At 47.4% G+C, this 71,192-nt stretch overlaps 3 protein-coding genes across 3 annotated transcripts; all 3 read left to right on the top strand.

The window, feature by feature from the left end:
- Positions 1-35,644: 35,644 nt before the first annotated feature.
- On the top strand, positions 35,645-38,284 carry LOC139262634 (ferritin heavy chain, oocyte isoform-like). Its single transcript, XM_070877786.1, has 4 exons — positions 35,645-35,746; positions 37,152-37,298; positions 37,677-37,802; positions 38,126-38,284. The coding sequence occupies exons 1-4, from the start codon at positions 35,645-35,647 to the stop codon at positions 38,282-38,284; spliced, it is 534 nt and encodes a 177-aa protein (XP_070733887.1).
- Positions 38,285-45,783: 7,499 nt separating this feature from the next.
- LOC139262633 (ferritin heavy chain B-like) lies at positions 45,784-55,038 on the top strand. Its single transcript, XM_070877785.1, has 5 exons — positions 45,784-45,885; positions 47,220-47,366; positions 47,783-47,908; positions 48,263-48,408; positions 54,912-55,038. Exons 1-5 carry the CDS (start codon positions 45,784-45,786, stop codon positions 55,036-55,038), a joined length of 648 nt encoding a protein of 215 aa, XP_070733886.1.
- Positions 55,039-68,217: 13,179 nt separating this feature from the next.
- LOC139262632 (ferritin heavy chain, oocyte isoform-like) lies at positions 68,218-70,019 on the top strand. Its single transcript, XM_070877784.1, has 4 exons — positions 68,218-68,319; positions 68,845-68,991; positions 69,392-69,517; positions 69,864-70,019. The coding sequence occupies exons 1-4, from the start codon at positions 68,218-68,220 to the stop codon at positions 70,017-70,019; spliced, it is 531 nt and encodes a 176-aa protein (XP_070733885.1).
- The last annotated feature ends 1,173 nt before the right edge of the window (positions 70,020-71,192 follow it).

Below are 71,192 nucleotides of genomic sequence, written 5' to 3'. Positions count from 1 at the left end.
CGCACACTGATGCAACGGGAAACTTGTAACGGCATTTAAAATTCCATGTGTGCGCTCTGCCGACATCACTTTGAAACGCTGATGTTCTTTTTGAATGTTGCCTGTTGAGCCTTCCTTTTTAAGTGCTCCACCCTGCCTCAGCTCCTGCTGGTGTTCGCACACAGGTCCACTGCCCCTCAATTTATTAAAATGCCACAAACCCTTACAGGAAGTAATCAACAAGCCTAATGCTCTTTAGATCTTGAGGACTAGAATTCAAGGATTAGAAGATACGCTACAGCTATTGGTTTGAGCACACCTGCAGTACTGAAAGCATTAACTGTAATGTCAACATGCTCCTAATGGAGAAATCATTTACCCAGCATAGCCCAATCCCCAAGGGACCTGGATAATCAAGAGTTGCCTGTATCTACAAGTTCAGTGAGACTGTGAATCTTGATTGAAAGAAAGCAAGCAAAATTGAGCTTGAAGTTATGTACTGTACACATGATGAAGGGTCTGCCATGCATTACCCAACTACTGTACTGATCTCTCTATAGTCCTTCTACTTTGACCGGGATGATGTTGCCCTGCGTCACTTTGCTGAGTTTTTCAAGGGGCAGTCACATGAGAACCTCGAGCATGCTGAGAAACTGATGGAATTCCAGAATCGGCGAGGAGGACGGATCATCTTGGCAGACATCAAGGTTGGATTCTATAAAGGAGTGGCCTTCTGTCTGCCTGCCTCCCCTTTGACTGATTGTTCCCAATATCTTCTAAAGCAATTGGTTCCCATTTACAGCACACAGGCCATTTGGCCAAGCTGCTCTTTGCTGGTGTTTATACTGTTGTACTGCAGCGAGTCTCCTCTCTCCTTGCTTCATCTCCCACCACTTCCTCAGCATATTGTTCTATTCCTTTCTCTCCATGCACTTGCCCAGCTTCCCCTTACATACATCTCTGCAATTTGCATTATCAATATGACTCCAGTGGTTGTTAGAATATAAAATTGCCATTAAGCTAACACACCGGTAATGGTGAAGTAGACTTTTGATTGTACCACTAATTTCTTTCAATACTTTCCAATATTTGTTTAATCTATTTTAAGTGAACTGTTAGAATGTTCTTTCTTTCCAGAAACCCGAGCAGGCTGAGTGGAGCAATGGTCTTGAGGCGATGCAGAGAGCTCTGCAGATGGAGAAGAATGTCAACCAGAGTCTGCTGGATCTGCACAAACTCTCCACTGGGTGCACTGACCCTCATGTAAGTTCTTAATGATTTAATGTGGGCTTTTGGGTAAGTTCGAGGTTGTGATACCTTTGTATCCTTGGGCCTAATTCAAAGCTCTCCACGCCTAATAGCTTTGTGTTTGTGTCTCATCGGTCTGTATTTGGGACAGTGGGAAGGGATGGGGGAATTTGGGATGGGGGAATTTGGCCTGCTGTGCACATTGACCTGTAAATGTGTCCCAGTGATCCCAGGACCTGAGCACCTATTGTGCAGTAAGTTTAATCTAATGATGCAGTAAATCCATCAATCTCAATTGCACCACTTGACTATCCACCTCCAGCATTTTGGATTTTAATCCTCTTAAACTGAGGGGGAAGCTGACATTCCTTGATATCTGCTGCTGGACATAACTAGTTTCCCTCTTTCAGTTGTGTGACTTCCTGGAGACCCACTACTTGGATGAACAAGTGAAGATGATCAAGAAGCTTGGAGATCACATCACCAACCTGAAGAGACTGGGAGCCCCTGAGAATGGCCTGGGAGAGTACCTGTTTGACAAGCACTCCCTGGGGGAGAGTGACTAAACTGACTGATGGGATCAAGCTTATTGTGTTTAGTACTTGTATTTATATAATTGGGAACCCTGTCGTGTAGGGAATGATGGCTTGTGACTTTGTACAAAGAGCTGTGAGATCTGGGCTCTTGATGCAAAATGTCTCGAGTGTAAATAAACTGTTCAATTTGGACTGGGTTGTTTTTCCTTCTAAGGTTGAGTAGTTGCTTATTTTTCAATTAATATAATGTAGTTTAAATCAAACCAGAATTACACGGAGTTGGGCTGTATCCATTTGTATTTAATCCCATTTTGCATTTCATATCAAATAGCAATCATCCTGTCCAAATCCTACTGGATCTCCATTTCACCCCTATGAATGGATTCAAATGTTAATGCTGCAGCTGTAATAATCCACTGTTTACAAGTTGGTTTTAGGAAATTAGCTGAAAATATATTTGTTGCAATTAAACTGCCACCTTCAGCCATTCCATGTTGATGTCTTTGCAACTCTCAAAGGCACTTTTCAGGTGTCGATGTTACAAAATTTCATACATTGATGAGCCACAATTCCACGTGTCGGCCTGTGTTTGCGGCCGATGGGTTTGAGACTTCCTGTGTCTGACAAAGTCTTCAGCTCACTCGATTTGAAAAACTTTACAGGTGCCCGTGTTTTCAGAATTACTTCGAATTTACAGCACAGAAAAAGACCATTCAGCCCAACTGGGCCACGCTGTGGTTTATGCTCCATGTGAGCCTCCTCACTCCCCACTTCATCTAGACCTATCAGAATATCCTTCTATACCTTTCTGCCCTATGTTTCGATCTAGCTTCCCCTTAAATACATCTGTGCTCTTTGCATTCAGAGTTATTACTGTGGGTAGCTCAGTAAAGTAAATGCACCACTGCTGCTATAGACTTCCTGTTGAGCTGTGTGAGCAAAGAGCAACTAACTGCCATACAGACCAGCAATCTCTGAGCTCAAGGCCAGCATTTATTGCCCATCTCCAATTGCCCTTGAAGGTGAACAGCCTTATAGCACTGAGTGCCTTGCTGGGCCATTTCAGAGGGCAGTTGATAGTCAACCACTTTGCTGTGGGCTTGGAGTCACATATAGGCAGACTGGGTAAGGACGGCAGGTTTATTTCCCTAAAGGAGATTAGAGAAGCGCATGGGTTTTTATGACAATCTGCTCATTTCATGATCACCAGTACTGATACTAGCTTTTTATTCCAGATTTATTTAATTAATTAGCTGAATAGATACTTCTCTCGAAACTTTTTCCGTGTTCTCCCCTTCCCCCATGTCTATTCCATCAATTTATTAATCGAATCCTCCATAAATGTATTCATTTGTATTTTGTCCCATTGTGCATTTCATACCCATTGGCAATCATCCTTTCCAATCCTACTGGATATCTGTTTGTCCCCTTCTCATCCATGAATGCATCCAAATATTGTTGATAGAAACATAGAAACATAGAAAATAGGTGCAGGAGTAGGCCATTCGGCTGCTCGAGCCGACACCACCATTCAATAAGACCATGGCTGATCATTCATCCCAGTACACCTTTCCTGCATTCTCTCCATACCCCTTGATCCCTTTAGCCATAAGGGCCATATGTAACTCCCACTTGAATATATCTAACGAGCTGACATCAACAATTCTCTGCGGTAGAGAATTCCACAGATTCACAACTCTTTGAGTGAAGAAGTTTCTCCTCATCTCGGCCCTAAATGACTTACCCCTTATCCTTAGACCGTGACCCCTGGTTCTGGACTTCCCCAACATCAGGAACATTCTTCCTGCATCTAACCTGTCCTGTCCTGTCAGAATTTTATGTTTCTATGAGATCCCCATTCATCCTTCTAAACTCCAGTGAATACAGGCCCAGTCGATCCAGTCTCTCCACATATGTCAGTCCTGTCATGCCGGGAATCAATCTGCTGAACCTTCGCTGCACTCCCTCAGTTGCAAGAACGTCCTTCCTCAGAGTAGGAGACCAAAACTGAACACAATATTCCAGGAGAGGCCTCACCAAGGCCCTGTACAACTGCAGTAAGACCTCCCTGCTCCTATACTCAAATCCCCTAACTATGAAGGCCAACATGCCATTTGCCTTCTTCACCACCGCTGTACATGCATGCCAACTTTCAATGACTGATATACCATGACACTCAGGTCTCGTTGCACCTCCCCTATTTCTAATCTGCCGCCATTCAGATAATATTCTGCCTTCACGTTTTTGCCACCAAAGTGGATAAACTCACATTTATCCACGTTATACTGCATCTGCCATGCATTTGCCCACTCACCTAACCTGTCCAAGTCACCCTGCACTCTCTTAGCATCCTCCTCACAGCTCACACTACCACCCAACTTAGTGTCATCTGCAAACTTGGATATATTACACTCAATTCCTTCATCTAAATCAATGATGTATATTGTAAATAGCTGGGGTCCCAGCACTGAGCCCTGTGGCACTCCACTAATCACTGCCTGCCATTCTGAAAAGGACCCGTTTATCCCGACTCTCTGCTTCCTGTCTGCCAACCAGTTCTCTATCCACGTCAATGTATTACCCCCAATACCATGTGCTTTGATTTTGCACAACAATCTCTTGTTTGGGACCTTGTCAAAAGTTTTTAAAAAGTCCAAATACACCACGTCCACAGTTTCTCCCTTGTCCACTCTACTAGTTACATCCTCAAACAATTCCAGAAGATTTGTCAAGCATGATTTCCTTTTTATAAATCCATGCTGACTTGGACTGATCCTGTCACTGCTTTCCAAATGCGCTGCTATTTCATCTTTAACAATTGATTCCAACATTTTCCCCACTACCGATGTCAGGCTAACTGGTCTATAATTCCCCGTTTTCTCTCTCCTTCCTTTTTTTAAAAGTGGTGTTACATTAGCTACCCTCCAGTCCATAGGAACTGATCCAGAGTCGATAGACTTTTGGAAAATGATCACCAATGCATCCACTATTTCTCGGGCCACTTCCTCAGGTACTCTGGGATGCAGACTATTTTTGTCAGGGGATAAAAAACGGTTATTAGAGTGGAGACAGACCGATGGTTACGAAAGTGGATACTGAAGGTAGTAAAATGGTCCAGATTAAATGGGCTTATCAGTATTAGGAGGTTCTGAGGAATCAGGAGTTCCTCAGTATTCCGGTAGGGATTGTGATTGACCGATTATGTGAAAGTCACTTATGTATGTAAAGCACGCTTATACACTCGCTTACATTGGGTTAAGAAGAGGGAAGCAGCAATGTACTATCCATTGTATTAATTTTAAATCAGACTCATGGAAGTGTACATATTCAGTACAGACACACATTTTTGGGAACATAGATTATTGTAGCATAGGAACAGGATGGTATTGACTGGTAGTTTTGACGAGAGTTCTTGGGAGAGGGATAAGGAGGCACCACCCTGAAAACAAAGTTAATCTATACATCATGAGAAACTGAGGCAAAGATGACACCATTGAATAACACATTCCAGAAGGGTGACATGTGATGGGAGATGGACAGGGGCAGGGGAAGAACCACTCAGAGCTAGTCTGATAAGAGTCAACAAATCAATGTAACTTCACTGATAGCAGTAGGCCAATCGATGGTTTTGTAGGAGGGTCACACACCTCAGAAAATATATAACTGTCATTCTGGGAAGTGGTCATGGGATCCTTTCCCCTGCATGCTTGAATAAAACCGGTTAACTAAGCTTTCGTTTGAGTGATTCCGTGGTCGATATATCAAACGGCGGGTGTCCATTCCTTATATCAGGGAGTCCACCTTGAGGAAGAGAAGTCTTCCTTTTACCCCAACAATGCTGGAGCTCCAATAATCCAGTGTTTACAAGTTAATTAAGAAACTGTGCTGAGAACTGCACTGGGTGCAATTAAATTGTCTCCTTTAGTCTTTCCATGTCAATGTCTTTTTTATTCTTTCCGGGCTGTGGGTGTAGCTGACAAGGATGGCATTTATTGCCCATCCCTAATTTCACTTGAGAAGATGGTGGTGAGCTGCGTTCTTGAACCGCTGCAGTCCTTGTTTTGAAGCTACTCCCACAGTGCTGTTATAGAGCGAGTTCAATGATTTTGACCCAGTGCCAATGAAGGAATGGCGATATATTTCCAAATGAGGATGGTGCGTAACTTGGAGGAGAAGTTGCAGGTGATGGTGTTTCAATGCACCTGCTGCCCTTGTCCTCCGAGTTGGTGGAGGTCGCGGGTTGGCAAAAGCTGCCAAAGAAGCCTTGGCCAGTTGCTGCCATGCATCTTGCAGATGGTACACACTGCAGCCATGGTGAAGGCAGTGAATGTTGAAGGTGGTGGATGGGATGCCAATCATGTGGGCTGCTTTATCCTGGATGCTGTCGAGCTTTGTGAGTATTGTTGGAGCTGCACTCGTCCAAGCAAATGCAGAGTATTCCATCACACTCCTGATTGAGCCTTGTAGAAAGGTAGAAAGGCTTTGGGGAGTCAAGAGGTGAGACACTCGCCGCAGAATACCCGGTCTCTGACCCGCTCTTGTTCCCACATATTTATGTGAGTGGTCCATTTACGTTTCTGGTCAATGGTGACCCCCAGGTATTAACAGTGGGGGATTCGGCAATGGTAATGCTGTTGAAAGCAAGGCCAGGTGGTTAGACTCTCACTTGTTGGAGATAGTCATTGCCTGGCACTTGTGTGGCTCAAATGTTACTTGCCACGTATCAGCCAAAGCCTGAATGTTGTCCAAGTCTTGCCACCTGTAGGCATGGACTGCTTCATTTTCTGAGGAGTTGCAAATCCAACTGAACATTGCGAACATCAGCGAACATCCCCACTTCTTACCTTTTGATGGAGGAAAGGTCACTAATGAAGCAGCTAAAAATGGTTGGGCCTAGGACACTGCTCTGAGGATCTCTTGCAGTGATATCCTGTGGCTGAGATGATTGACCTCCAATAAGCACAACAATCTTCCTTTGTGCTAGGTATGACTTCAGTCAATGGAGTTTCCCCCCTGATTCCCATTGACTTCAATTTTACCAGGGCTCCATGATGCCACACTCGGTCAAATGCTGCCTTGATGTCAAGGGTACTCACTCTCACCTCATCTCTGGAATTCAGCTCTTTTGTCCATGTTTGGACCAAGGCTGTAAGAAGGTCTGTAGCCGAGTGGTCCTGGCCGAACCCAAACTGAGCATCTGTGAACAGATTATTGGTGAGTAAGGGACATTTGATAACACTGTCGACGACACCTTCCATCACTTTGCTGATGGTTGAGAGCAGACTGATGGGGCAGTAATTGGCTGGATTGGATTTGTCCTCCTTTTTGTGGACAGGTCATTCCTGGAAAGTTTTCCACATTGTCGAGTAGATGCCAGTGTTGTAGCTGTGCAGGAACAGCTTGATTAGAGGCGCTGTTAGTTCTGGAGCACAAGTGTTCAGCAGGACAGCAGGATGTTGTCGGGGCCCATAGTCTTTGTTGTAACCAGTGCATTCAGTTGTTTCTTGATATCATGTCAAGTGAATTGTATTGACTGAAGATTGGCTTCTGTGATGGTGGGGACCTCAGGAGAAAGCTGAGATGGATTATCCGTGAGGCACTTCTGGCAGACGATGGTTGCAAACGGCTCAGTCTTGTCTTTTGCACTTGTGTGCTGGGCTCTGCCATCATTGAGGATACAGATATTCATGGAGCTTCCTCCTCCCGTTAGTGGTTTAATGATCCACCACCATTCACAATTGGATGTGGCAGGACTGCAGGGCTTTGATCTGATCCATTGATTGCGGGATCGCTTAACTCTGTCAATCAACAGAAACTGTTTCAATAATCAGAGGGCACAGAATTAAGTTGATTAGCAAAGTAACCAGAGGCGAACGAAAAAAAAGTTTTAACTCGATGAGTGATTAGGATTCAGAATGCACTGCCCGATAAGGTGGTGGAAACAGATTGAATAGTAGCCTTCAAAAGGGAATTAGATAATTATTTGAAGGAGAAAAATTGCAGGGTTTATGAGGAAAGAACTGGACGAAATGGATTGTTCATTGAATGGCCTCCTTCTGTGCTTTACTATTATATGATTCTGTGGAGACCAGAACTGTGCACAGGACTCCAAGTGTTGTCTAGCCAAGGTTCCATACAAATTTAACATGCTGAACACGGATATGGTTCAGCTGCAGGCATTCCACACTCTGAGGAGTGCAGCAGCATAGAGTGGCATTTGTGAGTTTGGTAAGTGGGTGAGTTCGGGCAAGCGGGGGTGGCAGATGCTGTTTTGTCTTGTTTTTCCAACCAGTGCTGACACTAGAGCAGCTGATAAGGAATGCGAGAGTAGGAGATGGAGGCCCAGAGACCAGCCCAACCAGCTGCAGACAAAGATATAGAGAGGTGAGAAATCGAGAGGTGACGTCAGAGTGTGGGGAGGAGCAGCGTCAGAGGCAGTCTGGGGTCAGCGGCCTACAAAGGCCCAGCGGCAGTCGGTGAGCGAGCAGTGCGGGGAGGAGGGACAAGAAATCAAAAAGTAACGTCACAGCCAAGCTGGTAAGTGGTTGGCTGATCGGCTGGTGAGTATATCTCTTTGATTTTGTGTTCTAATAGATAAGAGGATAAATTACTAAATAGCTGTTTAGTGTGTGTAGTGGGAGTCAGTGTTTTTGCTGTGTAATTTAAGGGTAACTAGTGGGATGGCAGGGCAGCTCGTTCTAATGGAATGCAACACCTGTGCCATGTAGGAATTCCTGGATGCTTCCCGCAACGGGGATGACCACATGTGCAGGAAGTGTCTCCAGCTCCTCCAACTTGATCACCAAGTCTCGGAGCTTGAGCGAGGACTGGAGGCACTGAGGAGCATCCGAGAGAACGAGAGGTACATGGAAAGCTCGTTTCAGGCATTGGTCACCCCACAGATTAAAAGGGTACATGAGGATAGGGAATGGGTGACCGTCGCACACAAGAGTATGGCGAGGCAGGTAGTGCATGAGTCCCCTGAGGCTATCCCGCTCTCCAACCGGCACTCTATTCTGACTACTGGCGAGGGCGGTGATGCTTCTGGGGAGTGCAGCCAGGGCCAAGTCCACAGCACCATGGGTGGCTCAGCTGCACAGTGGGGGAGGAAGAAGACGGGAAGGGCTATAGTGATAGGAGACTCAATAGTTAGGGGAGCAGATAGGCGCTGCTGCAGCAGCAAAAATGACATCAGGATGGTGTGTAGCCTCCCTGGTACAAGGGTCAATGATGTCACTGAGCGACTGCAAGGCATTTCTAGGGAGGGAAGTGGAACTGCCAGTGGTTGTGGCCTACATTGATACCAACGACATAGGTAGAAAGAGGGGTGAGGTCCTGAAAGCTGAGTTTAGGGAGCTAGGAGTAAGATTGAAAGCCAGGACCTCAAAGGTGGTAATCTCGGAATTACTGCCAGTGACACATACTAGTGAGGGTAGAAATAGGAAGGCTAATCAGATAAATATGTGGCTGGGGCATTGGTGTCGGAGGGAGGGCTTTAATTTCCTGAACAATTGAGACCGCTTCTGGGGTAGGTGGGACCTGTACAAGTCGGACAGGTTACACCTCAACAGAGACGGGGCCAATGTTCTCGCGGGTGGTTTTGATAGTGCGGTTGGGAGGGTTTTAAATTAGCTTGGCAGAGGGATGGGAACCCAGGAGAGGGCTCTGAGCTAGTTAGAGTGGGTGAGAGCTCAAAGGAACAGAACCCCAAGAAAGAATGCAAAAGGCAGGAGGCAACAGAGCAGAGTAGCACTGGGGTAAGTGTAAACCATAAGCTGATAGGAAGGGACAATATGTTTGAATATAAAGGGGCTGCAGGAGGGGTCAAAACTAAAAATCATGGTTTGAAAACTAGTATTAAAACACTCTACCTAAACGCACGTAGCATTCGAAACAAAGTAAATGAGTTAACGGCACAAATCATGACAAATGGGCATGATTTGGTGGCCATTACAGAAACGTGGTTGCAGGGTGGCCAAGACTGGGAGTTAAACATACAGGGGTATCTGACAATTCAGAAAGATAGACATGAAGGGAAAGGAGGTGGGGTAACTCTGTTAATAAAGGATGATATCAGGGCAGATGTGAGAGACGATATTGGCTCAAATGAACAAAATGTTGAATCAGTGTGGGTGGAGATTAGAGATAGTAAGGGGAAAAAGTCACTGGTGGGCGTAGTTTATAGGCCCCCAAATAATAACTTCACGGTGGGGCGGACAATAATCAAGGGAATAATGGAGGCATGTGAAAAGGGAACAGCAGTCATCATGGGGGATTTTAACCTACATATCGATTGGTCAAATCAAATCGCACAGGGTAGCCTTGAGGAGGAATTCATAGAATGCATACGGGATTGTTTCTTAGAACAGTATGTTACAGAATCTACAAGGGAGCAAGCTATCTTAGATCTGGTCCTGTGTAATGAGACAGGAATAATAAACGATCTCCTCGTAAAAGATCCTTTCGGAATGAGTGATCACAGTATGGTTGAATTTGTAATACAGATTGAGGGTGAGGAAGTAGTGTCTCAAACGAATGTACTATGCTTAAACAAAGGGGACTATAGTGGGATGAGGGCAGAGTTGGCTAAAGTAGACTGGGAACACAGACTAAACGGTGGCACAATTGAGGAACAGTGGAGGACTTTTAAGGAGCTCTTTCATAGTGCTCAACAAAAATATATTCCAGTGAAAAAGAAGGGCGGTAAGAAAAGGGATAACTAGCCGTGGATAACCAAGGAAATAAAGGAGAGTATCAAATTAAAAACCAATGCGTATAAGGTGGCCAAGGATAGTGGGAAACTAGGAGATTGGGAACATTTTAAACGACAGCAAAGAATGACTAAGAAAGCAATAAAGAAAGGAAAGATAGATTACGAAAGTAAACTTGTGCAAAACATAAAAACAGATAGTAAAAGCTTTTACCAATATATAAAACGGAAAAGAGTGACTAAAGTAAATGTTTGTCCCTTAGAAGATGAGAAGGGGGATTTAGTAATGGGAAATGTGGAAATGGCTGAGACTTTAAACAATTATTTTGCTTCGGTCTTCACAGTGGAAGACACAAAAACCATGCCAAAAATTGCTGGTCATGGGAGTGTGGGAAGGGAGGACTTTGAGACAATCACTATCACTAGGTGGGTAGTGCTGGACAGGCTAATGGATCTCAAGGTAGACAATTCCCCTGGTCCTGATGAAATGCATCCCAGGGTATTAAAAGAGATGGCAGAAGTTATAGCAGATGCATTCGTTATAATCTACCAAAATTCTCTGGATTCTGGGGAGGTACCATCAGATTGGAAAGCAGCTAATGTAACGCCTCTGTTTAAAAAAGGGGGCAGACAAAAGGCAGGTAACTATAGACCGGTTAGTTTAACATCTGGAGTGGGGAAAATGCTTGAAGCTATCATTAAGGAAGAAATAGCGGAACATCTAGATCGGAATAGTGCAATCAAGCAGACGCAACATGGATCCATGAAGGGGAAATCATGTTTAACTAATTTACTAGAATTCTTTGAGGATATAACGAGCATGGTGAATAGAGGTGTACCGATGGATGTGGTGTATTTAGATTTCCAAAAGGCATTCGATTAGGTGCCACACAAAAGGTGACTGCAGAAGATAAAGGTACATGGAGTCAGAAGAAATGTATTAGCATGGATCAAGAATTGGCTGGCTTACAGAAAGCAGAGAGTCGGGATAAATGGGTCCTTTTCAGGTTGGAAATCGGTGGTTAGTGGTGTGCCACAGGGATCAGTGCTGGGACCACAACTGTTTACAATATACATAGATGACCTGGAAGTGGGGACAGAGTGTAGTGTAACAAAATTTGCAGATGACACAAAGATTAGTGGGAAAGCGGGTTGTGTAGAGGACACAGAGAGGCTGCAAAGAGATTTAGATCGGTGAAGTGAATGGGCTAAGGTTTGACAGATAGAATACAATGTCGGAAAATGTGAGGTCATCCACCTTGGAAAAAAAAACAGTGAAAGGGAATATTATTTGAATGGGGAGAAATTACAACATGCTGCGGTGCAGAGGGACCTGGGGGTCCTTGTGCATGAAACTCTTTTTGGGAGTAAACAAAACATTAAACCGTGCCCCCCCAATTTGGGGGAAACACCAACCATTTACAAGGCTTTTTTTTTTCCCCTCCAAGTGCCCCCTATAAAAGGGGAGGGGGCCACTAAAAGCACCGGCAATTAAAACAAATTAACTTAAAAACATAAAATCAAATTAAAATTTGGTTGCCGGGCGTGATGATGCACTCCAGTCCCTCCAGTGCCCAACTCTCGTGGAAGGCCGCGAGCGTACCGGTGGCTACCGTGTGCTCCATCTCCAGGGACACCCTGGTCCGGATGTAGGCGCGGAAGAGAGGCAGGCAGTCTGGCTGAACGACCCCTTCGACCGCCCGCTGCCTGGACCGGCTGATGGCACCCTTGGCCGTGCCCAGGAGCAGTCCTACGAGGAGGCCATCGGACCTACCCGCTCCCCTCCGCACAGGGTGCCTGAAGATCAGGAGTGTGGGACTGAAGTGCAGCCAGAATTTCAGGAGCAGCCCCTTTAGATAGCAAAACAGGGGCTGCAACCTCGTGCACTCAATAAAAACATGGAACACGGACTCTTCCAGACCGCAGAAATTGCATGCGGCCTGGGAGCCCGTGAACCAGCTTAAAAATTTATTGCATGGCACTGCTCCGTGCACCAGCCTCCAGGCCAAGTCCCCGATAAATAGTGGGAGGACCCCCACGTAGAGTGCCCTCCATCGGGGACCCCCGACTCCTCCGGACGACAAGATGGTACGCCATTGCGTGTCCAAACGGCAGGCGAGGATGGCAAAGTTGAGAGTGTGCAGGAGCAGCCCATACAGGAAACCCCTCCGCGTGCAACTGAAAGGCACGGAGGGGATTTCCCCGAGGTGGCTCAAGTTGTGAGGCGCCGGCCCCCGAGGGAGGTTCCGGGGTTTGGCGCCGATGAGGAATTCCGTCCGGACGGGGGTCAGTTCGGACGGGATCTCCCCACGTGCTTGAGCCTCCTCGATGCACCTAACGGAGTCGGGGCCCAGAGCTCTTTTTAGCGAATCGATGGCATCGGCCGCGCGGCGGACGTTGGCAGAATTTAGGCGCTGCGCCAGCGTGTCTGGCGCCATCCAGCCCGCTCCTCCGCCATCGAGCAGGTCCCTGACCCTGGTCACCTCACCAGCCACAGCCCTCTCGTCCGATCGCCACCCAAAACCTCGGTCGTGGAGGTACGGATTCCTGAGCAGCGGCTCCTGCAGGACGGCCGCCACTCCAGCCGGTGGAGAGCTGCGCTTGGTGGAGACTTTGTTCCAGATCCTGATGAGTTCCTTGTAAAAGACAGGCAGCTCCCGGAGGGCAGTCCTGACGCCCCCCACACTCACAAACAGGAGCTGCGTGTCGTAGTTGTGGCCGTGCTGCTGGCGGAAGAAATACATCGCCAGAGCACACCACCTAGGAGGGGGCTCAACGTAAAGGTATCTTTGCAGGGTCTGAAGACTGAAAGTCGCAAGCTGGGCGCTGACGCACACCAACGACTGACCGCCCTCCCCAAGCGGGATACTCAAGACCGCGGCAGAGACCCAGTGCTTCCTGTTGTTCCAGAAGAAGTCCACCAGCTCCTTCTGTATCTTGGCGACAAACGCAGGGGGAGGGGTCAAAGTGACCAGCCGGTACCACAACATGGCGGCCACCAGCTGGTTTATGACTAGCGCTCAACCCCTGTAGGACAGCACTCGGAGCAGTCCTGTCCAGCGCCCTAGGCGAGCAGCGACCTTGGCCTCCAGCTCCTGCCAGTTCGCCGGCCAGGCTTCCTCGTCGGGGCTAAGGTAGGCTCCCAGATAGAGGAGATGGGTCGTGCTCCAGGCAAAAGGCCTGAGCTCCTCCGGCAGGGAGTCCGCCCGCCACTGACCCACCAGGAGTCCGTAACATTTCTCTCAGTTGATTCTGGCGGAGGATGCGGCCAAGTAAATCTCCTGGCACTCACGCATCCTCCGCAGGTCAGCGGGATCCTCTACCGCGAGGAGCACATCATCGGCGTAAGCCGAGAGGACGACCTCCACGCCCGGCCCTTGCAGAGCCAGTCCCGTCAACCTCGTCCGCAGGAGGCGCAGGAAAGGCTCCACGCAGACAGCATATAACTGGCCGGACATGGGGCATCCCTGGCGCACCCCTCTCCCAAAGCGAAGGGGCCCCATCAAGGACCCATTAACCTTAATCAGACACTCCGCGGTGGCGTACAAAAGTCGGATCCGGGCGACGAAGTGCGTCCCGAACCCGAAAGCGCGCAGAGTTCCGAGCAGATAGTCGTGATCCACCCTGTCAAACGCCTTCTCTTGGTCGAGGGATAGGAAGGCGCCCGACAGACCAGCCTCCTGGTAGTAATGGATGAGGTCTCGGACCAGATGGATGTTATTGTGGATTGTCCGGCCTGGGACCGTGTAGGACTGGTCGGGGTGGATCATGTGGTCCAGCACGGCGCCAAGGCGAGCAGACATCGCCCTGGCGAAGATTTTGTATTCCGTGCTGAGGAGGGAGACCGGGCGCCAGTTCTTAAGGAGGCAGAGATCGCCCTTCTTAGGCAGCAGGACGATGACTGCCCTGCGCCAAGAGAGGGGCATCTCCCCGGTTGCCAGACTTTCCCTCAGGTCCCGCGCGTAGTCGCCCTCCAGGACGTCCCAGAACGCCCTGTGGACCTCCACGGTCAGCCCGTCCAGCCCCGGGGATTTTCCCCTCGAGAGCCGGGCGAGGGCGCCGGTCAGCTCCGCCAGGCTTAGCGGAGCTTCTAGATTTTCGGCGCCCTCCGGGCTGACCTTCGGCAGGTCCTCCCACAAAACTCTACGCGCTTCCTCGCTGGACGGCTCCGGAGAGAACAGGGCCCCGTAATATTCACGGGCCCTGTTGTTGACGCCCTCCGGATCCGAGACGAGAGAGCCGTCGTCGGCCAGCAGCATCAAGAGCTGCTTACGGACACCCTGTCTTTTTTCCAGCGAGTAGAAGAAGGGGGAGCCGCGGTCCAGATCCCGCAGGAACCGGATCCGCGACTTCACGAACGCGCCTCGGGACCCGACGAGCTGCAGGTCCTTCAGCGCGGCCTTCTTCGCTTCGTACACCGTCTGCAGGGCCGGGTCCCCGACGACTTGACCGAGACGGGACTCTAGGTCGAGCACCTCTTTTTCTAGGTGCCCGACCCTGGCCGCCCGCCTCTTGGTCGACCCCCTCGCGTACTCTTGACAGAAGACGCGGACGTGAGCCTTGCCCACGTCCCACCATAGCCTCAAGGAGGGGAAGCCCCCCTGCTTCCTTCTCCAGTCGGCCCAGAAATGACGGAACGAGTCCTGGAACCGCACGTCCTCCAGCAGCTGGTTGTTAAAATGCCAGTACGCGGACCCCGTCCTCGCGCGGAGCGAAGCGAGCTCCGCCCACACCAGGTGGTGGCCCGAACACGGCACCAGCCGCATGGAGGCCGCCGGGACGCAGGAAACGTACGCCCGAGACACGTAAAGGCAGTCGACTCTGGACCATCCTACTCCAGGCCTCACCCAAGTAAAGGCGCTGGAGTCGGTATGGAGATTTCGCCAGGCGTCCACCAAGTCGAAGAGCCCGACCAGGTCCCTCAACTTCTCCATCGCCGTCATGCTCTGCGGGGCACCGGAGCGGTCCCTCGCCTCGAGGGTGCAGTTAAAATCCCCCCCGAGGACAATGCAGTCGCCGACGTCGACGGAGCCAAGAAGAGTGGACACCTCTTCGAAGAAGCGCGTTTGCTGCGGGCCGGGCTGAGGGGCGTACACGTTCACGAGATTGAGCGGCACGTCCCCCAGGCGAACCGTTACGTGCAGCAAGTGGCCTGGCGTGGGCTCCTCGGCCCCCAAGATCTCCGGCTGAAAATGCGGGCCCAGCAAGATGGCCACCCCACTAGAAATGGCGGTGAGGTGGCTCATGCGGACCTCTCCTTGCCATTCCAGGAGCCACGTGGCTTCGTCTCCCGGAACGGTGTGGGTTTCTTGCAGGAAGCACGCCGCATATTTCCCCTCCCGCAGGAGCGAAAAATTGTTAAATCTACGGCGTGCCTCTCTGCCGCCGTTGATGTTGAGGCTGGCTATGGTTATCTTCATGACTAGAGCATAGTGCAACCTCTACCTAACCTATTGTGGGGGGGGGAGTGGAGTCGTTTGTTGACCTCCACTCCTTCAGCAGCCCAGCGAGGAACTTTTTGAGCCAGCGCAGCTCAAGGCCTTGCGCCTTTGATAAGGGCCCGGCCGCGGCCATGGTTTTAGCGGCGACGCGGACGGAAGCGATGAGCAGCCCCGGCTCGGACCATCTTTCCCGGGCCAAATGGGTTCGGTTGCAGCCACCCTGGCTCTGGACCAAAAAGTCCCGGAGTTCCTCTACGGGAATGAGGGGGGACTCAGCGGCGGGCACGAGGAGATCCACCGCCTCACTGGCGATGGACTCGAGATCTTCACCCGCGTCCTCCACCGAGTCCCCGTCCTCCTCTGGGAGGTCGCCGCTAGCAGCCGGCCTGTCGACCGCACAAGGTACGGCAAACGGCCCGGCCGCTCCATCCGTCCCTGGCTCTGCCCCGACCCCACCCCCAGGATCGTCGGCAGAGGTGTCCCCACTGGGCTCTTTTAAAAGTGGTGCTGAGTCAGGAAGCGACAGCGGAAGGGGTTCCTCCTCCGCCCCAGGAGCCGGGGAAGGCGGAGAGACCTGGTCCAAGTAATGTTCCAGGTCCTCTAAGTACCTCAGCTCCTCAGTAGGGGGCGAGGGTTGTTGTTCTTCCCCCTCCCCGGTGCCACCCCCCGGCCCAGCTAATACTTTGTATTTCTGCCGGGTCGAGCAAGTCGCGGGGGAAGTTGGATATTGGCTGGGCGGGCTCAGGTTCGGCCTTTTCGGCCCCGCCCGTCTCAGTCCCCGGGATGCTCGACCCGGTGGCTACGCATTCCTCCGCTGGCCCCACGGCCCCCACGACAGGCAGATCCTCCACGCCATCCCCGGGAGGCAGCGGCTGGGCAGCCTCGACTGCCTCACCCTCCCCGGGGACAGATTCCTCCCGTCTACGGCGCAGTTTGGGGGCACTGGTGGGGGACGCGGGACACGCGGCGGACACCGACTCCTCCGCGGAGGGATGTTGTTCCCCCTCCGCCTCATTGGAGCGGCGCCTCCTTTTGTTCTTGGGGGTGCGCGGAGGCAGGGAGACCTCCATGTCTGCCGAGGCCTCCCGCTCCGCCCCCCCCTTTTTCTTATCTTGCCCGCGCCCGAGCCCCTCTGCGGTATTGGTCAAGGGCTCGGGCACGGGCTCAGGGCACCCCGCGCTCGCCGATGACTGGGTTGGGCTGAGCGCCGTGGTCAAGCTTCCTGGCGCACTGAGGGGACCCGCCTCGAGATGTCTCGCCTTCCTCCACGCCTTCTTTCCGATCGGACGCTCTCCCTGCCCCCCGCCAGAGGCCATGAAAACAAAGGCCCCCGACGATGCCCGCGCACCTACGGCTCCCGGCACGCGGACGCTACTAGGGGGAGGGGTGGCGGCGGCGCCAGCCTTGGCCGCCTTCGGTGGTTTGGCGGCCTTGGAGGCGGGGCAGTTCTTGCGAACGTGCCCCACCTCCCTGCAGGCATGGCACCGCACACCGTCCGACGTCCAAAAGACGCGGTAGGCAGTCCCCTCGTGCACCACATTAAAAGTGCCCTCTGTTGTCTCCTCCCGCGCCAGCCGGACAAAGAGCTGGCGGCGGAAGGAGAACACGTAGCGCAGGCTGCTCTCCCTGAGGCCGAGCGGTATGGGGTTGATCCCTGACCTTACCTCCCCCAGCTGGTGTAGGTGAGGGAGGAGGAGCTCAGCGGGAACAAAGCGCGGGACGTTTGAAAGGACGACCCTCTGCGCGGTGTCCTCGAGAGGGTCCACCGACAGGAATGTCCCGCCCACCGTGAGCCCCTTTTCGAGGGCCAGGGACACCGCCCGCTCCGACCCCAGGAAGAACACAACCTTCCCAGACATCTTGGAGACTGCGACAATGGCCGAGGGGCCGACTACCCCAGCCATCGCCCGCACGCACTCCTCAATGCTCATTATGGAGTGAATGTAGCTCTTGACCCCGTTTTTCTTCGTAATTAGTCTGAATGGTGGCTGGGCAGCAGGTGGCGCAGGAGGCGCCGTGGATGTGGACGCCGCCTGCGCATAAGTCTTAGCTGGCCCTGCCACCGGCGTGGATGGGGTCGCCATCACGGGGTCCCTTTAAGGGCTGCACCCACCCCAAAGTCACAGACCTTAATGGTCTTAAATTGGCCTCTTTTGAATTTATGAGCAGAGGAGCTCTCAATGAGGCACACCTCTCCCCTAGTTGACAAGTGGGGAGGGGCCTTGCTCCCTCTGCTCAGTTGTCTTAATTATTTTTCCAATTAAGGAGGAAAGGAGCTTTCAGAGAGAGAGGGGAGAGACAGAGCGAGTGACAGAGTGAGAGTGAGAGGGAGTGGGAAAGAGGGAAGCTGTGAGGGCAGGTCTCCCCTCACAGCGATGGGTGGGTGTTTTTCTGGGGCGCACTCCCCAGATGATGGAAAGCAAAACAAGGCACAGTCTTATGGGATGGTCTTCGGGTGGGAGGAGAAGATGTCTTCACCTGGGACAGCTGGAGCCACCCAGGCACACACTCCCAACGATGTTTAATAGGTTGATTTAGTAAATCTTCAGCCAGGTAGCTCCAGCTATCCCAGGCTAGGCAATGGGGGAGGGGTGCTTCAGTGGTGTGTGGGGCCTAGCTGTAAGCAAGACCCCACACACACTTCCACACACACATACCCCCCGCGATGTTCCGGGCCTCGAAGAAAATCTTCTTTTCTCCCCCACCAATAAAACAATGTCTTTCGGGGAATGCACCAACACCCACCTGTAGAATGTTGTTGAATCTCCCTCCTTCCACACAGGTTGTTGCTCTTTTCCCACTCTCTCCAACTCTTTGTAGAAGTAAATAAATTTGTTGAGTTTTTCAGCTCTCCTCCTCTCCCTCCGGATGTTGTATTGTAGCAAGCCAGCCCTTTCCTACTCTTCCTGGGCTGGTCTCAGGGCTCACTCCAGGCCTTCCAGACAGGAGCTAAAGCAGGGAGTTCCTTCTCTCACAGCAGCCAGGCTCCAACTGATTAGGCCACGCCACCAAAGCTCCACCATTGATCCTTGTGCATGAAACTCTTTTTCGGAGTAAACAAAAAACATTAAACCGTGCTCCCCCGATCTGGGGGAAACACCAACCATTTACAAGGCTTTTTTTTCTCCTTTTTTTTCCCCTCCAAGTGCCCCCTATAAAAGGGGAGGGGGACACTAAAAGCACTGGCAATTAAAACAAATTAACCTAAAAACATAAAATCAAATTAAAATTTGGTTGCCGGGCATGATGATGCACTCCAGTCCCTCCGGTGCCCACCTCTCGCGGAAGGCCGCGAGCGTACCGGTGGACACCGCGTGCTCCATCTCCAGGGACACCCTGGACTGGATGTAGACGCGGAAGAGAGGCAGGCAGTCTGGCTGAATGACCCCCTCGACCGCCCGCTGCCTGGACCGGCTGATGGCACCCTTGGCCGTGCCCAGGAGCAGTCCTACGAGGAGGCCCTCATACCTACCCGCTCCCCTCCGCACAGGGTGCCCGAAGATCAGGAGTGTGGGACTGAAGTGCAGCCAGAATTTCAGGAGCAGCCCCTTTAGATAACAAAACAGGGGCTGCAACCTCGTGCATTCAATAAAAACATGGAACACGGACTCTTCCAGGCCGCAGAAATTGCATGCGGCCTGGGAGCCCGTGCAGCGGCTTAAAAATTTATTGCACGGCACTGCTCCGTGCACCACCCTCCAGGCCAAGTCCCCGATAAATAGTGGGAGGACCCCCGCGTAGAGTGCCCTCCATTGGGGACCCCTCCTTGTGCATGAATCCCAAAAAGTTAGTTTGCAGGTGCACCAGGTAATCAGGAAGGCGAATGGAATGTTGGCCTTCATTGCGAGAGGGATGGAGTACAAAAGCAGGGAGGTCCTGCTGCAACTGTACAGGGTATTGGTGAGGCCGCACCTGGAGTACTGTGTGCAGTTTTGTTCACCTTACTTAAGGAAGGATATACTAGCTTTGGAGGGGGTACAGAGACGATTCACTAGGCTTATTCCAGAGATGAGGGGGTTACCTTATGATGATAGATTGAGTAGACTGGGTCTTTACTCGTTGGAGTTCAGAAGGATGAGGGGTGATCTTATAGAAACATTTAAAATAATGAAAGGGATAGACAAGATAGAGGCAGAGAGGTTGTTTCCACTGGTCGGAGAGACTGGAACTAGGGGGCACAGCCTCAAAACACGTGAGAGCCAAATTAAAACTGAGTTGAGAAGTAATTTCTTCTCCCAGAAGGTTGTGAATCTGTGGAATTCTCTGCCCAGGGAAGCAGTTGAGGCTAGCTCATTGAATGTATTCAAATCACAGAGAGATAGATTTTTAACCAATAAGGGAATTAAGGGTTATGGGGAGCGGGCGGGTAAGTGGAGCTGAGTCCACGGCCAGATCAGCCATGATCTTGTTGAGTGGCAGTGCAGGCTCAAGGGGCTAGATGGCCTACTCCTGTTCCTAATTCTTATGTTCTTATGTTCTTATGTTCTTATGAGCTCAGAACTGCGCTAATGGTTAACTGTTTACGTACGCATCACAAAATATATCAGGTCAATGTTCACCCCACTCCATGCTAATAACATAAGAACATAATTAGGTGCAGGAGCATACCCAATGGCGCCTTGAGTCTGCTTCGCCATTCAATAAGATCATGGTTGATCGACAACTGCACTTTCCCGCCCGATCGCCATATCCTTTGATTCCCTGTGCTGATACCTTCTGTCTCAGGGACAAGAGTGTTAGCAACTGAGCCAGGGCTTGATCAAATCTTGCAGTTATATGATGCATTGTTATCAGGGCAGCCCAATGCACTTCATAGCCAATTAAGTTTTTTTGAAGTTCAGTCTCTGTTTTGTCGCAGCCAATTTACACACAGAAAGGTCCCCATCAGTCTGTTTATAATGGGGAGATCTGGATTTGGATGAATGTACACAGGTGGATTTGTAACACTGCTCCAACTAAAAGACACAGTCAGCACCACTCAAAATAAATGCAAAGTCATATATGTATGGAGTCTCAAATTGTAATTCCCCTTCCAAATGTATTCATTCACAATACAGGGAGGGACAAGCAATGAAGGGCCGCAGCAACTGAGGGATGTGCCCACAGTCAGTCAGTCAACAGTCAGGTTGTGGATATCACCACCAGTTTAAACATAACTCATGGAAATTAGTGTGAAACCTAAATTTGAGGTGCTTGTGGTTTGTAGATTTTCAAAGTTTCTAAAACTCAAAATTATTCACATTGTAATCAAAGATGCAGCCTGGATTTTAGCCTGCTGTCCACGGCCAGATTAGGCACAATCCTCTCAAGGAGGTCCACCTCTCGCTCTCCACGGTCAAATACTATTATTTGAAGCTCATCCTGGATAAGGACAAATCCAAATCTCCAGTGCTAATCGCCTCCTCTAACATCACTTGCACCTCAATTTTCTCTTCATACTCAGTGTGAGCTTATAGACTGCTTTGCCCTAATATAGTCTTCTCAGCTGCTTCTGCCTCACGTTCTTCCACATAGGCCAATGAGGACAAAACAAGGAAAGAGAAAATATCCAAGAAAGTTGAGTATGTTCCCTTGTCTCTTACACTTGGTATGTCTAACCTCACAATGCCCCATGGTTCAGTGAGTGTTAACATTCTAGAACATGGTGTCACAATAGGTCAATGTCATGCACTATTCTGTAACATTTCTAGAGTGCGGTCAGCTCGGGATTAGAACTGCACAAAAAATGTTGTACATTGACCGAACTAAAGTGTTACCCACATGAATCAAGCACTTACTTTTAAAATAAACTTCCCTGCCACAAACTCTGTTCCCAAGCCAGCAACTCCATCCCTCTTCCAGGCCATTATTTCATGCTGAACCAGACAGTTCATAACTTGCCATGCTATTTGACCCCGAGTTAGCTTCTGACCACATATCTGCTCTATCACCAAATCTGCCTACTTCCACCTTTGTAACATCACGTGTTTCCACCCCTGCCTCAGCTCTTCTGCTGCTGAAACCCTCATCTGAGCCTTTTTAACTCGATAATTGACTATTTCAATGCTCTCATGTCGGCCTTACATGCTCCATGAACTTAAGCTTATTGAAAACTCTGCTGCCCGTATCCTAACACACACCTAGTCCCATTCGTCTCGAATCCCCTTGCCACGGGACCAAACTCTGTCAAGCCCGTGTGTTAACTGGTGTGCAACGGCCACCTCACGTTAAAAGAAGCTCAGGAACAGGAACATCAGGACCCTCATGGACAACCCCAACAGCAACAGACCGGAAAGCTGCACCGCAATTGTTGCCCGGGAACTCAGGCGCTTCGCCATAGACATCGCTGCCCTAAGCGAGACCCGGCAGGCAGGGGAAGGCCAACTCAAAGAACAAGGAAAGGAAAACCAGAAGCAGAATGCTGCCTCCATGGCGTAGGTTTCGCTGTAAAAAATGAGCTTGTAAGCTTGAAGGCCGTCTCAGAGACTCTCCCATAGGATAAACGAATGCCTCCTGACTCTTCGGCTCACCCTAGCCCGGAACCAGTGATTACGATTTTCCATGCATACACCCCAACACTGGAAGCTCCAGACAAGACCAAAGAGGAATTCTACTCCAGCCTCGAACAATCCCTGTCCCGAGTCCCAACGGGCGACAAGCTGATCCTCCTTGGTGACTTTAACGCCAAAGTCGGTCAGGACACAGACCTCTGGGGAGGTGTGATCGGCAGAGAAGGTGTAGGGAAAGTCAATCCAATAGCACCCTTGTCCTGATGAAATGCTTAGGAGACAGCCTCATCATAAACAATACCCTGTTCCATCAGAAGTACAAATATAAAGCCTCATGGCAGCAACCTCGCTCAAAGCACTGGTATCTGCTAGATTACGTCATCGTCCGATCGAGGGACCGCAAAGTGGTGCATATCACCCGCGCCATGACAGGACCTGACGACTGCTGGATGGACCACTGTCCAATTCGTTCTGTCATCACCATCAACATTGCCCCAAATAAATGACTGCAACAGAAACAATGCCGCAGGAAAATCAACGCCGGAGCACTCAAAGATCCTGCTAAGAAATCCCTATTCAGCCAACGCCTCGCTACCAACCTGATGAATCCCAGTGACCCAGAGACGCAGAGTGTCCACAGTGCCTGGTCTGCCCTCAAGGCTTCCATAATTAGCACCTGTGAAGAGACACTGAGTCACTCGACCAGGAAAGACCAAGACTGGTTCAACGAGAATGACCAGGAGATCCAGGAGCTAATATGCCACAATCACAAGGCATTCTTGGACTGGAAGCAGCAACACAAATCAAGGGCATGAAAACAGATCTACAGTCTGAAGGCCGAGGTCGAACAGAAAACCCGTGACCTAAAGAACAGATGGTGGGTGGAGAAAGCACAAGAAATCCAGCAGCAAGCCGACAACCACGACTTGCGAAGATTCTTCAACGATGTCAAGATGACCGACAGCCTAAGCACCTAAGGACGTTCCCCACTGCTGGCCAAGAATGTGGAGAGGTGCTCATCAAGGACAGAGAGGCAGTCAGTGGCTGCTCGAAGAGCATTTCGGGGATCTCCTTAACGGAGGCTCTGTCTTCGAAGTGAGTGTCCTCGACTTCATCCCACAGCATGCCACCCGCCACCATCTCAGCACAACCCCAGATCGGCAAGAGGTGAAAAGACCATCCGACAATTGAAGAACAACAATGCACCAGGAGCAGATGGAATCCCCGCCAAAGCACTAAAACATGGTGGAGAAGCACTACTGGCACGGATTCATGACCTCATCTTTCTTATCTGGAAGGAAGAGACCATGCCAGGAGATCTCAGAGATGTTGTAATCGTGACCATTTTCAGGAAAGGTGACAATTCCGACTGCGGTAACTACAGAGGAATCTCCCTGCTGTCGACCATCGGGAAAATCATTGTAAGAATTCTCCTCAATCGCCTTCTCCCTGTGGCTGAAGAGCTCTTCCCAGAGTCGTAATGCGGATTTCGCATACTAAAGGGCACAATGGACATGATCTTCACTGTGCGGCAGATACAAGAGAAATGGAGGGAATAGCACCAACCCTTGTACGTGGCCTTCTTTGACCTCACAAAAGCCTTCGACACTGTCAACCCTGAGGGATTATGGAGCATCCTCCTCAGATTCGGCCGCCATCAAAAGTTTGTCACACCCTGCTCCACGATGACATGCAAGCCGTGATCCTGACCAACGGATACATCACAGACCCATTCCACATTCGGACCAGGGTCAAGCAATGCTGTCATCGCACCAACGCTCCAGGCCAGATCCAAGTTCATCCCGGGAGTCAGTCTGGTGTACCTTCGCTGCACTCCCTCAATAGCAAGAACGTCCTTCCTCAGATTAGGAGACCAAAACTGTTCACAATATTCCAGGAGAGGCCTCACCAAGGCCCTGTACAACTGCAGTAAGAGCTCCCTGCTCCTATACTCAAATTCCCTAACTGTGAAGGCCAACATACCATTTGCCTTCTTCACTGCCTGCTGTACCTGTATGCCAACTTTCAATGACTGATAAACCATGACACCCAGGTCTCGTTGCACCTCCCCTTTTCCTAACCTGCCGCCATTCAGATAACATTCTGTCTTCACATTTTTGTCCCCAAAGTGGATAACCTCACATTTATCTACATTATACTGTATCTGCCATGCATTTGCCCACTTACCTAACCTGTCCAAGTCGCCCTGCAGCCTCCTAGCGTCCCCCTCACAGCTCACACCGCCACCGAGTTTAGTGTCATCTGCAAATTTGGAGATATTACACTCAATTCCTTCAGCCAAATCATTGATGTATATTGTAAAGAGCTGGGGTCCCAGCACTGAGCCCTGCGGCACTCCACTAGTCACTGCCTGCCATTCTGAAAAGGACCCGTTTATCCGACTCTCTGCTTCCTGTCTGCCAACCAGTTCTCTATCCACGTCAGTATATTACCCCCAGTACCATGTGCTTTGATTTTGCACACCAATCTCTTGTGTGGGACCTTGTCAAAAGCCTTTTGAAAGTCAAAATACACCACATCCACTGGTTCTTCCTTGTCCACTCTACTTTATATCGTCATAAAATTCCAGAAGATTTGTCAAGCATGATTTCCCCTTTATAAATCCATGCTGACTTGGACTGATCCTGCAACTGCTTTCCAAATGCACTGCTATTTCATCCTTAATAATTGAGTCCAACATTTTCCCCACGACTGATGTCAGGCTAACCGGTCTATAATTACCTGTTTTCGCACTCCCTCCTTTTTTAAAAAGTGGTGTTACATTAGCTACCCTCCAGTCCATAGGAACTGATCCAGAATCAATAGAATGTTGGAAAATGATCACCAATGCATCCACTATTTCGAGGGCCACTTCCTTAATTACTCTGGGATGCAAACTATCAGGCTCCGGGGATTTATCGGCCTTCAATCCCATCAATTTCCCGAAAACAATTTTGCGCCTAATACGGATATCTTTCAGTTCCTCCTTCTCACTAGACCCTCGGTCCCCTAGTACTTCCAGAAGCTTATTTGTGTCTTCCATCGTGTAGACAGAACCAAAGTATTTGTTGAATTGGTCTGCCATCTCTTTGTTCCCCATTATAAATTCACCTGAATCCAACTGCAAGGGACCTACATTTGCCTTCACTCATTTTTTTCTTTTCACATATCTAGAGAAGCGATTGCAGTCAGTTTTTATGTTCCCGGAAAGCTTCTTCTCGTATTATATTTTCCCCTCTTAATTAAACCCTTTGTCCTCCTCTGCTGAATTCTAAATTTCTCCCAGTCCTCAGGTTTGTTGCTTATTCTGGCCAATTTATATGACTCTTCCTTGGATCTAACACTATCCTTAATTTCCCTTGTTAACCACGGTTGAGCTACCTTCCCCGTTTAATTTTTACTCCAGACAGGGATGTACAATTGCTGAAGTTCATCCATGTGATCTTTAAATGTTTGCCATTGCCTATCCACCATCAAACCTTTAATTATCATTTGCCAGTCTATTCTAGTCAATTCATGCCTCAAACCATCCCCAAGTTCAGGGCCCTAGTTTCTTAATTAACTGTGTCACTCTCCATGTTCATAAAGAATTCTACCATGTTATGGTCACTCTTCCCCAAGGGGCCTCGCACAACAAGATTACTAATTAATTCTTTCTCGTTACATGTCACCCAGTCTAGGATGGCCAGCTCCCTAGTTGGTTCCTCAACATATTGGTCCAGAAAACCATCCCTAATACACTCCAGGAAATATTTACTGGACATCCTGCTCCAACAGAAGACATTCACCACTCTCCTCACCTCTTTCCATTTGTGCTTTTCCCGTGGACAGTCAAACATCAAGAGAGATTAATCATTACCAAACACAGGAAAAAACAAATATTCCCTTCACACCAGTGGGATAATGTCTACACAACCAACACTACACACAGTGTTTCTCTCTCTCATCCCACAATCCCTTCAATCCCTTCAGCTTGACACAAACATCCTGCCCTTTAACCTCTGCGGATAGACCAGATTACCACAGCACATGTAAAATACATCGAATGTACTGGTACAAATAGGTGCCTCCTCAGATATTTAAGACATTAAAGAAAACACACTCAGTTAACCATCATTTCAAGTTTGCATGAATCTAATAATAGGGGTGAGGCAAACCCAATATAAAGGGACCTGGATAGGTGTGCTGCTGGTGGAAAATGGTATTTAATGTGGGAAAATGCAAGAGAATGAGACTAGGGTAGGGAATTCAAGAGTGGCAATATAAACTGAATAGTTCTTGGCCACAAGCCACCAAAATGGGAGTTGAGTCTGGGGATCCCAAAAGCAGATAGCATGGAGATTTTACGTATGATTGAGATAGATATCGGCGGACTGGGTGACTGAGAACTTTTAGTATCAGGGATCAGATGGACTCAGTCTGTAGCACTCTCATCTCACAGTCAGAAAATTATGGGTTTGAGTCCCCACTTCAGAGAATTGAGCACAAAATCTCGGCTGACACGACAGTGCAGAAATGAGGGAATGCTGCACTGTTGGAGATGCCATCTTTTGGATGAGATGTTCAAGCGAGGCTCCGTCTGCCCTCTCGGGTGGACAGAAAAGATCTCATGGTCCCATGGCACTATATCGAAGGAGAGCAGGGGAGTTATCCCCGATATCCTGGCCAATATTTATTCCTCAACCAACATCACTGAAAATAGATTTTGTATTCATGATCACATTGCTGTTTGTGGGACCTTGTTGTGTGCAAATTAGCTCTGCATTTCCTACAACAGTTACTGTGCTTCAAAAAGTACTTCATTGGCTGTAAAATGCTTTGGGACATCCTGAGATCATGAATGGCACTATATAAATACAAGGCTTTCTTTCTGGACTGCAGTCTATCTCATTGTTACTACAATTTCATGGTAATAAAACATGAACTGTACATCCCATATTCCCCTCCACATCTAGCTGATGTGTGTACAGGTACTCAATAAACTTAGAAGTGATGGAGTATCTGAGCACTTGTGTTTGACACATTCATCACAAGCACTTTTCATGCACCTGACACACTGTTGGTTGCTTTGCAGACTCACTGAAGGGCAGTTTTCGGTGGCAGGCGGATGAGAGGGCTGTGTTTGTCAAGGTGACCAGAGTCAGGGACATACTGGATGGCGGAGGAGCGGATTGGATGGCGCCAGAGGAGCTGGTATGGTACCTATCCTGGGCCAAAGTCCGGCGCGCGGCCAATGCCATCGAGTCGCTAAAAACAGCACTGCATTCTGACTCTGTTACGTGTGTCGAGGAGGCCCAAGCACGTGGGGCGATCCCATCCGAACTGATCCCTCTCTGGACAGAATTTCTCATCAGCTTCAAGCCCGTCCTCCCTTTATTCATTGGGGACTTGGCCTGGAGGGTGTTGCATGGAGCAGTCCCGTGCAATCGATTTTTAAGTCGGTTCACGGACTCCCAGGCCGTCTGTAATTTCTGCGGTCTAGAGGACTCCTTGTTCCATATCTATGATGAATGTATGAGGTTGCAGCCGCTCTTTCAATATTTGAAGGTACTGCTCCTCAAATTCTGGTTGCACTTCAGTCCCACGATCCTGATTTTTGGGCATCCTGTGTGGAAGGGAGTGGGCAGGTCGGAAGGCCTCCTCGTAGAATTGCTCCTGGGCATGACCAAAATGGCCATTAACCAGTCCAGGCAGCGGGCGGTCAAGGGGGTCATTCAGCCCGACTGCCTGCCTCTCTTCTGCGGTTATATTCGAGTGAGGGGTGTCACTGGAAATGGAGCACGCGGTGTCCACCAGTACGCTCGCGGCCTTCCGCGAGAGTGGGCACCGGAGGGACTGAATGCATCATCACTCCCAGCAACCAAATTTTAATTTGACCATTTATTGTTTCGAAAGTTTTATTGGTTAATTTGTCAGTTCTAGTGCCCCTTTAAAGGAGGCACTTGATTTATTGTTTTACAAAAGTAGTTGCAGACTCACTGATCTGTTTGGATGTTGCATCAAACCGGCAGATACCTGCAAATGACCAACCCACAGAACCATTCAGAACTATTAAAAAGACACTGACTCGCAAACAACAGAGGATGTCAAGGTGGCCATTAACAAGAGCGTGGTCGATGGGCTAATCTCTCCGTCTGCCTGCCTCCCTTCCACGGCTATGTCCGTACCAAGGTGTCCCTGGAGAGGGAGCATGCGGTGTCTGCTGGTATACTTGAGGCTTACCGTCATCGGTGGGCACCAGAGGGACTGGAGTGCAGCGTGGATACAGGGAACTAAATTATAATTTGAAAGATTTTTGTAGTATCCTTACACACTACTATAAATTCACACGAGGCACATTCTGCAGACAAGGTCACTCTGTGACCCAAACCTTTATTCACAGGACCAAGAAGTGAAGACCCTGCGTGGGACCTCCCTTTATATACCTGGATGACCAGGTGAGGAGTGTCTCCCACAAGAACAACCCCTGTGGTCAAGGTGTGCATTTCTTGGGTGTATACAGTATGCAGTGTTGTTACATGAAGGTTACAGTTACATGAAGGTTACATATATGACATCACCTGCCCCCAAACATTTTATTGGGTCAAAAATTAAGTCGTTCGGGCAGTCGACGCTCTCTCGTGGAGCGCTGCAGTTGGGGCTCTGGTTGTTGAGCTTGGCATGAGCCTCTGTCACCTGTGGTGATTCCGGCTTGTCTGTGCTGGTTGTAGGAACTGTGCATGCTGCTGAAAGTTATTGTTGCTCATTCACTGGCGATGGTGTTGGCAGCATCTCATGATCTTCCTCAGGTTCCTCAGTGTCCATGCTGAACCGTTTGTTTACTTGGTCCAGATGCTTGCGGCATATCTGTCCATTGTTAAGTCTGACCACTATTATCCTATTCCCCTCTTTGCCAAATACAGTACCCTCAAGCCACTTGGGCCCCAAAGCGTGATTAAGAACAAATACAGGGTCATCGATTTCTATACATCTCCCCTTTGAGTTACGGTCATGGCACTCATTTTGGGACTGGCGCTTGCCCTCAACAATGTCTGACAGGACTAGATGAATGAGGGACAGCTGAGCTTTAAGTGTACGTTTCATGAGTAGTTCATGACTCCTGTGACCGAATGCGGTCGGGACCTGTAGACCAGCAGGAGGCGCGATAGGCGGCATTGAAGGGAGGGTCCTTGAATCCGGAGGATGCCTTGCTTTATGATTTAGACTGCATGTTCCGCCTGGCCTTTGGAAGGCGGATTGTGCTGACATGTTTGATGCCATTACCCGACATGAACTCCCGGAATTCATAGCTAGTGAAACACGGGCCGTTGTCGCTAACCAGAATGTCCGGCAAGCCGTGAGATGCAAAGACCGCATGCAGACTCTCCACAATGGTGGATGTCATGCACAAATTCAATATGATGCACAAATTCAATATGATGCACTCGATCCATTTCGAGTATGCATCAACAACAATGAGGACCATTTTTCCCATGAATACGTGACTATGGCCTGGTGGGCCAGGGCCACGGGCTGAGTGGGGCCTCCCTGGGGGCATTGCCCAGCTGGGCACACATCATGCACCTGTGAACACAGTGTTCCAGGTCTGAGTCAATTCCCGGCCACCATACATGTGACAGGGCAATGGCCTTCATTAGCACAATGCCTGGGTGCTCGCTGTGGAGTTCCCTGATGAATGCTTCCCTTCCCTTCTGGGGCATGACTACCCAGCTGCCCCATAGTAGGCAGTCGGCTTGGATGGAGAGCTCATCCACTCGTCTGTGAAACGGTCTGACCTCCTCGGGGCATGCTCCGTGTGTGGGCACCCAATCCCCAGTCAAGACACATTTCTTAATCAAAGATAGGAAGGGATCTCTGTTGGTCCAGATTTTGATCTGGTGGGTTGTGATGTGGGAGCCTGCGCTGTCAAAGGCATCGACAGCCATGACCATCTCAGCGCTTTGCTCCGCTGCCCCCTCAGTGGTGGCCAATGGAAGCCTGCTGAGTGCGTTAGCGCAATTTTCAGTGCCGGGCCGGTATCGTATGGTGTAGTCATACGCAGCCAGCGTGAGAGCCCATCGCTGTATGCGAGCTGATGCATTGGCATTGACAGCTTTTCTGTCTGACAGCAGGGATGTTAATGGCTTGTGGTCCGTTTCTAACTCGAACCTTCTGCCAAAAGGTACTGGTGCATCTTTTTCACCCTGTAGACACATGCGAGTGCCTCCTTTTCAACTATCCCATATCCCCTTTCTGCTTGGGAGAGCGACCTGGAGGCATAAGCCACAGGTTGGAGTTAGTCCTCATCATTACTCTGCTGCAAACCGGACCCAACCCCATAGGATGATACATCACATGTCAAAACCAATTTCTTACAGTGGTTGTACAGGGTCAACAGCTTATTAGAACAAAGCAGGTTTTGCGCTCGATTGAAAGCCCGTTCCTGACAGTCCCCCCAAAACCAATCGCAATCCTTACACAGGAGCACATGTAGCAGCTCCAACAATGTGCTTAAGTTCGGCAGAAAGTTCCCAAAATAGTTCAAGAGTCTCAGAAATGAACGCAACTCCGATGTGTTGCCGGGCCTGGGCGCACGACGAATCGCCTCCGTTTTGGATTTGGTGGGCCGGATCCCATCTGCGGCAACCCTCCTGCCCAAAAGCTCGACCTCTGGGGCCAAAAACATACACTTGGACTTCTTTAGTCGCAGGCCTACCCGGTCCAGTCGGCGTAGCACCTCTTCCAGGTTGTGGAGGTGTTCCTCAGTATCTCGACCCGTGATAAGGATGTCGTCCTGAAATACGACTGTTCCAGCGATGGATTTGAGCAGGCTTTCCCTGTTCCTTTGAAAGATAGCGGCCACTGATCGAATGCCAAACGGACATCTGTTGTAGACAAACAGCCCCTTGAGCGTGGTGATGGTGGTCAGTAGCTTGGATTCTTGGCAAGTTCCTGGGTCATGTAGGCTGAAGTGAGGTCCAACTTGGTGAACAGCTTGCCGCCTGCCAGCGTGGCAAAAAGATCCTCCGCTGTCGGAAGCGTGTATTGGTCTTGTAGTGACACTCAGTTGATAGTGGCCTTGTAGTCGCCACAGATCCTGACTGAGCCATCCGTTTTTAGTTCAGGGATGATGGGGCTTGCCCAGTTGCTGAATTCAATGGGCAAAATTATACCCTCTCTTAGCAACCTGTCCAACTCACTCTCAATTTTCTCCCGCATCACATACGGCACAGCTCTGGCTTTGTGGTGCACTGGTCTGGCATCTGGGGTGATGCTGTCACTACTTTGGTACCTTTGAAAGTCCCGACACCAGGTTGAAATAGGTTGAAATGACATGTACAATGATATGTAGAGTGATGTGTACAATGATGTGTAGAATAATGTGTAGAATGATGTGTAGAATGATGTTGTGTAGAATGATGTGCAGAATGATGTGTAGAATGATGTGTAGAATGATGTTATGACTCAAATTTCTGTAGGACCTGTGAGCATGAACTTCGCTCCACAGATGAAATGGTGTGCACATCCCCCCATTTCCAGTTCATCTCGGCTGGCCAGCTTCTCCCCAAAAGTGTGGGACTATTTTCCGGGACAATCCAGAGTGGCAGCCGGTTCTCTGATCCATTATGTGTAACCAGCAACATTGCACTGCCTAGCACTGGGATGATCTCTTTGGCGTACGTCTGTAATTGCGTGTCAATGCGTTCCAGTTTGGGTCTGCTAGCTCTGAGTGGCCGTAGTTTCTCGAATTGTTGGACACTCATAAGTGACTGGCTGGCCCCTGTGTCCAGCTCCATGTGTACCGGGATGCTGTTTAAGAGGACTTTCATCATCATAGGTGGCGTTTTTGTAAATGAGCTGTGGATGTTCGCCACATGAACCCGCTGAACTCCAGCGTCCATTGCTTTGTCCCAAGCATCAATCTGCCTTGCAGACCCCTCTTGTGGTTCATCTGCCTCGTAAATTAGCCTCGCTGTGGGCTCCCTGCACATTCTGGCTAAATGTCCGCTGAAGTTACAATTTCTACAGATAAATTGTTGAAACCTCCAGGTTTTTGCAGCAAGTCTGCCCCTGCACCTCCAGCATGAGCTGAGATCGTTGTGAACAAAAGAGCTGTGACCAGGCATTCCTCTCTGATTGTCTCTTTGATTACTCTTGAGCACTCTGTTAGTGGGAGTCAATGGCCCCATCCCGGGACGTATTGTCCACTGTGATGGTGCAAATGTCCGTTCAACCTAACATTGTCTCTGTTGAGGACCCACTCTAGAGTCTGTTGCTGCCTGGGTGGTGTCGAATTGTCCTTGCCTGCCTGCGGGGTTCTGAGTCGCGTTTACAAAGTTAACTCCCTGATCCATCGCCACGTTGGAAGCAGAGTTGCGCGCGTATATTATCTTGGTTTCCTCCTCCACCGCCATGAAGGTCTGAGCCATCAATGCCGCCACTTCCAAGGTCAAGTCCTTGGTCTCAATTAGCTTTCTGAAAATCCCGGAATGACCAATGCCCTCAATGAAGAAATCCCTTAACATCTCCCCGCTGCAGACGTCTGTGAACTTACGGAGGCTGGCCAAGCGCCGAAGGTCCGCAATGAAGTCCGGTATGCTCTGTCCTTCTCGACGTCGGTGTGTATAGAATCGGTGTCGGGCCATGTGTATACTGCTCGCCGGTTTGAGGTGCTCACCGATCAGTTTGCTGAGCTATTCAAAGGTTTTGTCCGCCGGCTTCTCGGGTGCGAGCAGATCTTTCATCAGCGCGTAGGTCTTAGGTCCACAGCTGGTCAGTAGATGCGCCCTTCGCTTGTCAGTCACTGCATCTCCCAGCCAGTCCTTCGTGACAAAACTCTGCTGGAGCCTCTCAACGAAATCGTCCCAGTCCTCACCAACACAGTACCGTTCCTCTGTGCTACCAGTGGCCATTCTCGTGAGTCGTTGATTCCCGTTTCTCGTTGCCAAATGTAGTGTCCTTACACACTACTATAAATTCACACGAGGCACATTCTGCAGACAAGGTCACTATGTGACCCAAACCTTTATTCACAGGACCAAGAAGTGATGACCCTGCGTGGGACCTCCCTTTATATACCTGGATACCAGGTGAGGCGTGTCTCCCACAAGTTCACCCCCTGTGGTCAAGGTGTGCATTTCTTGGGTGTATACCGTATGCAGTGTTGTTACATGAAGGTTACAGTTACATGAAGGTTACATACATGACAATTTTTATGGTAGTATTGTCATAATTTGGACTTATTGTTTATTCCCCCTTATAAAGGAAGCACTTATGGTTTAAATGTTTACAATAGCTGATTTAATCATCCCAATTAGGGCAATGGGCCTATCTGTGAATTGGCACAGGCTCGATGGGCCGAATTGCTTTCTTCCCTGCTTGAACCATTCTATGGGCCCAAGTTTCCACATGATTTGCGCCTGATTTTTAGGAGCAACTGGTGGAAAACGGACTATCTTAGAAATCGCAATTCTCCACATTTTTTTTTCTGCAGTTCTAGTCAGGTAGAACAGTTCTGCTTTGGAACAGAATTTTTTCTTCAAAAGGGGGCGTGTCCGGCCACTGACGCCTGATTTCAAAGTTTCCACAGTGAAAACGTACTCCAAACTAAAGTAGAATGGAGCAAGTGAAGATTTTTGTAGAACAGAAAAAACCTGTTCTACACATTAAAAAATCAGGCGCTGGTTACAAATTAGGCGTCCAGAACGAGGTGGGGGGGGAAGGGAAGTCATTAAATTCTATAATAAATCCTTATTTATACTTATACAAATATTATATAAATAAATCCAACCTGAATAAACATTTATAAGCAAAGAAAAGATTAAATAAACCATCTTCCTACCTGTGTGAATGTGCTTCAGCCAGGGAGAATTCTGCAGCCGTTCATGCCGCTGAGCGGGAGCGGGGGGTGGGGGGAGAAAGCCATTCGTGCCGCTGAGCGGGAGGGGGGGGGGGGGGAGAAAGCGGTTTGTTGCCGCGGAGGGGAGGGAGGGGAAGGAGACAGCGGCTTGTTGCCGTGGAGAGAGGGGAGGGAGGGGAAGGAGACAGCGGCTTGTTGCCGTGGAGAGAGGGGAGGGAGGGGAAGGAGACAGCGGCTTGTTGCCGTCGAGGGAGGGGAGGGAGGGGAAGGAGACAGCGGCTTGTTGCCGTGGAGGGAGGGAAAGGAGACAGCGGCTTGTTGCCATCGAGGGAGGGGAGGGAGGGGAAGGAGACAGCGGCTTGTTGCCGTGGAGGGAGGGGTGGGAGGGGAAGGAGACAGCGGCTTGTTGCCATCGAGGGAGGGGAGGGAGGGGAAGGAGACAGCGGCTTGTTGCCGTGGAGAGAGGGGAGGGAGGGGAAGGAGACAGCGGCTTGTTGCCGTGGAGAGAGGGGAGGGAGGGGAAGGAGACAGCGGCTTGTTGCCGTCGAGGGAGGGGAGGGAGGGGAAGGAGACAGCGGCTTGTTGCCGTGGAGGGAGGGGTGGGAGGGGAAGGAGACAGCGGCTTGTTGCCGTGCAGGGGAGGGGAGAGAGGGGAAGGAGAGAGCCGTTTGTTGCCGCGGAGGGGAGGGAGGGGAAGGAGACAGTGAGAAGGGTAGCCTCAGTGCTGATGTGCTGATGGCAATGTGATTTTATTAAAAAATGTTCAAAAATTAAACAGCTACAAAGAACTACAAAAATGGCCGAGTGCCAATGTTTTGTTTCACACTCAGCATGTGCGAACGCTTCAACGCGCATGCGCAGCGTTGCCGGCAGGAAAAAAACTAATTTAAATAGTACCCGCCCCCTCCCACTTACAAAATCGGCGCGAGTATAGGCTCCGCCCCACTGGGTGCCACACCAAACAGACAAGGAGCTGCAAAGCGCTCGAGAATAGCGCGTTTTTTTTCTGGCGCCATTTTAGGCGCGAAAAACGGGCGCCCAGCTCGGAGGGGCGCCCGTTTTTTATCCTGTGGAAACTTGGGCCCTATTATTCTATGAATTGATTAGCCTAAAGATTAAACCTGTGATTCTGGATATTTGAACTATGTTTAGGACAATTGTGATCCTTATTGAGTTGTCAACCAATGATGCTCATTCTTCAAAGATCTGACTGGCTCTGGGAGTCCATTTGCCCTCCTCCCTTTACGTGATTGGTGCTCTGAGAGGCTGCAATATCTGATTGGACAATTATCTAGGCTGCCGCGCCCTCGATTATCCAGCAGTATAAATACAGGAGTTTGAGGTTAGTTAAATCTTAGTTTGGTACTTCATCAAAGTTTAGACTTCAATATAAAAAAAATAAGATGGCTGCTCAAGTGTGTCAGAACTACCACCAGGACTGTGAGGATGCTGTCAACAAGCAGATCAACATGGAGCTCTATTCCTCCTATGTTTATCTCTCTATGGTGAATTTTGTATATTTGACCACTTCACAATGGAGACTATGTAATGAGAATTGACTAAATTTTATGCTGTGTTCCTCATTCCCTGTCTCCCGCCCCCCCCACCTGCCACTCCAAACTATGCCCAGGTGGATTCATTTTTGAAGCTATAATGTAATTCAATTCATTTTCATGTATGTTCCTTCATCCACTTATCTCTTTCTTGCAGTAGCTCAACTATATTCTGAGTATATTGAATCTTAGCGACTCCATTTCCTGGGCTCTTGTGAGCTGTAAATTCTGAATTTGTATCCTCAGTCTAAATCACTCCATAGACTTTCATGGCTTAAGGCTGAGATTTTTGTTGGATAAGGGTAAATGGAATTAAACTACAGATGAGCTATAATGAAATTGAATGTGGAGCAGGATTGAGAGCTGAATGGCCTACTCCATTTTTCCTAGTATTTTTCTCCTGTAATTTTAAGGACCAGTTTGTACCCTTCTGTCTTTTCTCTAACTCTTTGCGTTATTGATTTTTAAAGCCTTCAGCAATTGTCCCTACTCAGTGGATCTCCTCTCTCTCTCTCTCTCTCTCTCTCTCTCTCTCTCTCTCTCTCTCTCTCTCTCTCTCTCTCTCTCTCTCTCTCTCTCTCTCTCTCTCTCTCTCTCTCTCAATCACGAAGTACCTCAAATTCTGAGGGCTTCTGGTATCTGGTTCTCCTCTGAAATACCTTGTCTAGTGTTGAAGGTGCCAAATTAATGCTGCTTCTGGTAGATTTTGTTCCTTGGGATGAATGTAGCCTGTAAAACTGGGCCAGTTTTTCTCCTCTTGTGTACTGTGAGCACATCTCCTACTTTTAAGGGGTCTGATTAGCGTTCTAATAGTTCTTCTTAACTAGCCTGTAGAAAATATATCTGGGTTAATAAACAATGATTGTGATTCTGGTGATAAGGGTATACATCTTGTTGAAGTTCCTTTACTAATTTCCAGAGCTACAATGAATATTGGGTGCTAAGATGAAGGTTCCAGTTTTGAGCATGTTCAATCAAAGCTGAATTGGTGATCATGGAATGATGCAGCACAGGAGGCCATTCAGTCCATTGTGCCTTGCTGATTGATGGGTGGAGCGATACAACTTGTCCACTCCCTGCATGTTCCCATAGCCCTGTCCAGTATTTATCCAATTTATTTTTGAATGTTGGCACTTAATCTGTTTCCACCACCCTTTCATGCCTTGCATTCATCATTTTTAAAAAAAAGTAGTAATTCCACTGGTTCTTTTGCAAATCATGAAGTTTCCAGATTGTTTGTTGTAAAATTGTCCACTGTCTGTTTCAGGTTAGTTAAGTAGATAGTTTCCATTACAAGGCCCAGGATAATGGGTCTGCCATGTAATATCCAACTATTCCTCCTCTGATCTATCTGCAGTCCTTCTACTTTGACCGGGATGATGTTGCCCTGCGTCACTTTATGGAGTTCTTCAAGGAGCAGTCACATGAGGAACGTGAGCATGCTGAGAAACTGATGAAATTCCAGAATCGGCGTGGAGGGCGGATCATCTTGGCGGACATCAAGGTTGGAGTTAATAAACTTGTGGTCTTCTATCTCAGTCCCCTTGGACTGATTGGAACCAAACAATATGCAGCATAAACAAGCCATTTGCTAAGCTGGTCTTTGCTGGTGTTTATACTCCAGCGAGCCTCCTCACACCTTGCTTCATCTCACCCCCTCAGCATATTCTATTCCTTTCTCCCCATGCACTTGCCTAGCTTCCCCCTTTAAATATTCCCTTCAAATTCCCTCAATATAACTCTAGTGGTTATGATGGCCGAGGCCATCACATTGGTTCACGGTAATGTAGACTTTTGATTGCATCCTTAATTTTGTTCTATACTTTTCTCATGTTTGCTTAATTCAGTGTAAGTGAACTGTTAAAATGTTCTTTCTTTCCAGAAACCAGAGCAGGATGAGTGGAGCAATGGTCTGGAGGCGATGCAGAGATCTCTGCAGATGGAGAAGAATGTGAACCAGAGTCTGCTGGATCTGCACAAACTCTCCACTGGGAGGACAGACCCTCATGTAAGTTTTTATTTAATGATGTGGGCTTGGGTTGAGAAATTGTTGTCCTTGAGTCTAATTAAAAGATCTCCATGCACAAAAGATTGTTTTGTTTTGGGGGGGTGGAGGGAAAGTTAGCCTACTGTGGACAGTGACTTGTAAATGTATCCCAATGATCTGAGGATCGGAGCACCTATTGTGCAGTAAGTTTAATCTAATGATGATCAATCTCAATTGCACCACTTGACTATCCTCCAGTCCAAGAGAATTAAAATCTCAACTCCAGGGGATGCTCTGATGATCCTTGATATCTGCTACTGGTCATAACTTGTTTCCTCCTTCAGTTGTGTGACTTCCTGGAGACCCATTACTTGGATGAACAAGTGAAGATGATCAAGAAGCTTGGAGATCACATCACCAACCTGAAGAGACTGGGAGCCCCTGAGAATGGTGTTGGAGAGTACCTGTTTGACAAGCACACCCTGGGGGGGGGAAGTGACTAAACTGAATGATTGATCAAGCTTATTGTGTTTAGTACTTGTATTTATATAATTGGCAACCCTGTCCTCTAGGGAATGATGGCTTGTGACTTTGTACAAAGAGATGTGAGAGCTGGGTTCCTGATGTGAATTGTAACATAACAGTAAATAAACTGTTCAACATTGGACTAGGTTTTGTCTCCTTGTATGTTTGTGGTTGCTTATGTTTCAATTTACATAATTTGGTTTGCATCAAAGGATTTAGTATGAAACTTCATACATTAATGAACCGCGAGTTGGCCTGGGTTTGCATGCTGTTTTACAGCTTAGTATTTCCAACAATGTCTTTGGCTCTGTCAAACTTTACAGGTGCCCATGTTCTGGATCTATTAGCATATCTTTCTAGCTTCCCCTTAATTTCATTTGTGCTCTTTGCATTCAGTTAATACTGCAGGTAGCTCAGTAAACTGAATGTACCACTGCTGCTATGGACTTCCTGTTAAACTGTGGGCAAAGAGCAAGTAACTGCAGTAATGCCTGAGCTCATGGTCCACATTTATTGCCTATCTCCAATTGCCCTTGGAGTGTCATCTGGTACAACTGAGTGGCTTGCTAGGCCATTTCAACGGGCAGTTAAGAATCAACTACCAGGCTATGGGCCTAGAGTTACATCAGCCTGCTGGAGTCAGTTGGCAGGTTTCCTTAAAGATTACTGAGCTGGGTTTCATGATCACCAGTATTGATACTGGCTTTTATTTTTAGATGTATTGAATTAACAAAATTTAAATTATGCGATAGCCAGCAGAGGTTTTTGTCGCTTGGATCATTAGTTTAAATATAGCAAAAATATAAGCCTTCTGGAAGGAATAAATGTTTAAAGAAAAACACTGACATTAAATACTTATCCTGCAACTCTTCCCCTGCTTGGCCTGTTCCATCAACTTATAAACCCAACACTTGCATGCTTCCCCCATGTCATTTATTCAACCAGCATTGTAACCCATGTATAATCTGATCTAAGTTGTACACTGAGAACAATGACCATTAGGTGGTGAACTTGTGGGAGACACTCGTAACCTGGATGTTCAGATATAAAAGGGGAAGCTCCACCCACTTTCATCATTTGAGTGCTAAGGAATAAAGGACAGGTCACAGACTGACCTTCTCTCAAGCATAGGCCTCATGTGCATTTATACTGAACAGTAAGGACATATCAATGGCGATGAGAAACTGGGATTTAAACCACGCAAGCTTGGCCATTAGCAGAACAGACGAGCGGTACTGTGTTAAGGAATGGTTGGGACAGAGAATCAACATTGTTAAAGCAGCACACAGTTCTCCAGGCAGACAAGGGCAATCAGGCATGCCCCAATATGTAGTCGAACCCAGAGGGGGAGTTTGACAGAGACAATGGCAATGTGACCGGTGATTCATGCAATTGCAAGGGATAATGGGGCCATCAACACCTATTAATGGCGCACTCAAGGACAGCCACAGGGGCAGTCAGGGACGATCGACTGGCAAGGGACCTTTTGTTTCCAACAACAGCTCATGTTGGAGGCATGGAGGCACACACTCAGCCGGAGTTGCAGAGATGAGCAAAATAATTGCAGAAATGAACGCTGGGGGAAATCGCTGGAAGCTGAAGTTCAGAGAGTTCATGTGGAGTATGTATACAGTTCATACACCAAGACGCCACCGATAATGATGAAAGTGCTCCTCAATGGCATCCCAGTATCAATGGAGCCACGGGGGCCAGCCAGTCCCTGATGGGTATCAAACAGTTCAAAAAGTTGTGGGCGTCCAAGGCCAGGAGGCCAAAATTATCGCCGATTGACGCGCAGCTACAGACATACACAAAGGCAGCGCCACGGTAGTCATGACCCACAAAGATTCGGAGAACAGATTGCCACTCTGGGTTGGCCCGGGAGACAGTCCCGCATTACTGCTGAGGAGTTGGCTTGCTGTCATGAACTGGAAATGGGGTGATGTCAATGCAATTTCCTCTGTGGGGCGAGTATCATTCTAATGATCCTGGACAAATTTGACTAATTATTTCAACCCGGCATTGGCACTTTCATGGGGGCCAAGGTAGTGATTCACATAAACCCGGATGCCAGGCCAGTACACCACAAGGCCAGAGCGGTGCTGTACGTAATGCAGGAAAAGATAGAAGGCGAAGTGGACCGCCTGCTGAGGGAAGGCATCATCTCGCCAGTTGAATTCAGTGACTGGGCAAGCCCGACTGTGCCGGTGCTCAAGGCGGATGGGTCGGTCAGGCTATGTGGTGATTACAAGGCCATCATCAATCGGGTGTCACTCCAAGACCAGTACCCGCTACCGAGTGTGGAGGACCTCTTTGCGACACTATCCGATGGCAAACTTTTTTCAAAATTGGACCTGACCTCCGCTTACATGACATCACCTCCCCCCACGGACAAATAGAGACCCACTATTGTCCCTAGTCAAGAAATGTGTCCTGAATGGGGACTGGGCAGCCACGTACAGGGCATGCCCTGAGGAATTTAAACCATTTCACAGGTGCAAGGATGAACTCTCGATTCAGGCCGATTGCCTACTGTGGGGAAACCGCGTAGTCATGCCCCAGATGGGCAGAGAGGTGTTCATCAGGTTTCTCCACAATGAGCACTCGGGCATTGTCATGATGAAGGCAATTGCCAAGTCACACGTTTGGTGGCCAGGGATAGACGCAGATCTGGAACTTTGTGTTCGCAGGTGCAACACGTGTGCCCAGCAGGGCAATACGCCCAGGGAAGCCCCCCTTAGCCCCTGGCCATGGCCCGCCAAGCCTTGGTCACGCATCCATGTGGACTACGCAGGTCCTTTCATGGGAAAAAATGTTTTTGGTTGTAGTAGATGCCTACTCCAAATGGATCGAGTGTGACGTTTTAAATTCAAGCAGAAAGTCTATGGGCAATTTTAAACGTTTCTATGAGGCCTCACCAAGGCCCTGTACAACTGTAGCAACACCTCCCTGCCCCTGTACTCAAATCCCCTTGCTATGAAGGCCAACATGCCATTTGCTTTCTTAACCGCCTGCTGCACCTGCATGCCAACCTTCAATGACTGATGTACCATGACACCCAGGTCTCTTTGCACCTCCCCTTTTCCTAATCTGTCACCATTCAGATAATAGTCTGTCTCTCTGTTTTTACCACCAAAGTGGATAACCTCACATTTATCCACATTATACTTCATCTGCCATGCATTTGCCCACTCACCGAACCTATCCAAGTCGCTCTGCAGCCTCACAGCATCCTCCAGCAGTTTCTGTTTTTCTTTCAGATTTCCAGCACCCGCAGTATTTTGCTTTTATTCCTTTTCTTCTTTTTAATAACTGAGCGCATTTTCAGATCAATGTCGTGTGACCTTGCATTAAACAAGAACTACTTCTGCTGATAAATAGGTTGTGATCTTGATCAAATCTGATTTGCTTGGGCATGTGGCTGTTTTAATCTCTTCCCCTCCAGAATACTGCCTTTGGTTCAGTGGTGGCCTAAGATGGTCATAGCTACAAGTCTAATCTTAGCCTTTAACTGGTTTTAAAGTGGGGTGAACTGAAGAAAGAGATTTCAGTGTAATCTGGTCACAGTAAGACCTTGCCCCTCATGTTTGAACCACTTTGCCAAGGGTGTGCTTTACTGTACAGAGTCTGCACCTTCTGAATATACAACCCCCAAGAATTACTGCAGATAAGTTTTCTATTTTGGGAACACTAGGAAAGTGATCGCTGAAACAGGTTCCGATCCAAAGCAACAGGAACGCTGGATGAGTCCTCACTAAGTTTACGTATCATGTGGAAAGGAAGAATTGGTAACACAGTAAGATATCTTAATGAAAACTGCTAATCTATATACTACCAGCCTCTGTGAACTAGGCCAATGGTCATGGAGAATGATTTAACATTGTGCAGTTTTCTCTTTGAGTCATATTCATCTAAAGGTAATTGTTGACGATAATGGACCAAAATAGTTAATTTTCAATTAATGGATATGAGCCTTTCCCATCAGCTATGAATTAAATAAACTGTTGTTTGAATTCAAATACCGATGGTTACCAGGACATAATACGTGCAAAATTACATCAGTCTCATTGCAGCCTTTAAACTGTCCTGACTCAAAGAGTCATATGTTAGGGGTACAATAGTGCGGTGGTTATGTTACTAGACTAGTAATCCAGAGGCCTGGACCAATAATACAAGGAATGTGAGTTCAAATCCCACCATCATTTGGATTCAGTTTAAAATTTAAAACAAACTGATATCAGTAACCATGGACTTTTCGGATTGTTGTAAAAATCGAACTGGCTCACTTATTTCCTTTTAGGGAAGGAAACCTGCCATCCTTACCCAGTCTGGCTTATAATTTCTGTGGTTGATTCTTACATAAGAACATAAGAACATAAGACATAGGAACAGGAGTAGACCATATGGCCCCACGAGCCTGCTCTGCCATTCAATAAGATCATTGGTGACCTGACCATGGACTCAGCTCCACTTCCCTGCCCTCTCCCCATAACCCCTTATCCCCTTATTGTTTAAGAAACTGTTTATTTCTGTCTTAAATTTATTCAATGTCCCAGCTTCCACAGCTCTCTGAGGCAGCGAATTCCACAGATCTACAACCCTCTGAGAGAAGAAATTTCTTCTTATCTCAGTTTTAAATGAGCAGACCCTTATTCTAAGATCATGCCCTGTAGTTCTAGTCTCCCCCATCAGTGCAAACATCCTCTCTGCATCCAACTTGTCAAGCCCCCTGATAATCTTATACGTTTCGATAAGATCACCTCTCATTATTCTGAATTCCAATGAGTAGAGGCCCAGCCTTCTCACCCTTTCCTCATAAGTCAACCCTCTCATCTCCGGAATCAACTTAGTGAACCTTCTCTGAACTGCCTCCAAAGCAAGTGTATCCTTTCGTAAATATGGAAACCAAAACTGCACACAGTATTCCAGGTGTGGCCTCACCAATACTCTGTAGAGCTGTAATAAGACTTCACTGCTTTTACACTGCATCCCCTTTGCAATAAAGGCCGATATTCCATTGGCCTTCCTGATCACGTGCTGTTCCTGCATACTATCCTTTGGTGTTTCATGCACAAGTATCCCCAGCTCCCGCTGTACTGAAGCACTTTGCAATCTTTCTCCATTTCAATAATAACTTGCTCTTTGATTTTTTTCTGCCAAAGTGCATGACCTCACACTTTCCAACATTATACTCCATCTGCTAAATTTAGCCCATTCACTTCGCCTGTCTATGTATTTTTTTGTCCTCCTCACACATTGCTTTTCCTCCCATCTTTGTATCGTCAGCAAACTTGGCTACATTACACTCAGTCCCTTCTTCCAAGTCGTTAATATAGATTGTAAATAGTTGGTGTCCCAGCACTGATCACTGCGACACCCCACTAGTTACTGATTGACAACCAGAGAATGAACCATTTATCCCGACTCTCTGTTTTCTGTTAGTTAGCCAATCCTCTATCCATGCTAATATATTACCCCCAACCCTGTGAAATTCTATCTTGTGCAGTACATTTTTATGTGGCATCTTGTCAAATACCTCCTGGGATTCCAAAAACACCACATCTACTGGTTCCCCTTTAACCATCCTGTTTGTTGTATCTTCAAAGAATTCCAGCAAATGTTCTCTGAAGTGACCGAGCAAGGCGTCTCTCAACCATTGAGTACCTGAACATGGTTCAAGAAGGAGTCTCACCAGCGCCTTCTCAGGGCAACTAGGGATGGGCAATAAATGTTGGCCTTGCCAGCAACATCGAAACTTGGGCATGTGGCAAACTCAGACGAAGTTCTAAGCAATGAGACTAAATCTCCAGTTGTTATTCCTATAGTTACCTGGCTGCTTTCTCCATCTCTTCAGCCTGTCTTCCCCTTGCTGTGCAGCACTTGGCTCAAGCTCCTGCTCTTTGTATCAATCTTGTTTTATATTTCCCAACCTCTCTCTGCGCTCAGCTCTAACACATGGTCTAACATGGGAGATGAAACTGGGATCACCGGAGGCAGATAAATTGGAGATTTCAAAGATGATTAAGTTAGTTATTGGCAGAGAAGGTAACTGAGAGCTTTTAGTTTCGGGGATCAATCAGTTGGACTCAGTGGGTAGCACTCTCGTCTCTGAGTCAGAAGGTTGTGGGTTGAAATCCCCACTCCATAGACGTGAGCACAGAATCTCGGCTGACACTACAGTGCAGTAATGAGGGAGTGCTGCACTGTCAGAGTTGTTATTTTTCAGATGAGATGTTCAACCATGGCCCTGACTGCCCTCTGAGCTGGACATAACATATCCCATAGCAATACTTTGAAGAAGAGCAGGGGCGTTATCCCCGGTGTTCAGGTCATATTTATTCCTCAACCAATGTTACTGAGAACAGATAATGTGGTGATGTTCACCTTGCTGTTTATGGAGCCTTGCTGCATGCAAATTGGCTGCCACATTTCCTACATTACAATAGTGACTCTGCTTCAAAACGTACTTCATTGGCTGTGAAGCGGTCAGGGACAGTCTGGGATTGTGAAAGGCGCTATATAAATGCAAGTCTTCCTTTTTGGCCTGCAGTCTATTCCATTGCTTCTAAAATTTAATAATTAAAAAACATGAACAGAACATCCCATGGTCCCCTCCACATTCAAGCTGATGTGTGTACAGGTGCTCACTGAACTTGGAAGTGATGGAGTATCTGAGCACTTGTGTTTGACACATTGATCACGAGCACTTTGAATTCATCTGACCCACTGTCGGTTGCTTTGCATACTCACTGATCTGTTTGGATGTTGCAGCAAATCCGCAAATACCTGCAAATGACCAACCCACAGAACCATCCAGAACTATTAAAAAGACAGTAACTCGCAAACAACAAAGGATTCAAAAAAACTTTCAAGGTGGCCATTAACTGGTCCAGGCAGATGGGGTGTTCTCTCCACCAGCCTGCCTCTCTTCCGTGGCTATGTCTGTGCCCGGGAGCACGCGCTGTCTGCCGGTATGCTGGAGGCTTTCCATGACCGGTGTGCACCAGAGGGACTGGAGTGCAGCATGGATACAGGGAACTAAATTATAATTTGAAAAGTGCTTGTTAGTTTTGTCATATTTGGAACTTATTGTTTATTCATCCCTATGAGGGGGGCACATGGTTTAATTTTTTCCCAATTGATTAGCCTAAAGAGTAGAGGATCCCTTTCAACCTGTGATTCTGGATATTTGAATTGTGTTTGAGGAAAGTTAGGACAATTGAGATCCTCATTAAGTTGTCAGCCAATGATGCTCATTCTTCAAAGATCTGACTGGCTCTGGGAGTGCATCCCCCTCCTCCCTTTAGTTGATTGGTGCTCTGAGAGGCTGTAACTTCTGATTGGGTAATGAGGACTGTCACTCATCATCTAACCTGCCACACCCTGGATTATCCAGCTGTATATTTAAGGGGTTTGAGGTTAGTTAAATCTCAGTTTGTTGCTTTAACAAATTTTAGATTTGTGACAAGAAATCAAGATGGCTTCTCAAGTGCGTCAGAATTATCAGCAGGACTGTGAGGATGCTGTTAACAAGCAGATCAACATGGAGTTCTATTCCTCCTATGTTTATCTCTCTGTGGTGAGTTTTGCATTTTAGATTAATTCACAAAGGAGACTATAATGTGAATTTACTAAATTCTGTGCTGTATCCAGTCCACTTATTGGTCCTAATTTTGGCCAGCCCATTTTTTTGGCGCACTGACCCTTTTATGCGCTGACTTTGTGCTGGAATAGGTGACAAAAAAACTAACTTGGTATCTTGATCCCACTGCCGTGTATCCCAGGTCCTGGCGCGGCGTCCATGGTGGAGTTACAGCCCTGTGCTGAAAACACTGCTGATAGTTGTCGCATGCGCAGTGGAGTTTGCGTGCGTGCTCCTCGCCCTCCCAGCGTGTCCTGTAAGCTGTCAGCAGGACCCGATGGTTCTTTCTCTCCCTCTCACCGCCCCCCAGCCGTGGCCGAATGGTCGCCTATGTCTGAGTGCAGCCCAGGCTGGCAGAACCCTACCCAAGATGCTGCTGAGCCCATCATTCCCCTCCCTCCCGATACATCTTTGCCGACTGCCCCTATCCCATGCAGAATGGCCTCCTGTACCGGCTGGCCCGATGCCTTTCCTGGCCCAAGGTAGGATTTACTTCAAATATTTAATTATTCAATTGTTTACCTGAATTCTTTATTTTTAGTTATTTTAACTTTTTTTTTTTATTTGTAATGTTTGGTGCTTGGGTGTCGGTCCTTACTTACCTGCGCCGCTTTCTTAACTGCCCACAACGTTTTTCAGAGCTGGCCACATACGCTGACCTAAGTCGATTTCGTTTAAATGTTAGTTGGCCAAAGTGGCATAAATGGCCAAAACTGGTGTAAGTGTCTGGGGGGAAAAAAAAATCGTACCTCACTAAGTTACTCCTGGGGAAAATCGGGTTATTTAATTTGTGTCAGAAAAACCAACTTGCTCAAAAAAAATTGATGCAAGTGATGGCCAAAAGTGGGCCCATTCTACGTATCCTGGGAACTTTTGAGCTTGAAGTTTGTGGAGAATATTCTGCACTCCTTACATGGAATTCAGAATTTGTATTCTTACTCTAAATCACTGTATGGTCTTTCTCGACCTTTGCAATGAGGGGATGTAATCTTAAAATGAGTTGCACCATGTCGGAGGGAAGTCAGGAAGTAATCGTACCTGCAAGGATGGTGGAAATCTAGGATACTTTCATTTGCATTCACCCCATCCCCTGCCCCCATCCACATGGAAAAAAACAAAACCTTGATGCTGTGCTGTGGTTTTTCATTGGGTTAAAATTTCAGTGTAACTGTGAACCCTTGATAGAAAGCAAAATATTGAGGTTGAATAATGATGATGATGATGATGATTCTGCAATATAATACTGAAGTACTCTTCTGATCCCTCCATAGTCCTATTACTTTGACCGGGATGATGTTGCCCTGCGTCACTTTGCTGAGTTCTTCAAGGAGCAGTCACATGAGGAACGTGAACATGCTGAGAAACTGATGGAATTCCAGAATCGGCGTGGAGGACGGATCATCTTGGCGGATATCAAGGTTGGATTCAATAAATGAGTGGCTTTCTGTATGGCTCTTCCTAGACTGATTGTTCCAAATACATTCTAAAGCAATTATTTTCAATTTACAGGACTCTGGCCATTCGGCCAAACTGGTCTTTGCCGGTGTTAATACTTCAGCGAGCCTTCTCCCACATTGCTTTATCTAACCCTATCAGCATATCGTTCTATTCCTTTCTCTCCATGCACCTGCTGAGCTTCCCCTTAAATACATCTATGCTTTTTACCTGATCAATATGATTCCAGTGTTTGTGTTAGGTTAATGGCAATTTTATATTCTAACCCATAGATTCATGTTAAAGGAGACTTTTGATTGAACCCCTAATTTTCTTCAATACTTTCTAATGTTTGTTTAATCTATCATAAGTGCAACGTTCAAATTTTTTTTCTTTCCAGAAACCAGAGCAGGAAGAGTGGAGCAATGGTCTGGAGGCGATGCAGAGAGCTCTGCAGATGGAGAAGAATGTCAACCAGAGCCTGCTGGATCTGCACAAACTCTCCACTGGGAGCACCGACCCTCATGTAAGTTCTTGTGAGCTTTCTGGTAAGTTGGAGGTTGTGAAACTTTGCTGTTTGGGCCCCACTTCGAAGATCTCCATGCCTAATATCTTTATGCTGGTGTCTCTTTTTTTTGTTTGGGAAGGGAAGGAGGAAGTTGGCCTACTGTGGACAGTGACTAGTAAATGTGTCTCAGTGATCACAGGATCTGAGTATCTATTGTACAGTATGTTTAATCTAATGATGCAGTAATTCCATCCATCTCAATTGTACCACTTGACTATCCTTCCGTTCAATAGGATTAAAATCCAAATTCTCCAGGGAAAGCTGACATTCTGTGATATCTGCTGCTGGACATAACTAGTTTCCCTCTTTCAGTTGTGTGACTTCCTGGAGACCCACTACTTGGATGAACAAGTGAAGATGATCAAGAAGCTTGGCGATCACATCACCAATCTGAAGAGACTGGGAGCCCCTGCGAATGGCCTGGGAGAGTACCTGTTTGACAAGCACACCCTGGGGGAGTGTGACTAAACTGACTGCTGGGATCAAGCTTATTGTGTTTAGTGCTTATATGTATAATAACTGGGACCCCTGATCTGTCGGGAATGATGGCTTGCGATGTTGGACAAAGATCTGTGAGACCGAGGCTCTATGTAAATAAACTGTTCAACATTGGACTGGGTTTTGTCTCCTTGTATGTTTGAGTGGTTATTTTTAATTTAACATAATGTGATTTACATCAGACAAGAATTACATGGAGTTGTGCAAAGTGTTATGGGATACAGTTCTGTGAAATTTGGTTATTCTCTGGGGTTTATTGAGTTTTATAATAAGACGTGTGTTGCAAGGTTTGAAATGTACGAGGGTGTGTTCAGACCATTAACAGCCACAGGCGATATTGTCTGAGAGTTTTAGGGAGTGTCTTAAATTGGTTGGAGAGGGAATGGCAGAGCGTCAGATCTAGATAGTGAATTAAAAATACCTATTCCCACTAGTGAACTGCCATTACATAACTGATAACTCCATACAACAAAATAAAAGTTGCTGTAACTTGTGTTAAACACTAGGAATGTTTCCCACTAAATTAGTGTCTCCATTTCAGATCAATGAAGGAAAAAGTCCTGGATTAGCATGTATTGGCCCTGGAATTAGCAGTTTGTAGTTAGTAACAGCTGAAGATCCTGTTCAGTTATTATTGCAGGTAGTTCAGAAACTGCACTCACCACTGCTGCGGTAGACTTTGTTAAGCTTTGCGGACAGAGCAGCAACTGCTGTACAGACCAGCAATGTCAGAGTGCATTGAACCCTGGGGACTACAATTGGGTGAGGAGGGAAAGCAACAGGTGCCATTGGTTCACTGTCACAGCTTCATTGGTTAGTGTGGATAGTTGAGTGTGGTGGTTGTGGGACAGATTCTCTTCTGCCTGCTCCCATCGTGATCAAATAAGTTGCCAAAATACTCAATGCTCACATGAATAAGGTATGGAAGGACTGCCAGTGCAGCTTGACTCCATTTCCCAGAGTTATACTCTAGCCCCTTTCCCTCACTCGCAGATCCACGATGCATTTCATCTTGTCCTCGCCTTCCCTACCTGCAGCGTCCACATTCAATGAACCATCCTCTGCCTTTTCTGCCACCTCCAGAGCAATCCTACTCGCAAATGCATCTTCCCTTTCCCTCCCCTTTCAGCATTGTGAAGTGACCTCTCTGACTGTGACACTCTGGTCCTCAATCACCCCAAAGCCCCCTCCCTATCCCATGACACATTCCAGTGAAAGTGCAGGAGATGCAACACCTGTCCTTTTACCTCCTCTCTTCCCACTGTTCAGAGCACCAAACACCCCTTCCAGTTGAAACAGTGAATTAATTGTACTCCTTGCATTTTATTATACTCTATTCGCTGCTCACTATGCGGTCTCCTCTACAGAGGGGAGACCATATCCTTTTTTTCTTCTTAGACAGTCCCTCGGAGTCGAGGATGACTTGCTTCCACACTCAAAATGCATTCTCTGGTGACTGAAGAGTTCAATGTGATATGTAAATTCTCTGCCGCAGGTGGGGCAGACGGTGGTGTGCAGGAACGGGAGGTTGGGGTGCTTGGGTTGCTGTGCGCTCCTTCCGCTTTCAATGCTTGGCTTGAGCTTGCTCTCGGCGAAGATACTTGAGATGTTCAGCACCCTCCCAGCTATGTTTCCTCCACTTTGGGTGGTCTTGGGCCAGGGATTAGCAGGTGTCGATGGGGCTGTTACAATTTATCAAGGAGGCTTTGAGGGTGTTCTTGAAGCGTTTCCTCTGCCCAACTGGGGCTTACTTGCCCTGTTGCAGCTCCAAGTGTTTTAGGAGTCTCGAGTCAGACATACGGATGATGTGGCCTGTCCAGCGGAGCTGATCAAATGTGGTCAATGCTTCGATGTTGGCATGAGTGAGGACACTGATGTTGGTGTACCTATATTGCCAATGCATTTGCACAATTTTGCGCATTCAACGGTGGTGGTCCTTCTCCAGTGTTTTGAGATGCCTGCTGTACATAGTCCATGTGTCTGAGCCATATAGAAGGGCGGTTATTACCACTGCTCTGTAGACCATGAGCTTGGTGCTGGGTTTGAGGTCCTGATCTTGAAACACTCTCTTCCTCAGGCAACCGAAAGCTGCACTTAAGGCACATTGGACCTCGTCGTCAATGTCTGCCCTTGTTGAGAGTCGGCAGTGGGGAGACCAAATATAGATTGGGTGACCGCTTTGGAAAACACCTCTGCTCAGTCTGCAAACTTCCGGTCGCCTGTCACTTTAATTCTCCGCTCCCTTCCCACTCTGACCTCTCTGTCATCGGCCTCTTACACTGTTCCAACAAAGCTCAACATAATCTCCTCAGCTTTCTATTAGGCACGTTATAGCCTTCTGGACTCAGCATCGAATTCACCAATTTCAGACCAAAACCTCTGTCCATATCTTTTTCAGCTGGTAGCTGTTGATGATCCTGCTGTACCCATTTACACCTCTTCTAGACCCATCTTTTGTTCCTTTACTTGTTCCATTACCATCTCCTTTTGCTTTGTACTTTCACACCTTTTGTCATTTAATCACTCCGGCCTTTCACCCTATCACAGACCTTCCTGTTTGATCTTTCCTCCCCTCCCCCACCCCTTTCCCTGCCCCTTAAAATCTGTTACATCTCTAACTTTTTCCAGTTCCGACAAAATGTCATCGACCTGAAACGTTAACTCTTTTTCTCTCTCCATACATGCTGCCCGATCTGTTGAGTATTTCCTGCATTTTCTAGTTTTTTTCAGATTTCCAGCCCCCGCAGTATTTTGCTTTTGTTCCTTTTCTTCTTTTAAATAACTGAGCATATTTTCAGATCAATATCGTGTGACCTTGCATTAAACAAGAACTACTTCTGCTGAGAAATAGGTTGTGATCTTGACCAAACCTGATTTGCTTGGGCATGTGGCTGTTTTAGTCTCTTCCCCTCCAGAATACTGACTTTGGTTCAGTGGTGGCCTAAGATGGTCATAGCTACAAGTCTTATCTTAGCCTTTAACTGGTTTTAAAGTTGGGTGAACTGGAGAAAGAGATTTCAGTGTAATCTGGTCACGGTAAGACCTTGTACCTCATGTTTGAACTGCTTTGCCAAGGGCGTGCTGTTACAGTACAGAGTCTGCACCTTCTGAATAGACAACCCCCAAGAATTACTGCTGATAGTCTTTCTAATTTGGGAACACCAAGAAAATATTCGCTGGAACAGGTATCGATCCAGAGCACAAGGAACGCCGGACGAGGCCTCACTAAATATACTATTGTGTGGAAAGGAAAAATTGGGAACATAGTTGGGTATCTGAACGTAAACTGCTCATTTATACACTGGACATAACTACCAGCCTCTGTGAACTAGGCCAATTTTCATGGAAAATGAAAAGAGGAGATGCAGCCTTTTTTCAAGCTATATGTTAGGGGTATGTGCAGTGGTTATGTTACTGGACTAGTAATCCAGAGGCCTGGACCAATAATGTGAGTTCAAATCCCACCATCATTTGGATTCAGTTTAAAATTGAAAACCATGGAGTTTTAGGATTGTGATAAAAATCCAACTGGCTCACTAATTTCCTTATAGGGAAGGAAACCTGCCGTCCTTACCCAGTCTGGCCTTATATGTGACTCTATTTGCACAATAAGGTGGTTGATTCTTACCTGCCCTCTGAAGTGACCGAGCAAGTCGTCTCTCAACCATTGAGCACCTGAACATGGTTCAAGAAGGAGTCGCACCAGCGCCTTCTCAGGGCAACTAAGAATGGGCAATAAATGTCGGCCTTGCCAGCTACATCCAAACTTGGGCATGTTCCAAACCCAGACGAAGCTCTAAGCAATGAGACCAAATCTCCAGCAGTTCCTCCTATAGTTACCTGGCTACTTTCTCCATCTCTTCAGCCTGTCTTCCCCTTGCTGTGCAGCACTTGGCTCAAGCTCCTGCTGTTTGTTTTAATCTTGTTTTATATTTCCCAGCCTCTCTCTGCGCTCAGCTCTAACACATGTTCGAACACGGGAGATGAGTCTGGGAACACTGGAGGCAGATAACGTGGAGATTTCACAGATGATTGAGATAGATATTAGCGTAATGGGTAACGGAGAGCTTTTAGTGTTGAGGATCAGTCAGAGACTCAGTGGGTAGCATTCTCATCTCTGAGTCAGAAGGTTGTGGGTTCAAGTCCTCACTCCAGAGACGTGAGCACAGAATCTCGGCTGACACTACAGTGCAGTAATGGGAAAGTGCTTCACTGTCAGAGTTGTCGTCTTTTGGGTGAGTTGTAAAATCGCTGCCCTGTCTGGCCTCTGAGCTGGACATAAAATATCCCATAGCACTACTTTGAAGAAGAGCAGGGGAATTATCCCAGGAGACGTGGCCAATATTTATTCCTCAACCAATGTCACTGAAAACAGATAATGTGGTCATGTTCACCATGCTGTTATTGGACTGCCACATTTCCTACATTACAACAGTGACTGTGTATCAAAAAGTACTTCATTGGCTGTGAAGCGCTCAGGGACATCCTGAGGTTGTGAAAGGCGTGATATAAACACACGTCTTTCTTTTTGACCTGCAGTCTATTTCATTGTTTCCAAAATTTCATGATAAAAAACAAGAACTGAACATCCCATTGTCTCCTCCACATTCGAGCTGATGTGTGTACAGGTGCTCACTAAATTTGGAAGTGATGGAGTATCTGAGTATTTGTGTTTGACACATTGATCACGAGCAATTTGCATTCATCTGACCCACTTTTGGTTGCTTTGCACACTCATTGATCTGTTTGGATGTTGCATCAAATCCGCAGATACCTGCAAATGACCAACCCACAGAACCATCCAGATCTATTAAAAAGACACTGACTCGCAAACAACAGAGAATTCAATGAATCTTTCAAGGTGGCCATTACCTGGTCCAATCAGAGCACAGACGATGGGGTGTTCTCTCCGTCTGTCTGCCTCTCCTCCGCGGCTATGTCCGTGCCCGGGTGTCCCTGGAGACCGAGCACGTGGTGTTTGCCGGTATGCTGGAGGCTTTTCGTCACCGGTGGGCACCAGAGGGACTGGAGTGCAGCGTGGATACAGGGAACTAAATTATAATTTGAAAAGTGCTTATGTTAGTTTTGTCATGTTTGGAACTTATTGTTTATTCCCCCTTATAAATGGGGCACTTACGGTTTAAGTTTTTCCCAATTGATTTGTCTAAAGAATGGAGGATCCATTTAAACCTGTGATTCTGGATATTTGAACTGTGTTTGAGGAAAGTTAGGACAATTGAGATCCTCATTGAGTTGTCAGCCAATGATGCTCATTCTTCAAAGATCTGACTGGCTCTGGGAGTCCATCTCCCCTCCTCCCATTACTTAATTGGTGCTCTGTGAAGCTGCAACTTCTGATTGGGTATTGAGGACTGTCACTCATCCTGCAGGCTGCCACACCCTGGGTTGTCCAGCAGTATAAATATAGGCATTTGGGGTTGGTTGAATCATTACAGAAGTTTGAAGTTGGCTGAATTGTAGTTTGTTGTTTCCACAAAATTTAGATTTGTGGAAAATAATTTTGATGGCTTCTCAAGTGTGTCAGAACTACCACCAGGACTGTGAGGATGTTGTCAACAAGCAGATCAACATGGAGTTCTATTCCTCCTATGTTTATCTCTCTGGTGAGTTTTGCATTTTAGACCATTTCACAATGGAGACTATGGAATGTGAATTTGCTAAATTCTGTGCTGTATCCAGCCCACCTATTTGGAGTATCTTGAATCTTAATGGCTCTCATTTCTGGGCTCTTTTGAGCTACTTGAAGTTTATTCCAAATACATTCTGCACTCAATGCATGGAAATCAAATTTTATGTCCTCAGTCTAAATCACTCAATATAACTCCTGTGGTTGTGATAGCTTAATGGCAATTTTTTATTCTGACAAATAGGTTCATGGAAAAGTAGACTTTTGATTGCACCCCAATTTCCTTTAATACTTTCTAATGTTTGTTTAATCCATTGTAAGAGAACTGTTAGAACTTTCTTTCCAGAAACCAGAGCCGGATGAGTGGAGCAATGGTCTGGAGGCAATGCAGTGAGCTCTGCAGATGGAGAAGAATGTGAACCAGAGTCTGCTGGATCTGCACAAACTCTCCGCTGAGGACAGACCGTCATGTAAGTTCTTAATGTTTTAATGTAAGTTGGATGTTGTGGAACCTTGCTGTGCTTGGGCCTAATTAAAAGATCTCATGCCTAATGGCTTTGTGTTGGTATCTGTTTTGTTTGGGGAACAGTGGGAAGGGATGGGAGAAGTTGGCCTACTGTGGACAGAAGAAAATGTTCCAGGATCTGAGCACTGACTGTGCAGTAAGTTTAATCTAATGATGCAGTAATTCCATCAATCTCAATTGCACCACTTGACTATCCTCCAGTTCAAGAGGATTAAAATCCAAACTCTGAAGCAGAAACTGACATTCCTTTATATCTGCTGCTGGACATAACTAGTTTCCCACTTTTGCAGGTGTGACTTCCTGGAGACCCACTACTTGGCTGAACAAGTGAAGATGATCAAGAAGCTTGGAGATCACATCACCAACCTGAAGAGCCTGGGAGAGTACATGTTCACAAGCACCCTCCCGGGAGAGTGACTAAATTGACTGATGGGTTCAAGTGTATTGTATTTATATAATTAAGACACTGAGCCTGTAGGCAATGATGGCTTCTGACTTTGTACAAAGAGCTATGTAGCAAAATGTAATGACTGTTCAATATTGGACTGGGTTTTGTCTCCTTGTATGTGGGAGTGGTTGCTTATCTTTCAATTTAACAGAACCAGAATTACATGGAGTTATGCAATAGTGTTATGGGATTCAGTTTCATCAAATTTTGTTTGTGTGACTTATGTTGAACTATTGTTTGATATTTAGACATGGGTTGCAATGTCTAAAATGTTCAAGTGGCTATTAATGGTCTGACCACATTCATGCCATGTTGACTGAGGAACAAAGCATAATCAGCTGTAGGGTTTTATGGAGTGTCTTAAATTGGTCTAGAGAGGGAATGCCAGACTTTAGGATTTAAAGCTGAATAAAAATACCTGTTCCCACTAATGAACATTCTCTTGGCTGTTAAATGAAAATTCAATATATGTAACATGTTAAACCTTTGCAGCATTTTCCAGTATTTATTGCAGATCCTGTTCAGTTATAATTATAGGTTGTTCAGTAACTGAACTGACCACCGCTGCTGTTGACTTTTTGTTAAACTTTGTAGGCACAGCAGTAACTGCTGTATAGACCAGCAATGTCTGACTGTATTGAACTACAATTGGGAGAGGAGGGAAAGCAACCGGTACCATCAGCTTGCTGTTACAGCTTCATTGATTAGTGTGGCTATGCCAGTGCATTTGGTTCTGGGACAGATTCTCTTCTGCCTGATCACATTGTGATCTATGCTCATGTGAATAAGATAGTGGAGGATTACCTGTGCAACTGTGCTCCCAAAAAAATATATAATCCTTTTGGCAGAGGGAGTAAATGTATTTCTTCAAAAGGCCCAAGATTTTAAACACGAGGCTCTGGAAAAACATTTGCCCCATTCTGTGCCCCAATAGCAAATGTCTGAATTCATCAAGCCAATGTATCCAGTTGTATTTATGCCCATATTACATTTCATATCAAATAGCAATCATCCTGTCCAAATCCCAGTGGATCTCTATTTCTTTGCTTCAACCCGGTGAATGGATTCAAATGTTAATGCTGAACTCCAAGCCATCGTCAAGACCCTCACCGAGGCGTACGAAAACATAGGCCTTACACTAAACATCCGTAAGACAAAGGTCCTCCACCAAACTGACCCCACCACACAGCACTCTCCCCGGTCATCAAAATCGATGGCACAGCCTTGAACCATTTTCCACATGTCGGGAGCCTACTGTCAGCACAGGCAAACCTCGATGATGAGATCCAACACAGCCTCCAGTGCGCCAGCGCAACCTTCAGTCACCTGAGGAAAAGAATGTTTGAAGACCAGAACTTTAAAACTGGCACCAAGCTCGTGGTCTACAGGGCTGTAGTGATACCTGCCCTGCTATGTGGCTCAGAGACATGGACTATTACAGCAACCAGCTCAAAATACTGGAGAAGTACCACCAGCACTTCCTTCGCAAGATCCTGCAAATCTATTTGGAGCAAAGACGGACCAACATCCGTGTTCTTGCTTAGGCCAACATCCCCCCGCATCGAAACACTGACCACGCTCAATCAGCTCTGTTGGGCGGGTCACATCGTCTGCATGCCCGACACGAGACTCCCAAAGCAAGCGCTCTGCTCAGAGCGTTGTCACGGCAGGTAAGCTCCAGGTGGGCTAAGGAAATGGTTCAATGACACCCTCAAAGCCTCCTTGATAAAGTGCAACATCCCCACCGGCACCTGGGAGTCCCTGGGCCAAGGCCACACAAAGTGGAGGAAAAGGATCCGGGAGAGCGCTGAGCACCTCGAGTCTCATCGATGAGAGAAAGCAGAAACCAAGCGCAGACAGCAGAAGGAGCGTGTGTCAACCCAGGCTCCCCAGCCCTGCTTTCCTTCAACCACGATCTGCCCTACCTGTTACAGAGACTGCTGGTCCCACATTGGTCTATTAAGCCACCTGAGAACTTACTTTTACAGTGGAACCAAGTCATCCTTGTTTTTGACTCTGGATCATTAGTCCAGACCTCTGGATTACTTATATAAGAACATATGAAATAAGAACAGGAGTAGGTCATTTGGTCCCTCGAGTCTGCTCTGCCATTCAATAAGTTCATGGCTGATCTGATCAGGGCCTCATCTCCCCTTCCATGCCCTCTCCCCATAACCCTGGCCTCCCTTATCATTCAGAAATCTGTCGATCTCCACCTTACATATATTCAGGCTCCCGAGATATGGGAAGTGGTCCACATTGTGCAGGGCCGTGTCGTAGACATTGATAACATGGGGAGCAGTGTTGTGCAGTGAGGATAGCATATCTTGGGATCCTCCTATCAACAAGAGCAGGCATTGATGACGAGATCCAACACCGCCTCCAGTGTGCCAGTGCAGTCTTCGGCTGCCTGAGGAAAAGAGTGTTTGAAGACCAGGCTCTCAGAACTGCCACCAAGCTCATGGTCTACAGGGCTGTAGTAATACCCGCCCTCCTGTATGGCTCAGAGATATGGACCATGTACAGTAGACACCTCAAGTTGCTGGAGAAATACCACCAACGATGTCTCCGCAAGATCCTACAAATCCCCTGGGAGGAGAGATGCACCAACATTAGCGTTCTCAACCAGACCAACATCCCCAACATTGAAGCACTGACCACACTTGATCAGCTCCGCTGCACAGGCCACATAGTTCGCATGCCAAACTTGAGACTCCCAAAGCAAGTAGTCTACTCGGAACTCCTTAATGGCAAATGAACAAAGGTGGGCAGCAGAAGCATACAAGGACACCCTCAAAGCCACCCTGATAAAGTGCGACATCCCCACTGACACCTGGGAGTCCCTGTCCAAAGACCGTCCTAAGTGGAGGCAGTGCATCAGGGAGGGTGCTGAGCATGCAGAAATCAAGCGCGTGCGGCAAACCTGTCCCACCCACCCCTTCCCTCAACGACTATCTGTCCCACCTGTAACAGAGTCTGTGACTCTCGTATTGGACTGTTCAGCCACCGAAGAACTCATTTTAAGAGTGGAAGCAAGTCTTCCTTGATTCCAAAGGACTGCCTATGATGATGATGATTACGTATATTCAGTGACCCAGTCTCCACAGATCTCTGGGGTAGAGAATTCCAAAGATTCACAATCCTCTGAGAGAAGAAATTCTTCCTTATTTCTGTTTTAAATGTGCGTCCCCTTGTTATGAAACTCTGCCCCCTAGGTCTAGATTTCACCACGAGGGGAAACATCCTCTCTGCATCTACCCTGTCAAGACACCTCAGAATCTTATTCATTTCAATAAGATCACCTTTCAATCTTCTAAACTCCAATGAGTATCGGCCCAACCTGCTTATCCTTTCTCCATGTGACAACACCTTCATCTCAGGAATCAACCTCATGGACCTTCTCTGAACTGCCTCCATTGCAAGTATATCCCTCCTTAAATAAGGAAACCAAAGCTGTATGTAGTACTCCAGGTGTGGTCTCACCAACATCCTGTACAGTTGTAGCAGGACTTTCTTACTTTTATACTCCATGCCCTTTGAAATCAAGGACAACATTCCATTTGCTTTCCTAATTAAATGCTGTAACCTGCATGGTAACGTTTTGAGTTTAATGTACAAGGACCCCCAGATCCCTCTGTACCGCAGCATTTTGTAATCCCTCTCCATTTAAATAATCATTTGCTGTTTTATTTTTCCTACCTATTTATTCAGTAGCATAACCACTATTCTACCATACCCCAAATAGGTATTCTATTGAGCTTGGGATTGGGACCCCTCCCACACCACCTCATGGTTGACTAATCTGCCAACACTCACTGACTAGGCTGCCACATGAATAAGGAATTGGGCAAGGATTAAATGCATTAAATGCATAAAGGAAAACACCCAAGTTAAATAAATACTTCTCTGAAACTCTTCCCCCTGTTGTCCCCACCCATACCTGTTGAATCAATTTATCATCATCGTCATAGGCAGTCCCTCAGGATTGAGGAAGACTTGCTTCCATTCTTAGCATGAGTTCTTAGGTGGCTGTACAGTCCAATACGAGAACCACAGTTTCTGTCACAGGTGGGACGGATAGTCATTAAGGGAAAGGGTGGGCAGGGGGCCTGGTTTCTGCTGCCTGTGCTTGATTTTTGCATGCTCTCAGCGACGATACTTGAGGTGCTCAGTGCCCTCCCGGATGCACTCCTCCACTTAGGGCGGTCTATGGCCAAGGACTCCCAGGTGTCAGTGGGGATGTTGCACTTTATCTGGGAGGCTTTGAGGGTGCCCTTGTAACGTTTTCTCTGCCTGCCTTTGGATGTTTGCCGTGGATGAGTTCCAATTAGAGCGCTTGCTTTGGGAGTCTCATGTCTGGCATGCCAACTATTTGGCCTGCCCAACGGAGCTGATCAAGTGTGGTCAGTGCTTCAATGCTGGGGATGTTGGCCTGGATGAGGACGCTAATGTTGTGCATCTGTCCTCCCAGGAGATTTGTAGGATCTTGCGGAGCCATTGCTGGTGGTATTTCCCCAGCGACTTGAGGTGTCCATGTCTCTGAGTCATACAGGAGGGCAGATATTACTATGCCCTGTAGACCATGAGCTTGATAACAGTTTTGAGGGACTGATCTTCAAACACTCTTTTCCTCAGGCAGCCGAAGGCTGCACAGGCACACTGGAGGCGGTGTTGGATCTATCATCGATGTTTGCTCTTGTTGATAGGAGGCTCCCGAGATAGGGGAAGTGTTCCACGATGTCCAGTGCCACGCCGTGGATCTTGATGTTTGGGGGGCAGTGCTGTACGGCGAGGACAGGCTGGTTAGGACCTTTGTCTTACTAATGTTTAGCGTAAGGCCCATGCTTTCATACGCCTCGGTAAATACGTTGACTATTTCCTGGAGTTCAGCCTCTGTATGTGCATAGACGCAGGTGTCGTCCGCGTACTGTAGCTCGACGACAGATGTGGAGTGGTCTTGGAGATGGCGAAGGTTGAACAGCTTCTCACTGGTTCTGTAGTTTAGCTCCAATCTAGAGGGGAGCTTCTCAACTGTGAGGTGGTGCATGGCAGCGAGGAAGTTTGAGAAGAAGGTTGGGGTGATGAGGCTTCCCTGCTTGACCCTGGTCCGGACACGAATTGGGTCTGTGATGGATCCATTGGTAAGGATCACGGCTTGCATGTCATCACGGAGCAGGTGGAGTATGGTGATGTACATTTGGGGGCATCTGAAACGGAGGAGGACAATCCATAGACCTTCGCGGTTGACAATGTCAGGTCAAAGAAGACCATGTATAAGGGCTGGCGCTGTTCCCTGCATTTTTCCTGCAGCTGTCGCGCTGCAAAAATCATGTCCATTGTGCCCCGGAGGGGACGAAATCCGCACTGCGACTCTGGGAGGAGCTCCTTGGCCACGGGGAGAAGACAATTGAGGAAGACTCTAGCGACGACTTTCCCAGTGGTTGATAGCAGGGAGATTCCTCTGTAGTTGCCACAGTTGGACTTGTCCCCTTTCATAAAGATGGTAACGATCACTGCATCTCTAAGATCTCCCGGCATGCTCTCCTCCCTCCAGATGAGAGAGATGAGGTTGTGTATTCACGCCAGTAGTGCCTCTCCGCCATACTTCAGTGCCTCAGCACGGATTCCATCTGCTCCCATAGCCATGTCATTTTTTAGCTGTCTTATGGCCTTTTCTACCTCATGCAGTTTTGGGGTCTCACTGAGGTGGTGACAGCTAGCATGCTGTGGAATGGAGTCGAGAACACTCGAGTCAAAGGCAGAGTTTCGGTTGAGGAGATCTTCGAAGTTTTCCTTCCAGCGGGCCCTGACTGCCTCGGTGTCCTTGATGAGTGTTTCCCTGTTCTTAGCCAGGAGTGGGGTGAGGCCTTGGGAGTTTGGTCCATTTGTGGCCTTGACTGCGGTGAAGAATCCTCGCACATCATGGCTGTCGGACAGCTGCTGTATCTCCTGTACTTTCTCCATCCACCACCTGTTCTTTAGGTCCCGGATTTTTTGTTGGACCTTAGCCTTTAGCCATCTGTAATGCTGTTTTGCTGCTCTTGAGTTGGGTTGCTGTTTAAGGCTCAGAAATGCCCTGCGTTTGCAGTCTATTAATTCTTGAATCTCCTGATCATTCTCATCAAACCAGTCCTGGTATTTCCTGGTTGAGTGACTAAGCATCTCCTTGCAGACACTGGTTATGGAGGCCTGGAGGGCAGACCAAGCGCTGTGGGCATTCTGTGTCTCGGGGTCATCAAGGCATGCCAGGTTAGCTGTGAGCCACTGACTGTAAAGGACTCTCTTAGCTGGGTCCTTAAATGCTCCGGCATTGACTTTTTTGCGACACTGCTTCTGCTGCCCCCTTTGCTTTGGGGCTATGTTGATGACAATGATGGATTTGATTAGGCAGTGGTCCGTCCAGCAGTCGTCAGTTCCTGTCATGGCACGGGTGATGCGCACATCCTTATGATCTCTGGCTCAGACGATGATATAGTCGAGCAGGTACCAGTGCTTGGAGCGAGGGTGTTGCCACAATGCCTTGTATTTATCTCTCTGGCGGAACAAGATGTTGGTGATGACCAGTTCATGCTCTAGACATTTTGTCAGGAGTGTGGTACCGCTGGAGTTGGCTTTCCTTCTCTGCCAATCACACCTCCCCAGAGGTCTGTGTCCAAGCCGAGCCTGGCATTGAAGTCGCCGAGGAGGATCAGTTTTTTGCCCGCTGGAACGCACGTCAGGGATTTTTCGAGGTGAGAGTAAAAACCATCTTTGACCTCATCAGTTGCAATGAGTGTCGGGGCGTACAAACTGATGACTGTGGTGCACTGGTTCCAGGATAGGGTGAGTCGAAGCATCATGAGGCGTTTGTTAGTCCCGCAGGGGGAGTCTTTGAGGAGGTCACCAGCTCGTTTTTGATGGCGAAGCCGGCTCCGTGGAGGCGGTGTTCTGCCTCTGGTTTCCCTTTCCAGAAGAAGGTGTCACCTCCACCTTATTCCTTAAGCTGGCGTTCCCCTGCCCACCGGGTCTCGCTTAGGGCTGCGATGTCGATATTGAAGCGTCTAAGTTCCCAGGCAATTATGGTGGTGCGGCATTCCGGTCTGTCTGTTGGGGTTGTCCATGAGGGTCCTGACATTCCAGGTCCCGAACTTCATGTTAGAGGAGTGGAAGCTACCTGTGCATGATTTCTTTTAACATGGGGTGATCATTGCACGCTGGCTGAGCGAGGTCTTGGTCCAGTGGCAATACGGTCCAGGACGACTGGAGACCAGGCACTGCTATATGGGCCGAATGCCCTATGGCGAGGTGTTGGCCACAGGCTCGGTGCTGGGTAGTGCCATTCGTGGTAGGTGGTCCAAGATTTATTTGGGGGCAGGGATTGGGGGGGGGGCAGCGGTGCACTGGGGTTCAGATTGGTGGGGCAGGGGGGTCATAGCCATTGTACTCACCAGGTGCTGGAGGAGGAGATAGGACCAGGCCATCAGTGGGGAAGGAGAGGTCCAGGACAAGAGGTGGAGGCCCGATAGCCAGGTCCAGCCACCCAGTCACCACAGGAGGTCCAGCTGGGAGCTGCAGGTCACGTAGAGTTGACCAGCTGGTATAGGAGGTCCAGCCGGGAGGTCCAGGTCGCAGCTCCACCATAAATGTATCCATTTGTATTTCATCCTGTTGTGCATTTCATACCAAATAGCAATCATCCTTTCCAAATCCTACTGGATCTCCATTTGTCCCCTTCTCGTCCATGAATGGATTCAAATGTTGTTGATGCTGGAGCTGCAATAATCCAGTGTTTACAAGTTAATTTAGGAATTTTACTGAGAACTGCATTGGGTGCAATTAAATTGTCTCCTTTAGTCTTTCCATGTTAATGTGTTTTTTATTTATTGCGGAATGTGGGCGCCACTGGCAAGGCCAGCTTTTATTGCCCATCACTAATTGCCCTTGAGAAGGTTGTGGTGAGCCACCATCTTGAAACGCTGCAGTCCTTGTGATGAAGGTACTCCCATAGTGCTGATAGCGAGAGTTCCATGATTTTGTACCAGCGACGATGAAGGAATGCCGATATATTTCCAAGTCAAGATGATGTGTAACTTGGATGGGAACTTGGACGGTGTTCCCTTGTGCCTGCCCTTGTCCTTCTTGTTAGTAGAGTTCGCGGGTTGACAGGTGCTGCTGAAGAAACCTTGGTGAGTTGCTGCAGTGCATCTTGTAGATGGTACACACTGCAGCCATGGTACGTTAATGGTGGATGCAGTGAATGGTGAACGAGGTGGATGGGGTGCCAATCAAGTGGGCTACGTTGTCATGAATGGTGTCGAGCTTCATGAGTTTTATAGGAGCTACACTCATCCAGGCAAGTGGAGAGTATTCCATCACACTCCTGACTTGTGCTTTGTAGATGGTGGAAAGGCTTTGGAGAGTCAGGAGGTGAGAAACTCGCCGCAGAATTCCCAGCCTCTGACCCGCTCTTGTTACCACAATATTTATGTGACTGTTCCAGTTAAGTTTCTGGTCAATGGTGACTCCCAGGTGTTGATCGTGTGCGATTCTGTGATTGTAATGCTCTTGAATGTTAAGGGCATGTGGCTAGACTCTTGCTTGTTGGAGATAGTCATTGCCTGAACCTTCTGTGGCACAAATGTTACTCGACATTTATCAGCCCCACACTGAATCTCATCAAGGTGTTGCTGCATTTGGGCATGGACTGCTTCATATTCTGAGGAGTTGAGAATGGAACTGAACACTGTGCAATCATCAGCAAACCTTTCCAATTCTGACCTTATGAAGGAGGGATGGTCATTGATGAAGCAGTTGCTGATGGTTGGGCCTCGGACACTGCCCTGAGAAACTCCTGCAGTGATGTCCTGTGGCTGAGATAATTGATATCCAACAACTACAACCATCTTCCATGGTGCTAGATATGACTCCAGCTAGTGGAGAGTTTTCGCCCTGATTCCCATTGACTTCAATTTTACCAGGGCTCCTTGATGCCACACATGGTCAAATGCTGCCTTGATGTCAAGGACCGTCACTCTCACCTCACCTGGAATTCAGCTCTTTTGTCCATGTTTGAACCAAGGCTGTAATGAGGACTGCAGATGAGTGATCCTGGGCAAACCCAAACTGAGCATCAGTGTTCAGAATATTGGTGAGTAAGTGCTGCTTGATAGCACTGTCGACTACACCTTCTATCACTTTGCTGATGGGTGAGAGTAGACTGATGGGGCAGTAATTGGCTGGATTAGATTTGTCCTGCCTTTTGTGGACAAGACATACCTGTGCAGTTTTACACATTGTCGGGTAGATGTCAGTGCTGTAGCTGTACTTGGAACAGCTTGGCTAGAGGCACGGTTAGTTCTTGCTGTATCCAGTGAGCTCAGCCGTTTCTTGATATCGCATGAAGTGAATTGAATTGTCTGAAGTTTGGCTTCTGTGATGGTGGGGACCTCAGCAGGAAGCTGAGATGGATCATACATGAGGCACTTCCGGCTGAAGATGGTTGCAAATGCTTCAGGCTTGTCTTTTGCACTCGTGTGTTGGGCTCCTCCATCATTGAGGATGGGGATATTAATAGAGCCTCCTCCTCCTGTTAGTTGTTTAATGATCCACTATCATTCAAGACTGGATGTGGCAGGATTGCAGAGCTTTTGTCTGATCCGTTGATTGTGGGATCACTTAGCTCTGTCAATCATCAGAAACTTTTTCCAATGGCAGAAGGATCAATTATCAGAGGCACAGAATTAATGTGATTTGCAAAAGAACCAGAGGCAACATGAAGAAAATTTTTTTAACTCAATGAGTGATTAGGATTTGGAATCACTGCCTGATAGGGTGGTGGAAACAGATTCAATAGTTGAACGAGCAGGCACAGATTCGATGGGCCGAATGGCCTCCTTCTCGCATTCAGCTCTTTTGTCCATGTTTGGACCAATGTTGTAATGAGATCTGGAGCCGAGTAGTCCTGGCTGAACCCAAATGAGCATCAGTGATCGGGTTATTGGTGAGTAAATCACAGCCTATGACACCTTGCATCACTTTGCTGATAATTGGAAGTAGACTGATGGGGGCGGTAATTGAACGAATTTCCTTTGTCCTGATTTTTGTGGACAGAACATACCTGGGCAGTTTTCCACTTAGTCGGGTAAATGCCAGTGTTGTAGCTGTACTGGAACAGCTTGACTCGAGGCACGGCTAGTTCTGGAGCACAAGTCTTCAGCACGAAAACCGGAATGTTGTCGCAGCCCATAGTCTTTTCTATCTCCAGTGCACTCAACCATTTCTTGATATCACGTGACGTGAATTGAATTGGCTGAAGACTGACCTCGATGATGATGGGGACCTCAGCAGGAGACTGAGATGGATCATCTATGAGGCAATTCTGGTTGAAGATGGTTGAAAACGCTTCGGCCTTGAGTTTTGCACTGACGAGCTGGGCTGCTCCATCATTGAGGATGATGATATTCATGGATCCTCCTCCTGTTAGTTGTTTGATGGTCCATCACCATTCACGACTGGATGTGGCAGGATGCAGAGTTTTGATTTGATGCATTGATTGTGGGATTGTTTAGCTCTGTCTATAGCATGCTGCTTCTGTTGTTTAGCATGCATACAGTCATGTGTTGCACCTTCCCCAGGTTGGCACCTCTATTTAGGTACAACTGGTGTTGTTCCTGGCATTCTCTTCTGCACTCCTCCTTGAACCACGTTTGGTCCCTTGCCTTGATGGTAATGAGTGAACGATGTGCCGGACCATGAGGTTACAGATTGTGTTGGAATTCAATTCTGCGGCTGCTAATGGCCCACAAAACCTCATGGATGCCCAGTTTTGAGATGCTAGATCTGTTCAGAATTGATCCCATTTAGCATGGTGGTAGTGCCACGCAGCATGATGGGGGGTGTCCTCAGTGAAGCCCGGACCTCATCTCCACAAGGACTGTCTGGTGGTCACCGCTACCAATGCTGTAATGGACAGATGGATCTGTGACAGGTAAATTGAGGAAGACGAGTTCAAATAGCTTTTTCCCTTCTGTTGGTTCTCTCACCACCTGTCGCAGGCCCAATCTGGCAGCTATGTCTCTCAGCTATTCCCATGCTTGATCTGAACCCATGAGACTTCATGCGATCTAGAGTCAATGTTGAGGACTCCCAGGGCCACTCCTTCACGATTGTATAGCACTTTGCCGCCACCTCTGGTGGATCAGTCCTGTCGGTGGGACAGGACATACCCAGGGATGGTGATGGAGGAATCTGGGACATTGGCTGAAAGGTATGATTCTGTGAGTATGAATATATCAGGCTGTTGCTTGACTAGGCTGTGAGACAGCTCTTCCCATTTTGGCACAATTCCCCAGATGTTACCTTAAATACGCCGACTTTGCACGCTGGAAACGGCGCTGGTAAAATGTCGCCCCATCCTGGCCGCTCTTCTGAGTCCCTGGAGTCCCAGCGTGGTGTGCATTATGCAGTGGGGGGGGCGGAGCAACAGGCCAATGCAGAAAGCACTGCAGGCAGCTGCGCACATGCGCAGTGAAGTCTGCGCGCATGCTCCTGCCCTCCCAGCGTGTATTGCGGGCTATAAGCAGGACCCGATGAGCACATCCCCTATCCCTGTCCGAAGGGACGCCCCGTTCTCGCCACACCCTATCCCCGGCCGAGTGGCCTCCAGCACCGGCCGACCAGCCCGCTTAGATCCCGGGTGAGGTAGGACTTCGGTTTTATTTATTTTTTTATTGATGGTTGTGCTTGAGAGTTTTGATTGTGGGGGAGGAGAGGAGGAGATTTTTTTGTGGGGGGGAGAAAGAATGGCGGGGGTAGGGGAGAAAGTGTATTTTGATGGGGGGGAGGGGGCAGAAAGAGTGTTTTGATCGGGGGGGAGTGAACTTTAAAAAGCAAACTTGATTCTGGCATAAAGGTAGGACTTCTATTTTTTTATTTGTTATTGATTAATTGCTTATTACTTTTTGTGGTTTGTTTAGTGCTTTGTAAGTCTTGGTGCAGGTCCTCAGCTTCCTTCTATTTTTTATTTGTTATTGAATGCTTATTTTTGTGCTTTGTTTAGTGCTTTGTAAGTCTTGGTGCTTTAAATGTACTAACCTGCGCTGATTTCTTAACTGCCCGGAATGTTTTTCAGAGCTGGCCACATACGTTGACCTAAATCGATTTGGAGTAAGTTTTTGCTGGCCAAAGTGGCATAAATGGCCAAAACTGGTGTAAGTGTCTGGGAACGCCACCTTTTGAAAAAAAAACTGAACTAAAAAAAATCGTACCTAACTGACTTACACTGAAGCAAATTTTGGGGGAAAATGGCATTTTTTAACTTACGCCAGAAAGAACAACTTACTCCAAAAAAATTGATGCAAATTATTGCCAAAATTGGGCCCACAACCACTATATTTCGATGTTACAACAAACCCACAGATACCTGCACATGACCAACCCAATGAACGATGGCGATCCTCATACACACACTGAAACATCCAGAATTATTAAAAAGACATTGACTCGCAAACAACAGAGGATTCAATTAACCTTTCAAAGTGGCCATTGCCTGTCCAGGCAGAGCACGGTCGATGGGGTGTTCTCTCCGTCTGCCTGCCTCTCTTCCGCGGTTATGTCCGTGCCCGGGTATCCCTGGAATGAGAGCACGCATTGTCTGCCGGTATGTTGGAGGCTTTCCGTGACCAGTGGGCACCAGAGGGACTGGAGTACAGCGTGGATACAGGGAACTAAATTATAATTTGTTAAGTTTTTATGTTACTTTTGTCACATTTGAACTTATTGTTTATTCCCCTTTATAAAGGGGGCACTTATGGTTTAAGTTTTTCCCAATTGATTTGCCGAAAGAGTCGGAGATTCATTTAAACCTGTGATTCTGGATATTTGAACTGTGTTTGAGGAAAGATAGGACAATTTAGATCCTCATTGAGTTGTCAGTCAATGATGCTCATTCTTCGAAGATCTGACTGGCTCTGGGAATCCATCTCCCCTCCTCCTATTACTTGATTGGTGTTCTGAGAGGCTGCAACTTCTGATTGGGTATTGAGGGCTGTCACTCATGATCTAGACTGCCACACCCTGGATTATACCGAAGCATAAATACAGGCATTTCAGCTGAGTTACATCCCAGTTTTTTGTTTCAACAAAGTTTAGATTTGTATTAAAGAATCAAGATGGCCTCGCAAGTGCGTCAGAACTACCACCAGGATTGTGAGGATGCTGTCAACAAGCAGATCAACATGGAGCTCTATTCCTCCTATGTTTATCTCTCTATGGTGAGTATTGTACATTTGACCACTTCACAATGGAGACTATGTAATGTGAATTTATTAAATTCTGTGCTGTATTCAGCCCACCTATTCTGACTATCTTGAATCTTAATAACTCACTTTCCTGGGTTCTTTTGAGCTTGTGGTTAAGTTTATTTGGAATACATTTTATTATAAATTACTCCATGGACTTTCTCTACCTTGCTTTTTTTTAATTGGAGGATGTCATAAAATTAGAGCTTGGACATTTTAGGAAGGAAGTTTAGAAGTATTCTTTCCTGTAAGGGTGGTGGAAATCAGGAACACTTTCTTTCCCATCCTCCCACACCACTCAAAAAAAGGCTTTGATGCTGGGCCAAGCTTTATTATTGGGCAAGGGCATAAAACTATTGTTTCCATGACAATATACATACAAGTTCATTGAGCCTTTGAACCTTTGAAAGAAAGCAACATTTTGAGGTTGAATTTATGTACAGTGCACATGATAGGTCTATGATACAATACACAAATACTCTTCTGATCTCTCCATAGTCCTATTACTTTGACCGGGATGATGTTGCCCTGCGTCACTTTGCTGAGTTCTTCAAGGAGCAGTCACATGAGGAACGTGAGCATGCTGAGAAACTGATGGAATTCCAGAATCGGTGTGGAGGACGGATCATCTTGGCGGACATCAAGGTTAGATTTAATAAATGAGTGGCTTTCTGTCTGGCTCCTCTTAGACTAAATGTTCCCATATGTGCTAAAGCAATTGGTTCCAATTTACAGCACACAGGCCATTCAGCCAAATTGGTCTTTGCTGGTGTTTATAACTCCACACGAGCCTCCTCCCACCTTGTGTCATTTCACCCCATCAGCATTTTGTTCTGTTCCTTTCTCCCCATGCACTTGCCCTTAAGACAAATAGCATTGATGTATTTATCAATATGGCTCCAGTTGTTGTGATTGCATGATGGCAAATTTAAATTCTAACATATGTTCATGTTAAAGTAGAATTTTGATTGGACTCCTAATTTCCTTCAATACTTTCTAATTATTTACAATTGATGATATAAACTATTTGGAACTTTTTATCCAGAAACCTGAGCAGGATGAGTGGAGCAATGGTCTGGAGGTGATGCAGAGAGCTCTACAGATGGAGAAAAATGTGAACCAGAGTCTGCTGAATCTTCACAAACTCTCCACTGGGAGCACTGACCCTCATGTAAGTTCTTAATGATTTAATGTGGGCTTTTGGTTAAATTGGAGGCTGTGGAACCTGGCTGTCCTTGGGCAGAATTAAAAAATCTTGATGCATAAAGCGTTGTATGGGTTTGGTGAGCAGTGGGAGGTTGGCCTGTGGACCATGACAAGTAAATCTGTCCCAGTGATCCCAGGATCTGAGCACCTATTGTGCACTAAGTTTAATCTAATGATGCAGTAATTCCATTAATCTCAATTGCACCACTTGACACACCTAGAGTTCAAGATGACTAAAATCCAAACTCCTGAAGGGGAAGCTGACATTCCTTGATATCTGCTGCTGGACATAACTAGTTTCCCTCTTTCAGTTGTGTGACTTCCTGGAGACCCACTACTTGGATGAACAAGTGAAGATGATCAAGAAGCTGGGAGATCACATCACCAACGTGAAGAGACTGGGAGTCCCTGAGAATGGCCTGGGAGAGTACCTGTTTGACAAGCACACCCTGAGGGAGAGTGACTAAACTGACGGACAGGATCTGTTTCGTACTTGTATTTATATAGTTTAGACTCCTGTCCTGTAGCAATTAGGGTTATAACTTTATACAAAGAGTTGTGTGACCTGTGTTCTTGATGTGAAATGGAATATAACTGCAAATAAAATGTTCAACATTGGACTGGATTTTGTCATCTTGATGTTTGAGTGGTTGCTTATTTTTCAATTAACATAACATGGTTTACATCAAACAAGAATTATACTGAGTTGTGCAACAGTATTATGGATTCTGTGCTATGAAATTTGTTTTCCTATGGTGTATATCCTTGTGATAGTTAGATACTCAGACATGTGTTCCTCACTCTGAGCTCAAAACTGTGTTATGGTTAACTGTTTATGTACGTATCACGAAATATATCGGGTCAATGTTCACCCCACTCCATCCTAATAACAAAAGAACATAAGTAGGAGCCTGCCTAATGATGCCTTGAGCCTGTTCTACCATTCAATAAGATCATAGTTGACTGTTAACTGCAAAGACAAGTGTCTGAGTGGCTGAGCCAAGGTTAATCAAATCTTGCCTTGATTTGATGCATTTCAATCAGTACAGCACAAATCACTTTATTGCCATTGAAGTTGTTTTGCTGTTCAGGCACTGTTTTTATTTTACTAGCCAATTTACACACACAAATGTCCCCCCATCAGTTTCTTTACAATGGGGCAATCTGGATTTGGATGAATGTACAACGGTGGATTTGTAACACTGCTCCAACTATAGGAAACACTCAACCCTAGTCAAAATAAATGCAAAGGTCTGGAAGCTCAAATTATCATTCCTCTTCCAAATGTATTTGTTCGCAATACAGGGAGGGACAAGCAATGAAGGGTTGTAGCAACTGAGGAATGTGCCCACAGTCAGTCAGTGGAGAGTCAGGTTGTGGATATCACCACCAGTTTAAATATACCTCATGGAAATTAGTGTGAAACCTAAATTTAAGAGGCTTCTTGTTCATAGATTTCCTAACTCTTACTTCAGTTTAAAAAAAGTCAAAATTATTCACATCCTCTTCAAAGATGCAGCCTGGATTTTAGCCTGCTGTCCACTGCCAGATTTGGGACAATCCCCACAAGAGGGTCCATCTCTCTCTCTCTCTCTCTCTCCATGAACAAACACTATTATTTAAAGCTGATCCTGGATAAG

Source organism: Pristiophorus japonicus, chromosome 4, assembly GCF_044704955.1.
Source record: "Pristiophorus japonicus isolate sPriJap1 chromosome 4, sPriJap1.hap1, whole genome shotgun sequence".
In the NCBI taxonomy this organism is placed as follows: domain Eukaryota; kingdom Metazoa; phylum Chordata; class Chondrichthyes; family Pristiophoridae; genus Pristiophorus; species Pristiophorus japonicus.
The sequence above is the reverse complement of the archived record's forward strand: the minus strand, read 5'-3'. Positions and strand labels throughout refer to the sequence as shown.

What these genes read in the sequence shown, in the direction of transcription:
- LOC139262634 (XM_070877786.1), top strand. Translation starts at nt 35,645, where the DNA reads ATGGCTGCTCAAGTGTGTCAGAACTACCACCAGGACTGTGAGGATGCT. An exon ending in CCTATGTTTATCTCTCTATG is followed by an intron (nt 35,747 to 37,151) that starts GTGAATTTTGTA and finishes ATCTATCTGCAG; the next exon opens with TCCTTCTACTTTGACCGGGA. An exon ending in CTGGGAGGACAGACCCTCAT is followed by an intron (nt 37,803 to 38,125) that starts GTAAGTTTTTAT and finishes TTCCTCCTTCAG; the next exon opens with TTGTGTGACTTCCTGGAGAC.
- LOC139262632 (XM_070877784.1), top strand. Translation starts at nt 68,218, where the DNA reads ATGGCCTCGCAAGTGCGTCAGAACTACCACCAGGATTGTGAGGATGCT. An exon ending in TCATCTTGGCGGACATCAAG is followed by an intron (nt 68,992 to 69,391) that starts GTTAGATTTAAT and finishes CTTTTTATCCAG; the next exon opens with AAACCTGAGCAGGATGAGTG. An exon ending in CTGGGAGCACTGACCCTCAT is followed by an intron (nt 69,518 to 69,863) that starts GTAAGTTCTTAA and finishes TCCCTCTTTCAG; the next exon opens with TTGTGTGACTTCCTGGAGAC.
- LOC139262633 (XM_070877785.1), top strand. Translation starts at nt 45,784, where the DNA reads ATGGCTTCTCAAGTGCGTCAGAATTATCAGCAGGACTGTGAGGATGCT. An exon ending in CCTATGTTTATCTCTCTGTG is followed by an intron (nt 45,886 to 47,219) that starts GTGAGTTTTGCA and finishes ATCCCTCCATAG; the next exon opens with TCCTATTACTTTGACCGGGA. An exon ending in TCATCTTGGCGGATATCAAG is followed by an intron (nt 47,367 to 47,782) that starts GTTGGATTCAAT and finishes TTTTCTTTCCAG; the next exon opens with AAACCAGAGCAGGAAGAGTG.